Source organism: Ursus maritimus, unplaced genomic scaffold (genome assembly GCF_017311325.1).
Source record: "Ursus maritimus isolate PB19 unplaced genomic scaffold, ASM1731132v1 scaffold_2, whole genome shotgun sequence".
NCBI classification, from domain to species: domain Eukaryota; kingdom Metazoa; phylum Chordata; class Mammalia; order Carnivora; family Ursidae; genus Ursus; species Ursus maritimus.
In genome coordinates, this window is record NW_024424452.1 from 52,477,169 (window position 1) to 52,549,257 (window position 72,089).

General features: G+C 38.5%; 1 protein-coding gene across 1 annotated transcript; it reads right to left on the reverse strand.

The window, feature by feature from the left end:
• Positions 1-6,667: 6,667 nt before the first annotated feature.
• Positions 6,668-45,645, reverse strand: RRP15 (ribosomal RNA processing 15 homolog). The gene is made up of 5 exons (XM_008685672.2): positions 45,459-45,645; positions 32,946-33,220; positions 30,564-30,661; positions 27,693-27,894; positions 6,668-7,182 (listed from the first exon to the last, which is right to left on the reverse strand). The coding sequence occupies exons 1-5, from the start codon at positions 45,601-45,603 to the stop codon at positions 7,039-7,041; spliced, it is 864 nt and encodes a 287-aa protein (XP_008683894.1). The 5' UTR covers positions 45,604-45,645; the 3' UTR covers positions 6,668-7,038.
• Between the last annotated feature and the right edge of the window lie 26,444 nt (positions 45,646-72,089).

A 72,089-nucleotide genomic window follows, 5' to 3' on the forward strand; every position in this document is an offset into this window, starting at 1 on the left:
GTCCTGGCATCGAGCCCCACATTGGGCTCTCTGCTCAGTGCGGAGCCTGCTTCTCCCTTTCCCTCTGCCTACTGCTCTACTTATGCTCTCTCTCTCTGTTAAATAAATAAATAAAATCTTTAAAAAAATAAAATAAAATAAAAAAAGAAAAAGTAGGATTCTAGCAAACAGGACTCTTGATATAGTTACCTCGGCACTTCTCCGTATCAACCCCTTAGAGTGTCCTAGGTAAGACAGTATTTAGAGTCTGAGTTCTGGAACAGTCTAAGTAGGCAAGAAATGTTTTAATATCTCAGTAAACGTCAGGATCTTTTTACTCAGTGTGAGACTTGTCTTGCAAACTGTCAAAATTATCTTCTTTAATAAAGAATGTATTCTTATACTCGTCTGATGAATTTTTTGGCATTTAAAAAACTTACTTATCCTATCCATTTTTTAAATTTTACCTTTTAACATATTATGTTATTGACATGTGTTTTCATTGGTCTTCACAGCCATCATTCTAAATGGCAACAGAAAAGGAGAAGTACCAAAGTTTATGTAAATGATCTCTTATCAGTGAAGCTGTAGTTTGTCCAAAATTTCTTGCCATTAAAAACAATGCTATGATATAACACTGTTCACACAGCATTTTTGTAATCAGGGTCTTTTCCTGAGGAGGGTTTCTAGAAGTAGGGTTACTGGGTCTCAATATGTATCTACCATCTGCAGACGGTAAACTTTTGTGGGGAGAAACATTTATAATTACATAGATCAGAAATGAATGACAAGCTACACGCACAGCACCTGGTCCTCCAAACGCGTAACAGAGAACCTTTCCTGAGACCCTCCCTACCACACAGCAGGCGCTGGGCTAGACAGACACTGCGGGTACACTATTCCAATTCTTACTATATGAATAAGCGTATGCCTATGCCTCATTTATATGTGAGTGATACATAACTTCAGCTATCATCAAGTGTTATTTGGGAGTCCGGGGAAGAACCAAAATATGGCAGTTGTGGGTCACACAATCTAGCTATTCCTAGTGTTTGCAGAGAAGGAAAATATCACCTTGAATCTTTTCAACTATGAGCTTTCATATTTGTAATACATTTAAGAGAGCCCAGTGTTATTGTACAAAGACAAATATTATGTAGAAACACCCCTGATGTTATGCTTAGTAATACGCAGAATTTCAGGGTGACTGCTGTGTCTGGCTGCCCCGCTGATGTTTTGAGAGCTGATGTCAATCTATTGTTTATGTCCATTCCATGGGAGGGGATACATTTTTACCTCAGATTGAAGTCTGGTTCTGCAAGCGCAAAAAGGCAACTGTCTAGTAGCCTGAGGGTGAATCAACAGCTGCAAGGCCACCCACGCGTTAAGGACACAGCTCTCAGCTGTCTCTCCATTCAGAGCCCCAGTTGGTCCTGACCCCATACAAATTTGGTGTTCTTGCTTTGATGTTTATGAACCGATTGCATTTCAAATGCAGGATAATGATTCAGGGGTTAGAGAAACTGTTATTTATACAAATGTGGTTAACACCTCATCATTTTAAACTGGCTGTACTAATAATGCTCATTGCGCTCTTTGTTTTCTGGGGTTTTTTGCCCAAATCTGCAATCTACATTTGCTCTGGCAGGATGTCGAATGTGTGCTGGAATAGACTGGAAATGCTGGACAACTCTAGAGGCCTGCGACCAAAGGCACTTCTTCAGGGAACCTTCTAGCGCACATGGTGTCTACTGTCTGCGGGTCTGGCAGTTCTCCACATGTCCTTGGTCACGTACCATAAATCTATTCTTTGAGAGAGTAAGATTTAAAGTTGGATGTATTCATTCTGAAAGCTGCAGATGATTACACTAACAAAATGAAATGCGATTTGTTATTAACAGGGCCCTCACATTTAAGGACAAGAGTTACCTGAGGAAATAATGCAATTATAAAGCAACTTAAATTTATCTTCCTCAAAATACAAATAGTGAAAAAAGAAATCGACAATGATTTACTCGATAAAATTACACCAATATTTGTATATACTTAAATTGTATCCATAAAAGTTCATCAGAAGAACTCATACACATGATTTCAAAGTTTACTATTTTCAGACTAAATACATGCTAACATTATTCTCTTCATAGATAAGACCATCATGAGTCATGTGTAGCTTTTAAAATTTAAAGTAATTAAAATTAAGTAAAATTTAAAACTCTGTTCCTTTGTATCACTAGCCACATTTGAAATATTTGGTAGCCACTTGTGCTGCCATAGTGGACAGTGGAGATAGACCGCACCCAGCAACACAGACAGTCCTATTGGACAGGCCTGACTCGGACACTGAAATTATAAGGAATTATGCTCACTCCTTTAACATACATCCTTGCTTACATCCTTGGTTGTAAAGGCTGCTTACAAAGAGCACTTAACAGAAAGCTCAATACGTAGCCCTGCAATTGGAGGGAGGGGCAAAAAAGAGGGAAGAGGTGAGCAGTGCTGGACTAGTTATTCTTGACAAAATAAAACACGTTCTGTAACTGTCTCTGAGGATACCTCTTCTGAGCACAAAAGGCTCATCACACATCTAGAAAAAAAGCCCGAAACTGTAACTCCCTGAAATTATGCTTAGTAGCCTGGATGAAAAATATTAATGTGGTTCTCTAAGCTAGCAAAATCTAAAATTATTTAAGAAGCATTAGAAGATACCTTCTATCTATAAAATTCGGATTAGATTCATTACAATTTAGTATTTTGTTAAACATCAACCACGGGTTTAAATGTCTTATCATGGACTTCAAAGACCATCCTATTTCCCAATTTGTTCACAGGTCCTCTTGATTAATACATTAAGTTTCAGAGAAGTTCACCCAGTGAAAAAGTTCGCCAGGCCTACCTTTGGGGCAATAGTCGCTAAGAGTTATCTATCCAGCTGGCCGAAATTCAGACTCCTATTTCCTTGTTCCTGCAAGTATCTGCAGGGCTTAACAGTCTCTATCACTAACATACCAAAGGTAGACACACGTCACATTAATCCTAACAGATGAATTTAAGGGAAGAGCAGAGTGAACTGTGCTTCCTTCACTTAACTTTCTAACTTCAATTAAAGTCAAGAAAAAATGGGAGTTATTCCACATCTAAATTGAAAATGTACAACCTGCTATTTTACACACTGCTGTAGACTGAAAATGTGTCTTCCCAAATTCACATATTAAAGCCCTAGTTCCCAGTGTAATGGTATTTGCAAGTGGAGCCCTTTGGAAGGTAATTAGGCAAGGTGGAGCCCTCATGAACCAGATCAGTGCCCTTATGAGAGAGACTGAGAAAAGATGATCTCTCTCCTGCCCATGCGAAGACACAGCAAGAAGTCAGCTGTCTGCAAACCAGAAAGAGGGCTCTCACCAGACATCAAATCTGCTGGCACCTCAATCGTGGGACTTCCCATGCTATAGAGGTATGAGGAAAGTTTGTTGTTTCAGCCGCCCGGTCTACAATCTTCTGGTACAGCAACCTAGGCTACGGCAGACAGACAGACACAGACACACACGTGCTTTTCTTAAGAAGAAATTACAAAGGTCCAAAAATATATCTACTAATTTTTCAAATGTTTGTGTTATTCTTTTTTTTTAAAGATTTATTTATTTGAGAGGGAGAGGAAGAGAGAGTCTCCCAAGCAGGCCCTGCACTGAGCCTGGAGCCCTACATGGGGCTCCATCTCACAACACTAAGATCAAGACCTGAGCCGAAATCAAGAGCCAGACACTCAACCAACTGCACCACCCCGGCGCCCCTCAACTGCTTATTTTAAAAGTGCACTTTATGTTGCACAAAATTATCAACATACTAAACACAATAATGGCACTCTAAAGTCCTTAAAAAGCCTGAAGAAATAAAACTTCCATCCCATTTCACTTATGACTCTTTTCAGCACATGTATTTATAAAAAAATCTATGATAAAAGTAACAAAAACCAAGTGAAGATAAACAGGGACCAAAAAAAGTTATCCAAAGTTTGCAAGAGTATTGCCTTATTTATTTGACCTCCTTTCTCTTCTACAGAAATACTTAGCTCTTTGGAGATTCCTCTACAGGCATTTTTCTTAGGCCTTATAATTTAACTTCTTAGCAACACAATTTATATCTTCGGTTTGTCTATATTTCTGTTCACACTTCAACCTTGGAAAGTCTCTGCTATTGTATGTTTAACCAGGACATCTTCAGGCATCCATGAACCGTAATCAAATGGCGTTGTAATGAAGTACTAGACTCTCACTGCCTGAAGACCAGCACAGGGGGCAGGAAGAGTTGGTGGCCAAAAATATCAACTATATTCATATATGCAAAACACAGTGGTCAAAAGAGGTTTCCCAGAATATAAACGTTCCCTTTTCACTCCCTTGTAAAACACACAAAATATTTTAAAGAACTTGGGACTTACCCTCAAATATACCTTCTGGAACCTGCTCCCGAGTCATTTTCAGCTCTGAGTACTGAAGGTGAGCCTTCGGATCATTCCATCTAAAGGGCTTCCATGGTATGCTTTTCAATGAGTAGAATAATATTTGATCTACGTAGAATTCTATGTAACTTGAAAATAAATTCAGTACTCTGACTCCAGGCTAAAGTGCTAAACTACTAAGATGATTCTAAGTGTTTTCAGCCTAAATCAGGTATTAATTTTGACTGAGAGTTCAATGCCTAAAAACAATTAATAACCAATACTAAACTACGCTAAATACGGAGAACATTTACCACAGATATCTAAATATCCAGATAAGGGGACAGGATAATACCTAGTTACTAGTTACCTGCTTACTATTTTCCATAGTCTTTCTAAAGAAATAAAAATAACCTTTTTATTATTATATTACTCTAACTAGTTAACAGAAATAAAATCCAATTATTATTATATTGAGATAAAGCAGGGGGAATCTAGAAATGCGGTTCTTTTTCTTTTCCCTCCTTAACGCAAAGACAATGTAGGAAGATGGAATAGATGCAGATCTATCTGACTGATGTAAGAAGAATTTAAATGCTGTAGGTAAAATACTTAAGTTAGGGTAGAGGTGACAGAGCTAGAATATTTAAAACGTTCATCTCAAGATACATACTTAGTTTCTAAAATAATAGGCTCATCCTTGGATTTATATTAATACATGATGGTATTTTGCTTACATATTGTATAGCCAAGATGCAGCAATACTAATACATATAAAACATCTCATTTTTATGACAGAAATTATTTCATGTACTTTGAATATGCTTTATAGCCTTCTAACATAAATGACAAAATTTTTTTCTTATACTGGCAACTCTTCTTATTTTGGAATAAAATAATTTCTGAAAGAAGAAAATCTGCGTATATTCTTTTCCTTATTTTCAGTTAAAAAATCTTGCCAGATTACACCAAAAACTATGTGAGGGTATGTTTCAAAGATGTTTTAGTAAATAAAGAGTTATTTGCCCATTTCTATCACCTAAGTGTACTATTCAGAAAAATTTTTGCAAAGCTTTAATATGATCTAGATAAAATTAAGAGCAAAAAAGAAGTATAATCTTTAATTCTGGGGAGAAAAAAGTTTTTAGCTGCTGCAAAGAATTTTCTTTTTCAAATTATGTATGTATTAAGTTATAATGAAATATTCACCTGTGATAAGTTATATCATTATATTTAGCACTCTTATTACTTGGAGGAGTATTTGTTCACATTTATATTACCCTGAAAAATGGTAGTTCTATAATTTAATAAAACACTGAAGTTCAAAAGTTGGGATAAATACAAAAATGCATTTTGAGCTTGGCTGGTTTAACCACTTGATATCTTAAGGGTACACCTTCCTTTATGATAACAAATACCACGCCATGGATTAATTTAACCTTGGATATGTAATACCTGTAACACTCAAATGGGTCTGAAAATATAAACATCTCTGCTCCAGCATAAGTTTGAGGGGAGGATGCAAGTATGTGCAAATGAGTAGTAGAAAGGAACTATTTTTATGATGGAAAAAGGAATGGATCCCTGTTTTAAAAGGAACAGATCACATTTATTAAACAATTCCTTTATAAACTTTAGATCTTAGACCTAAACTCAAATAAATTTTGGAATTATATTCAACAGTCTTACTTTCTTTTCGTTTAACATCTAGATACTAAGTCACCCAATTTAATCATCTTTAAGGGAACAATAAGGAACCAGATCTCCAAACAGATGGAGTATTCTGATGCAGGCTACCTGGAGCCTAACTCTACCATTTCACTGGTCAGTCAAGCCATAAAAGAGAATTTAAGCTAACTCAAATATTACAGAAAAGTTGGGGGGGGGGAGCCGAAAACATGTCAAATATGCTTTCTAAGAAATTATGCCTCACTGCATAAGTTAAACATGAGAATTTCCACCTCAGTAAATCTCTCATATAAAAATAATCTAACACGTAAGATAAATCTAAATCATTATATATGTTTTAGCGTATAAAGGGGACACAACAGAAAAGCGGAGATTTGGTGCGTTTCTTAAATCTTATTTACCAAAAGTTCTAAAACTGAAATCATCACCCTGAATCAGAAATACTATCATTTTAAATTTCACTACACAGGTTTCCTCAATAGCTCACCAAAACAAATACCAAAAATTCCCCTCATAAGAGCACAAACACACAGGACCAGTACGTTGGGAAGCTGAAAAATATTAACATCAAGGAGTTAACTTTAATTATGAAAAGCACTGCATGTCTAGAGGGACTGGTGATACTGAAACAAAACACCAATATCCACGAGCAATACGTAAACTTATAATGATCCTGGAAAATGGGCATCTCGCTGGTCAAGCAGACAGAAATACTTCTTTTTACAAATGTTTGAGAAGCAATGCTTAAAATTATACAAGGTTTGAAAAACCTAATTTAACAAAGTTTTCATGAAAAGAGAAAACACCAAAGTTGGCAATAGTAAGTCTTTCGGCTTTCTTACAAATGAGAGCTTCATAACCGCAGAACTTAGAGAGCACGGAGTGTTTTCCGAGGACAAATACAATGACTGTACGCTGTCTCCTCTACAGTCTTACGCACCCGAGTCGCTCCCAGACCCTGGCCCACTGTTATCCGCGCCATCACTTTCTTTGTCCCAGTCCTTCATGGACGCTCCCATCATGAAATCATCACGTAAGATTGTCCACCCGGGGCCCTCTTCTGATTTCACTTCAGTCTGAGGACAATTACAGAAACAAAAGATCAAAAGGCAATTTAATCGTAAGAAAATAAAAAAGCCCAAGCTACAAAACGAACTTATCGACACTTAGTTTCACAACAGGAATGAAAAAGACAAATTATAGTTTAATTTATACACTATGATATAGGCACAAATATGTAATAGAGCTATATGTTAAATTACTTTAACCCCATAAAAGAATCATGGAAGCAAAAAAAAAATTTTTTTTGGCAGGGGAAGGGAATATAGCAAAATCTAGGTTTTTATCAATTTTTAACATCTGGCAATCAAAACAGACTTATATATTATTTAATGTTTAGTGATGATTTATTAGAAAAATTCAGGCAAATTATTTTAAAACAAATAGAAATTTAACAAGGCTTTTAACACAAAATAAAAGAGAGAAAAGGAGACTAAATTGGTACTGTGCTAGGTTTTAATAGATGTTATCTCACTTAACATTTGATAAAAATGTGAACCAAATGTTCTTTATTTAGTTTATGATCTCACTGCCTGACCTGATCATGTAATCAAAAGACGAATCACATACTAAAATGATAAATAGCTGAAGCAGGCAATAAACATAATAGGTAGTCAATTCATTTTGCTTATTTATAGGATTTACATAAAACTATAGGACAAGCCTAAGAATGACAGCTTTTCATTTCATGGTGCAACAGCACCACCTTGTGGTATTAATTAAGTAATACAATATATGCAGAACTCGAAGCTCTGGGACTTTTTCCCTTTCTTCCACAAATATGAGAACTGTGTATCTAGCACTGTTCTTAGTGTTGGAAATACATTCATGAACAAAACAAAGTCCCTGTCTTCCTGGAGCTTCCTGTACCTAAATATAAACACTGGTGAGTATATAAATGTGAGCAAAGATTTGAGAATTGACTTAAGTCAAACGGCACACTTTGTACTATAAATTTAGCCAACATGAAGAAAGAAAAAAATATCTGTGTTAGTTAAAAACCAACAATAAAACAATTTCAAAGCTTCCCATGCCACACTGATAGGGGAGTGAGCAAGTAAGAAGGGAATTTATAATTCTCCTCACGGAGTACATTACCTTCCCATCCCTCATCCCCACGCTATCAAGCCCACCTTCCTAAAACTATTCTTGCTTCTTTTAGATTAAGCTACCTAATGGGATATAGGCTATTTTCTTTGATTCAGCTCCAGTTTTCTTTGCCATTCTCCTCACCTTAAGTAAGAGAAAGAGCTGTTCCCTCAAAGAGATCCACTTAGATGCAACAGTCAAAACATCTCTCTGCCAAATTAATCACTCAAAGTTTTCAATAAATTCTAAAAAGTGTATGCTTTCTGGTGTAGCCATATGCAAGTTAAGGACTAGGAGACACTTAACCCTGACATTACTGTTTGTGTTTAATATGAATAGGCACAATCTCAGGGGTAAGCTTCCATGTTCAGACAGCTGCACCCAACACACTATCAACCTGCCACCAACCATGAGAAGGCAGATCCCACAGGACTGAGCTCAATGCAGACTGTTTCTACATGAGAGGTCATCCTGACAGCCCACTTCTGCGGGACTGTGGGCTACCATCTACTCGGCAGCCACATAAAAGCTGTTGGCACCCAAAGAAAGGAGGGAGGGAAGAAGGGCAGAACAGGGACAAAGCCTTAAACAGGTAGCTCAGAAAGAAAGAAAAGAATCACAGTGGACCAAAGGAAAGGACTCATTAATTAAAATGTTGAAACCAACTGTCCAGCATGCTTGTCTTGAAAGACCATTATGTAAACAGGTATTTCAGGCAAAGAGAACAATAACAATAAACTCAAGCATCTCTCAACAGTCTGACTTGAAGACTAACAGTGAAGTAAGGCTTTGTTGGGGGATTCTGGAGGTACTGTTTTTGTTTTTTCAGCAATTCATTGTCTCTATCAGTAATTTTCCAAACGTGGTCCCCAGGCCGGCAGTGTTCGCAGCAGTACTACTTGTTAGAGAGTGACAATCTCAGGCCCCATTCCAGACCTCCGGAATCAGAAACACTGGGGGCAAGAGCCTGGCAATCTCGTTTAATAAGCCACCCAGTGCTTCTGATACTGGCCACAGTCTGAGAACCACCAGTCTACAAAAGAACAAATATTTCTTAGTGACTTTGATTCACTGCTACAAGACCAAGTACACGTTATGGCTGAAGAGAAAAGATTTTAGATTTTGGAAATCCAATGTTAAGACAGCTCACTGGATGTTTTATAAATTGCCATCATCAAAGCTCTCACATTACGGTATTTTTACACTGTGAAGCAACAATATGGAGATTAAAAAAAACAATAGAAAACTTAGTACAAACAAGTATGGGTTAATATATTTTAAAAACAGGTATTTTTTAATAATAGTTGTCCTGATGGCAGCTCAAGAAAAACTCTGTTTTAAAGGCAACAAGATGACCCTTTACTTTCTCTGCCTACACTTGCTAAAGAAATACACAGACAAGAAAAAAGGCGGGGGGGGATGTCCACGTAAGGTGGCAGTATGAACATAAACTACTAGTGTTGCTCAACTGTAAAACAACAGAAAAGCAACTTTTTATTTTAAAGATATAATCCACAAGGAAAAGATCCAAAGAGACAACAGCAACAGTGTGGAAGCAAGATGGACTAGAAGAAACTGTCTTGGCAAACCCAAGAAAGCTGACTGCTAAGACTGCAACTGTCAAGCTGTGACCAATCCAGTTCACACGGCAGAATCTTCAAAAAACCAACCAACCAACCAACCAACCAACCAACCAAACCCCCAGGAGCTACCATTTACTGGGTACTGTCGGAAGTGAGGGTAGGAATGGAAGGATCAAAATAAAGAGAATTGGGTGAACCTTATATTGAGAAACAATCAGATCTCGGGATCCCCTTCCCCACTGCACACTAGCTGGGTGGAAGACTGAAGGTTTAACCTCTAGAGAGGTAAAGGGCTAAGCACCAATGAAGACACAGGTATAGTACCAGAAACAGAGGATTAAGTTATGACTCCCCTACCCCCTGATAATAAGTCCCAACCCCCTTCTCACTTTGGGCTCCCAAAAATGCTGGGAGGCAGACCTTTTCCTTCAGTCGGGAGATCAGGCATACTCTAGAGAAAATCTGGCCCATCACTAATAAATAACGCATGACGAGAATGCTATACTAAAGCTTGACAACATCCACATGGCTCACAACTTCATTGCCTCTCTGGGATTATTTGTTCTAAATCATGAACAGACAACTAAGGACTATCAGAAGGAAAACAGAGAATAACAAACACAAACATTTAGAAAGCACCTTGTAGGAAAACAAAATTGTTCAAAGAGAAGAAAATTTAGGGGAAAATACCATTAATACCCTCAAAGAGTTAGGAAATTATAGTGCATCCACAGAACGAAAGCAGTTGCTATTTAAAAAGAAACATTAAGAGAATAACAAGGAGCTTGAAATTAAAAACATGATGGCAGAAATAAAATATCAATACAAGGGTGAGATGATAAAGCTGAGGAAATCACCCAGAAAATAGAGTAAAAATTAAAAAGTGATGGAAAACAGAAGATAACTGGAGGACCAGTCCAGGAGGTTCAACATACAAATAACAATTATACAGAAAGAATGCAAATTGAAGGGGAGGAAAATCAGTGAAATACTTCAAGAAAATTTCCCAAAAGTAAAGGACACACACTTCCAGAATGAAAAGAACCCTCCTGAATGTACAAAACACAAAAGAAAAACCAACCTACATCAAGGACATCGTGTCAAATTTCAGAATAATAGGTACTAAAAGAATATCCTATAAGCTTTCAGAAAGAGAACAAACAAGTCCCATACTTAGAGATGATCATCAATCAAAACAGATACAGACTTTCCTATCAGCAACCCTAGAAGCAAGAAAGCAGGAGACACATTCTTTCAAAATGCTGAAGAAAACTAATTTCCAATTTAAAATTCAATACTCAGATACACCGTTATTCAAGTCTGAAGACAGCACAGAGGTACTTTCAGACATAGGAGGTACCCAAAAGTTTACTTCTTATTAAGCCTGTATCAGAAAACTACTGAGAATGTCTTCCACAAAAACGGAGAGTAAACCAAGAAGGGCAAGAAAAGGATAGAAAAAGTAGGCGATCCAACAGAGGAAAGAGAAGGGAATTTCCAGGATGGAGTAAATGGAGACTCCAGAATGGTTAACTGAGCAGCAGGCATTGAGACCATCTGGAACATGGCACCATCATTTTAACCTGATAGAAACATTAGAAGATATGCTTTACCAACTCAGTGGGAGTAAACCAAGAAAGAAGAAATGAGATCCAGTAAATATGAAATCCAATCCAGGAGAAATTCCAAGGAAGACAAAAAATGTAAGTCCCAGGATGACAACTGTGAAGCAGCCCAAGAGAGCAATCAGCCCTAGAAAAAGGAGAATGGGGGACTCTAGGAGAGAGTATCTCAAAGAAAAGATATTACCTGAGGTAATTTGATTTTGAAAAACTAAATAAACTAAGGAAGCTACATATGAAAATCAAGGCAATTAACTTAAGGAAAAACAAAGGAAACAAAAGAGATGCATAAATGCCAATATAACTAGCTAAAGGAGTAAAAAGTGGTTATCCTGGGGTAGGAGCCATGGGGACAAGGCAGAATAGGGCAGAAAACTATTTACAGTAATCCTCTGGGCAAATTGTGGCCTTTTAAACCACATGGATAAGTAAATATTAATTTAAACAGGAGAAAACAGGACAGCAAGTAAGGAGAAAACAAACTATTCCTCGATCATTTCCACAAATTCTAAGTTTTGCAAGCCTCCTCTAAGATCTTCCCAAAACGTCTCCCCCAAGATACCCTTCCCATTTTATTGACCATTATTCTGTTTCCCTTTCCAACTTATTCAAATGAAAAAATGTTAAATACATGAATTATACTATGAAGCTATTATGTGCCAGAGTTTACATAATACTGCCTTATTTCTAATTCTCTTAAGATTCCTAGCCAGAAAACAATTGTCTTTCTCATGTTATATAAGGAAACTAAGGCTCAGAGAAGTGAAACAACTTATTCAAGTTCAATTAATAAATGGCTAAGTCAATACTCAAACCCAAATCCATGATTCCAAAGTCTAAGTTCTTTCCGTAATACTATACTGCTCTAAAACTTAATAAGAACACTCTATGTTACTATGTCACTTGTTATAACCTATGAATTACACAGTAGAATGAGTACTAAAATACACTGAAAATGACTGAATGTGTTTAAGATAATTTCTATTAAAGTCAGAACTTGGTTGGGGGGGGGGCGCCTGGGTGCCTCAGTCGGTTAAGCATTCGCCTTTGGCTCAGGTCATGATTCTAGGGTCCCGGGATGGAACCCCTTATCGGGCTCCCTGCTCCAGCAGGGAGTCTGCTTCACCCTCTCCCTCTGCTCGTGCGTTCTCTCTCTCTAATAAATAAATAAAACCTTTAAAAATAAACAAACAAAAGTCAGAACTTGGAAAAATTATATTATACCACACATTTACATAATATCAATTTACTGTATCTTTTCCATAAAGATGATTTATCATTAAGTATACAAATTTTCTGAATACTTGGACCAACCACAAAGAAAAGGTGGATCAGAGATTAATACAAGAAAAGAAGGAGGCCCAGGGAAATTCCAAATGTGTCATTCATTAGAAACACTTGCCTTGGGCGATTCCTAAATAGATTTCATTACATGTTAAGACATCAAGAGAATCAGGGTTTTTTGTTTTGCTTGTAAAACGGAGGTAGTGGTAATCTGATACATTACTTTTACACTAGGAATGAAAATCAATAGAGTTCTGGATTTGAATCACAGTTAACTATTGATTACAACACTGAAAATCAGAAAATTTAGAGGTCCCAGACTTGAAAGAATTTAAAGATACTTCCCTTAACCTTGGTATAAATCTATTTCAAGATACAGGTAACCATATAATACACGTTAGGCACAGATATTTACTATCATCGGATAGAAGTTGTATTAACATCAAGTATAGACTGGAATGATCAAAACTGAGCAGCTTGTGAAGCCTGTCAGTGTTGCTGCAAAGTTGTACTAATTCAATGACCTACAAGATAACTCTCTGGGCCTACATCAACTGAAAAGTAAAACTGATTAAATGCACACACTTAATGAAAACCACATGAGGCAAGGAAACAAAATAGTCCCTACCCTCATTGGCCTGGTTTTATACAAATATTTAATCAAGATCATACAGAAGCAGTCTGTGTCAATTTTGAAAATGAAGACAACCCTTAAAAATGTTAATCAGCTTCCATTTCAAGGTTCAAACATATATTGGCAGCTATTGAAAAGAAAACTGAAAACAGAGGTTTGGAATTATTCATTAGTCTAATACCAAATAATTAAGAGCTTAACCTCATTTCAGTTCTGAAGGGGAAAATTAAAGTCAAATCCTAAAACAATAAACAGTATAATCACATCTATATTTAGCAATCAGCAATAGTCGTGATTTCATTGCTTTCCCTAAGAACGAACATTCAGTTTTCATTTTAATTTAGTTTCACCTCAATTAAAAAAGATTCTTAACACTGGCTAAATTCATCTTAATACCTTTATTGTTGCAAATTTTTTATAAAGCTATTTATAGTTGTAGTTAGTAATCTCCCCTCCAACTGATTAAAGCCTATCTTAAAGTTCTACTGGAGAAAAGAAGGATATATGGGAAATCCCTTTATAAAAAGATTTATTCTGGTAGAAATCAAGAGAAATGAAATACAGCCCCGTATTTTTAGAATTTGAGTAAGAACATCTATGATTTTCTCATCATGCCAGACATTAAAGCATCCCACTAACCATAAAGTATTGAAATTTATTTATTTATTTATTTATTTGTTCGTTTGTTTGAAAGACAAAGCAGAGAGAGGGAACACATGGGGGGTGGAGGGAGTAGATGCTTATTATCACCTCTCTCTAACTCTGTAAGTTTGGGTTTTTAAAAGATTTTATTTATTCATTTGAGAGACAGGAAGAGAGAGAGAGAGCAGGAGCAGAGGGTGGAAGGGCAGAGGGAGAGGGAGAAGCAGACTCCCCGCTGAGCTGGGAGCCTGATGCGGCTTTGATTCCAGGACCCTGGGATCATGACCTGAGTCAAAGGCAGATGCTTCATGACTGAGCCACCCAGGCATCCCAAGGATTGAAAATTTAATCAGGAAGCACTGAAATTTTCAATCTGGAATGTACAAGAGTTCTAATAAAGAACATACATATTCAAGGTTATATGGAAGATCCCATAGCAGTACAAATTCAACTTTTCTCTGATTTTCAAAGAATTCTTAATAAGCAATTTCTAATTGTCTTGATCAATTTGTGCCTTCTTCATTTCTCCACACACTTGTCTTAGTTCGTTGTAACCGTTTTACTAGGACAGTATTCCAGGAAACAAGGCCATTTGGGCTTTGCTTTTGTTTAACTATTGTATAGTTTCCAGACTCTTGTACAGTTTACAAACTTCAATGGGTAACTTATAAGATCCAAACAAGCTAGAAAAGCATTTAGTAGGCTTTCCAAGGAAAAAAGATCAAGATGCTGAAATTATGTCACCTTTAGTTATAGTCCAAGCACATGTTAAATGTAGAGAGTTCGCTAAGAAAAGCTAATTCTGTGTAGCTTTCCAAGAATTCGGGCCTAATACTCCTAAAAAATATGCTTCTTTGATGGTTTTTTTTTTCCATCTGCTGCACTATTTTTTAATTTCAATGCTGCCCTGGATTTTACCATGTACTCCATACTTCTTTATGCCTTTGCTCAACGTGGTTCTATCTGGCAGCTTCCATTCTAACTTGCTATCCATACACCTAAATTCACAGAGTTAAGTTTGAGGAAACATTCAAGCAACCCAGATGTTCCTCATTGTTTATAATCTCTTAAGAATTGTTAATAACTTAAAGTTGACTAAACTGCCTAAAAGACAAATATAACACCTCAAGGAGCCTTTTGATACAAGTGCTCTATATATTTTTAGACACGGTTGAGAGCTTGAAACATTGAGAATACACTCTGCCAGTTAACACTCCTAAAGCATATCGTTGTTCTTTTATCAACCTCACTATATAGTACACAGATGAGAATTCAGACTTATAAACAAACTAGTAGAGCTGTGAATTCGTCTAGAAAATAGACACGTTTTAATATCATAAATTTGTTAAAAAGCTTACGTGAGAAAATATATGTAAAAGTTCTCTGTAAAACTATGAAATGTTACATAAACAAAACTGTTGTATCTAGTAAAAATATGCATATTATCAATCTACCCACAAAAATCAACAAAAGATTTAAAAATAAATGGATTGTCCTCACTAGAGCTCCCTGGAAAAATGGGTAAATCCAGGTCTAGGCCACAGAAAGTACAAGGTTCAGTCTGAGAGCTTGTGTCTCAGGAAGCAAGTACTCCAAGAAAAATGAGGTCATGTCAAAAGGGCACAAGAAGCTAGTCTGCTTTGGTTCCTGCTGTCACTTTTGTGAATTTAAGCATCAAAAAAAAAAAAAAAAAAAAACGAAAATAAAAAAAAAAAAAAAAAAAAACCGATAATGATTCTAAAATATTGAACAACCAGACATTCCTACGTCCACAATATTAAACAAAGACAAAGACAAAAAGGTGGCGGTGAGGGGGAAAGGTTCACTTGCCAGCACTGGCGATGACTGCTAAGCCAACTCCTTACTCTGGAAAGTGGTTATTAAAAGGAAAGGTACATTAACCCCAAACTTTAGGAACTTAAATTTAACCCTAGAAAAATAAATACAAAACATGAGAAAATCACCATTCTGTAAATTCCCATAACATTTAACTGTTTTAGGCAAGAATCATCAATTGATGCCAAAAGTCAAAAGATAGATGGGGAAAAGTATATTTGCTCCTTTCAAAGCATTCATCCCAGAAATTACTTTCTAACTGTAGAGGGGAAAATGCACCTTTAATAAGGAAACATTTATTACCACTTTATCCAAATGAAAAACCCCCATCACTAATATGGGACATTCTGACAATGTGTCTCCTGATGTGACAGCACATGAAGTATACAGCATCTAAGTATCACACCTATGAAACAGTTTATGCCAAAAACAGTTTAACCTAAATCCTAACCTTTACTCCTAACTTTCCGCTTACGGTAAAAGGGCACAGAGGAGGAAGTTGAAAGACATGATGAAACAATTAGATTCAGAACTGGACTCATTCTTCAAGACAACTGGTTTAGTTATAAATGAACCTTCTGAATGGTATGGTATGTGAATTTTATCTCAATAAAGCTGTTTTAAAAAAAGAATTTCCGGGACGGTATGGGTATTAGCACCTTCAAATAATCACCCCCCAAATGAACAAGAACTAGATGGAGATGAAGATAGGCAGACAGCTCTATAAAACACACGGGTAAGTGTCAACATTTTAGAATCTAGGTGATAGACACACTGGTCTTTCATACTTTCTTCCTGTTTGAAGATTTCCATCAAGTAAGTGGGGAAAAAAACAAGGATTCTAAAATTTCTATTAGGCAAGCAATGATTAAATACAGGATGCATCTGATAGCCAATAAATTTTAACTAAGCCCTTGATAAAAGAATAGAAAGTCAATTCTAACAGTGAACTTACAAAGAATTCCTTAAATGAGTTTAATGAGTTTGTTTCATGATTCTGAAATGTTTTACTATGGTAATATTTTACCTTCCTTAACAGTTTTGAGAAATGAGATTTTAAAATCTATCGGTCTCCATGGGCTGCTACACCTCCAATGAAGGGGCTGTGAGACCCGGGAAAACTCCCTGAAAGCCGTCTCTCGTATCATTCTACTTCGAGCCTCAGAGGGGGACACTGTGGCTCATTAAGCCAGATCCACCTCTTCTAGCTCATCTGGCTGAGGGAATGGAAACCCAGTTTTCAGTTCTGCTTCTAATGAAGGACCTCAGATCTTTTTAAGTAGCAGGCACAAATGGCTGATAATGATTTTGGAGCAATGTGGACTGGGTTTTAATCCAGATTCCAACCATTACTATCAATGTAACTTGGGGCAAGTCACCTAATATTTCTGATTTGGGGTTTCTCACCTGTAAAATGAGAATTCTAGTACTTCTTAAAATGGCAACTAAATAAAAACACCTCTCAAAGTACCTGGCACAAAGCAAACACTAGCAAGCTCCCTCCCAGTCCCTCTACCACCATTCCTACTTACTAATGCCCCGAGTCATCACATATATCCACAGAATTCCCAACTAGTAATCGTCTGTAATCGTCTAATGATGTTTCTGCACACTAGTCACAAAGATAAGAACATTCAAATATTGTAGTATGAAAGCAACCATTCAGAAACCAAACTTTCCTTGGTAAGTAAAATCTTGTAAGTAACAGAATTAGCTTAAGCATAGCTTAAAAATGGGGAACAGAAGGTGGACAAACTTCTAGGCCCTCAAAATCTAGGTTTATTGTGCAACAATCTGCATCACTAGACTAGATGCACCTAAAATGAGAATTTTCCAAATCTAAAGGTAATTTTTATTAAATTATTGGATATTTTTGGATTATCCAATAATTCATAAATACTAAGAAGTTCTTTTCCAATTGGTTTCCAACTTTAGATTCATCTTTGACTACTATCTGTTAGGAAAAATAAGAACTAAATATAAGGAACACAAAATAACAATAACTGCAAACATTTATATAGCACTGTGCCAAGCACTGTTCTAAGTACATTACTTATACTAACTCCCTTGACTCTTACAGTTACCTCTATGAGGTGGGTTATTGCTACTACAATGATGAGCCTAAACACAAAAGAAACCTGAGGCATGGGGTGGGTAAGTAACCCCCATGCAGTAAATGGCAGACCAAGCGTTTTCAACCCAGGCAGTCTGGTTCCGGAGTCTGTGGCCTCTGCTATTGTGTAGTATTTCATACACCCTCCATCAACATTCTCATCTGCCTACAACTCAAACAAAAAACACCAACCAACTCATATTTATGATTTTCAGCAAGAAACAACTCAAACAAAAAACACCAACTCATATTTATGATTTTCAGCAAGAAACAATAAAATATTCCTTCGATTTTTAAAAATGTACCACCTAAATGTAAGCATGTAGCATGACTCACTTTGCGCAGGACAATTAAAAAAAAAAAAGGCTCAACCTCACCGATGAAAATCCTATACACACATCCACTTCAGCAACTTCAAATAGAACATTTCTTTAAATAGGGCCAGAGATACATGGCACCATTAGTAACTTTTCTTTTAACAGTAACTGAAGATATCTATAGAAGCTCCGTAATTAGTTCTTACGCTTCCCTCATACCCATATTTCCCCCATTGAAATGATGCATGTACCACAGTGCCAAACATAAGGTCGCTTTATTTACAACCGCTGTCCAAATCTGAAACCATGCGACATTAAAGCTAAACAGCCTATTTTAAAAGGAGTTGAGAAACGGGCTTTAAGCTGTTCCCATCAACAGCAATGTGTACAATCATGCTCATTCTCATTTCAAACTTTAGAGTCTCTCTTTTGTCTAAACTCTAATCTATTTAGGCATTTTCAGTAAACAAACATTAAGCTGAATTATTTACAAAGTTAGAATTCCACACATTCCAGCCAGAGCTACTTTTTATGTGAGAGTAAAACACTGCTGCCGTGCAATGCAGGGGCAATTTAAGGACAGTATCTTTCTCCACCCCCCTTGCCTGCCTTCCATTTCCCCAACACCAGTTAAAAACGAAATCCTGAAAACTGCCGGGAGACCACCTAGGGAGCTGTGTGCAGAGTTCCTCCATTCCTAGGTTTCCTTCCTCGGGAGCAGGAATTCAGTAGGTCTCTGAACCCTGCAGAAGCTACGGTTTTAACAGAACACAGCAGTGCGGAGTCTAGGTCTAAGTTACTAACATACCAAAGAAGCCAGGTATTTCAAAAGTATTCCTACCACTAAATACCCAGCTAGGAAGGAATTATGTGATGGATATTAATGAGAAATGAATGAGAAACAAAGCCCCCTAACTTACCTCTATGTCTGATATTTCAAGTGCTCATTATCACAAAAATCAGGTGTGGGGGGGGAAATATATATATATACCTTTCTCCCCCAGTAACTTTTTTCCCCTAGGGATTTTTCACTGAAATGTGTTGTCCAGCAATCACTAAGAAAATTACTTTCTAACAGAAACTAGCTAACATTTTCCCTTACTACAAAATTATTACTGTGGCTTCATTATAACCAAAGGTGAATGTGATACATTGGCAATTTCAAATAAATGAAAACCGTGCCAAGTCTGTCATTCAAGAGTCTGCGTAACATACAGTCAGTGCTTTCCTAACAGCAGCCAATACAGTCTCTTTCATCAGATTTAAAAGGCATAATATTTGCCTCAGTCCCACCTTTAAGGAAATAGATACTTAAATTCCAAGAAGTTTGACTGGATTTAGTCAACTTTTCAAGAAAAGAGCAAAAGGAATAACCACAACTTAGGAAAAGTAAGGGGAAAAAATAACGGCTCTGCATTACTAAAATCTTGATTATTCAACATATCGGGAAAATACACCACTCTAGATCGGTATGTGTTCTGAATGGGGTAAGAAAGAACTGTTCCTGAGGGCTTTAATTTCAGTTTTTGTATAAGAAAATATACAAAATATAAATTACAATTTACAATATAAATTTCTTATACAAAATATAAATTATTGCGGCTTTCTTAAACAGGGTGTCCTAAATACAATTTAATCTTCTTAAAAACAGCTCAGGGTCAACATCACGGAATCCATCAGTGTGCCCCTTCTCACATGCTGGTGTGTAGCTGGTATGGGCCTTCCATTTATTTGGTCCAGGAGTGGGATTTACAGGTTCTGGATTTTAGAATTGTCTCCAAATAACTGATAATTAATTCTTTAAACCTAGAAACACTTAAATTTAATTACGTGAAAAACTCTAAAATACATTATGCACCTTCCCTGACCAGGTAAACAGCTAGGTAAATTGTTTTAGGGCCCTACAGAGACATACAGGACTAATGAGCGTCTGCGACAAGGGGCCTCCATACTCACTGCTACAATTCCGGCAGCCTGCTCCTCTGTGGTCAGGTCTCCGACACTAACCGAATGCCTCACCCTACACTTGCGAGGGAACACAAGCAGGGGGAGTGGGAGAGGGAGAAGCAGACTTCCCGCTGAGCAGGGAGCCCGATGCGGGGAGCCCGATGCGGAGCTCGATCCCAGAACACTGGGATCATGACCTGAGCCGAAGGCAGACGCTTAACGACTGAGCCACCCAGGCACCCCACACTTGCCGTTTTTAACCTGCTCTTTACAGTCATTCTCATTTCTGATTACAACTTCATCTTATAAAAGTCTTCATCTCTCAAGGGAAGGAAGGTGAAATAAGAGATGGAGATTAAAGAATGCACTTGTGATGAGCACTGGGTGACGTACAGACGTGCTGAATCACTATATTGTACATCTGAAGCAAATATGATACTGTATGTTAACTATACTGATATATAAAACAAGATAAAATAAAATAAAATAAGCCTTCATCTCCCAAACATGTTCCACCTTTTATAGTTTCAATTTTGTCAAAGCTGTCACCATTTCTCAATCTCCCAAGCTGTAAAAACCTTGCAGTCATCACAAGTCCCCCCTCCCCCGACCTCTCTGAACCATGTTAGTTCCAAATCAAATCAATCTATACCTTAAAACTACCCCTCCAACCTGGTTCTTCTTTTCCATCAATCCCCACCCCACCACACCTTAGTTCAGGTTTTCCCCTCTTGCTTTATGGCAACAGCCTGACACCGGTTCGTCTTCTGATAGTCTTTCCATCCTTCAGCCTTCTTTTCCTTAAAAATAATCAAATCTGATCAGGTCACTTACCTGATGAAAAATTATAACTGGCTCCCAAATGCCTAAGGAATAAAGTCCAAACACCTTAAGAGGAGACTGAAGACTTGCAAATGTCATCCCAACCTACTTCCCCAGGATCCCTTTTTCCAGCCTCCCACCCACCGATATCCCAACCTCTGTGAAAGAAGAAAAAGGAAAGGGAATTATAAAGGATGTGAAAAATTGGGAACTGGTAGGCTTTCTTCCCCATAGTAGCACAATGACTGCCCGTTGCTTTTCCCTCGATTACTACTAGTGAAAATGTCTACTCATTATGACTTCATTCTCTGACACTTACTTCATTTCTTTTAAATGTTTTCAAAGATTCTGTTTCGAAACAGGCTAGTTTCAACAGCACTGAACACTTGTTCTAATTTATGACTTTCTTCATGAAATTCTTTAGCTTGATGGTAAACATTTCAACAGAAATGCCATTCACTGGTGCTTCCTTTCCTATTATCATCAGAATTCACATTACAAAATGAAAATGCTTCTTTAGATAGATACTCAAAGCACCTTTATTCAGAGACTGGGTTAGTCCAGTGAATGAACCAGTGCCTTCGCTACGTTTGCTTCATGTCTTTTTAACTAAAGCTAAGTGTCTTGGATTCTCCTGCAGCATATCCCTCTTGAGAGTCATGTTTTCTATGAACATCCTCCCATCATATTCTTCTAACTTCACTACCTTCTAATTTCATAAGCAACATACCATCTGTACTAAACACTTGCTCAAACAATTTTCAAGTGGTTTCTCTTCTCGTTTCCATATGAAAGGTCTAGTGGACTGATTCATTCCCAAGAACCAAACCTCTACTGAGCTTAACATTTAGTACTTTACCCCAAATTTCTGTTTTTTGGATAAGAATCACTCTTTTCTTAGGCTTTCTCACTTCCACTAACAGTGTTCTTTGTCATGGCCCTATTTCACAAAAATATACATAAAATAAAAAAACAAAAATTGACTAAGTATCTAATAGTGACTTAACAAGATTTATTGTGATGTGACATGTTAGTGAATCGAAAAAATAATGGGCATTATTGAGAAGTAGATATTGGGCAGTGAAGTCACAAATAAGTGACTTACTTCTGCATATAAGCTTTGCAATATAAGGAATTTAAAAGAAAAAAATAGACTGTTAAGTTTGTGAATGACAGAGGTGTAATGTGTTTACATTTATTATAGTGATGTACACCCACTGTACAAATGACCTGACTTCCCACGAAGAAAGAGATGTGCAACTGGTATTAAGAGAAAACAAAGTTAACCCTTACCTATGTAACAGAAGAAACAGCTCATTTTTCAATAGACAAAAATACTTAGAGAATACTACTTCCCCTAAGTTCCAGTGAAAGCTTTTTGATTTACAGATATTAGCTGTTATGTCTTCTGAAATGAGCCCATCGACTACTTTTTTGTTTTTGTTTTACTTTGCAGTATTTGAGTTCAGCTCCAAGAAATAAAGTTAAGTAATGATTCAAATGTAATTTAATATGTCAGTCTGACATTTTTTGAAATACTTAGGTCTTTTCAAAATCTCTTGCCCTAAAATGATCTTTAAAAAGCAATTACACTTTTTTTGCCTCTAAGGAAGGCTTTCCCACTACTTTACTCTGAAAAGAATGACTGCATATAATAAAATTAAGACAAAACAGATACAAAAATTCAAAGGGCAACAGTATTATCCAAGTCAGCAGAATCAGAAGATTAAAAATACTTTGATTAACAGCTAATGATGTGAAAGGCAGTTTTTGGAACATACAAAAACTTTGCTCCAATCCAGGCACCAAAAGCCCGTTGAAGAACATTATGGTTTTTAAATGGAACAAGGAGACTTTTAACAGTTGAAGTTGTAGCTCACAAAAATAGTAAGTATAGAAATATAAAATGAAATCAATCAAATATAGATGTATAGGGCACAATATATATGACCCTTAAAACAGACTTAGAAATCATAGCTACGTATTGTGTAAAGAAATGATTTAGTAATTCAGCTTACCTATCAGATTAAAAATAAATCAATACATTAGACAGATTTTTAAAAGATCATGCACACTCTCTCTTCTTATTTTCTAAGAAACAATGTTAACCACAGATATGCCAGAACATGATCGAATATCTAAAGATCCTTAAAGGGTACAGATGATCACAAAGCTGGTTTCCAAGAAGACACAAACCCAAATAAATACAGGAGGGGCATATACCTGCTTTCAGTGGACATTTTCCTCTTTATAAGGCTAAAATTTTAGAAAAATGTTTATAAAAGTTTCCAAACATTAAAATGTCCATTTTCAAATATTTAAAGATTTGTTTGTGAAATACTGTATAATTTAAGGCACCCAATAATTCCATTAAAACAATAGAAAGTTACAATAAGACTAACCTTTTTGCTTTTAATAAAAAGGAAGTCTTCCAATTAAACAGCAGACATGCATTTATCCCTAATTCTTATGGAAAGCCCACTAAAATTAAAAGTATAAAAAGTTATAAACAAACAAGGAAACAATCAGATGGGAAAATAACTATAGACAATATGCGAACAAGTTTGGGGACATAAATGAAAACTGCATAAAGCAGTGATAACCAATTAGAGAGAAGGAAAGCTAATGTTTAAGTGAGAAACCGGAGCCATGCTCTGGAACTGGAGGCAAGGGGAGAGGTGGAGGTGAGGGGTATGATAAAAATACAAGATTGGCTGACAGTGACAGAAGCAGTTAGACTTTTTTAAGTTCCCTTCCTAGTTTATGGAGGCAGATGACAGACCCCACCATGGACACGTAGTTTAGTCTCTGAAGATATTAAACCAGAAAAGGCTTGAACTCAAGAACACTGATTAATACAAAGAGACATGTATACATACTGAACGCTGTTTGACTTGTGGCCACATCACCCCAACCTCTGGCTTTGGGGTTCCTTTGCCTCTTCCGCTTCTGCCCGTCAAATCTCCCCCGTGCATCTCTTGTAAGAATACTTAACACCGGATTTAGAACCCACCCAGATAATCCGGGATAATCTCTTCACCTCAAGATCCTTCAGTTAATTATATCTGCAAAGACCCCTTCTCTAAATAAGGTACATTTTATAGGTTCTAGGAATGAGAACACGGACTTATCATTTTAGGGGCCACTGTTCCATCTGCAACATATAATTCAGCCAACACATCAATTAAAAATGAAGATGTCCTCTACCCTTTTCCAGAAAGCTACAGGTAAATGTGACCTTATCAAAATGAGAGTGAGAGCCAAGAGAAAATAAGACAGTCCAAGAAACAGAGGCTACTGCCAAGGGAGGAAGCAAAGGGAATTCCCGGGGCAGTGACAAAGCAAACTCCAAGTGAACACCAGGGTAAAGAACAACCAGTGTAGACTGCAGCAAGATGACCACGGAGAAAATAGTACTGAGAAGGGTTTTAAAAAAAAAAAAAAAAGAGGCAACTGTTACCGCTAGGGAACAAAAACTGTAAGGAAGCTAAGTTGAAGAATAAAGAAGTATTATCGTACATTACTCTGTTCGGGAGTAAATGATGTCTACACGGAATACTGATTTAGCTAAAAGCACTAATATGCTACACTGGAAGGACACAGTATGGGAGGTATGGCAGCGAAGAAAAGAATGACAATTCGTTGTCTTCCATAAAAGGTATCTAATATTGATTTTAAAAATAGTCTAAATATTACTTAAGATACGGAGGTAAATACCGCAACAAAGATCTAAGAATTGAAAATGGTTACCTTGGAAGGAGGCAAAGCAAGGGGCAGAGAGGGATGGGGAAGAGCACTGGCAATTTTTTTTAGTCCCAGGTTCCCTTCTGAAACCGTGCTCCTATTGCTTTGAAAATAAATTCATTTAATGCCCAAAAAGCAAAGGGTTCTCAGAAAACTGTCTTGTTCAGGATCATAACATAGTTAAGAAACATCTGTCACAATGCCTTAAAATTTCTTATATCTTGCAGGAATATGGAAATTCTTTGAAAAGGGGTTCTTAAAAATAAATTCCCAAGTTCTGAGTGTTCCTAAGAAATAAAACAAAACAAAACAAAAACCAAACACAACCAAAAGCACCCTTAATGTATGCTCCTATAATGGATCCAACCTCTAGTTTATATTATTGCAATTCTATCCAGCTTTCTTAATATAAAACTACTGGCTCTTTTTTGTTTTTGAACATAAGACATTAATGGCACAGCTACAAATAACAGGTGTGACAGGGTAAAGGACTTGAAGACATAATGAAGGTATTTCCAGACTGGTATTCTGATAGATAGCTGCCAGTGAATCCAGTTTATATGTGGATGGACTCTAATTGTGAAGATTTCATAATATTAGGAATACAGGATAAAAAGGCTGTGTTCTGACCCTTTAAGCCCAGGAAAGGGACAATAAGAATTTCCCTAAAGCTCTTCTGATTGTCTGAGAAGGGAAGGAGCATGGAAAAGGTGCAATAGCAATGGTGCTAGGAAAAAGTAAAATATGAGAAAAAAAGAAAGTTTTATTTTCTACTTAATTAATATCCTGCTTCATCCATTTCATTAATCTATGTCTCATTTCTGAATGATGTTTTGGCACACTACTCCCACCTTTCCCTTCCTTCCTTCTCTTCAACTGCTTTAAAAGTCCACCTATTCCAAGTAACTTACACAGGTCTACTGAGCTATGTCCTAAATGAATATGACAGTTACATCAAAATCCCCCTTACAAACAGGGCAGCCACTTAATTTACCTCTTACTGTACCTAATGTAACTGATGATAACTGATGATAACATGCAGCCTAGAATTTTTTAACTTTATTTAGAATTTTTTAATTTAGAATTTTTTAATGTTATTTACTTGAAGTCATCTATCTGAATTCTAAGACTTTAAAAGATACAAGGATAGCACCAGGTACAGCTAGGCAAATAATTTTGATATTAATAACTGACCCAATTACAAATATTATAGTACTTTTATATTATTCAGATGCAAAACCAAGTCCAATAAAAAAATGGGTCTGGTGGTTTTTCCATAAATATGAAATCAAAGTGAAAGCAACATTTTTAAAAGAAATGTGCCAAGATGTTGTTAGTATAGGGTAAGAAGTTCTAGAAACAAATTACTTTTAGAGCAAAGCCACTTCAGTTTGACAGTGAAGTAGAAAAAAAGAAAGTCAAGGGCAAAGTGCAAATGGTAAGAGAAAAAGGCAACAATGGTATTGGAAAGAACCCTTCATGTATTTTCATAACTCATGAAAAAATAATACCAAAGCAAAAACAAATGCTTCTATTAAAAGTCGTTCGGAAATGAACAGAAAAAAGAAAAAAAATAGTAAGTCTGTCTTTTTCCATCTTCCTACTAGCTCTCTCATTTAATGCTGCTGGATCGTTCTCCAATTTTTAGAGTAAAATGTCCCTCGTGGAGAACACAGCAGGTTAGATTTTTTAACTAAAAAGTAATCATTCCCAAACACAGTATTCATGTGTTTATAATTAATTCTGACACTTTCAAACAGCAGCACCAGCGAGCATCAGTTTATACAGATAATTAAAAAACAATCTGGAGGGGCACCTGGGTGGCTCAGTCGTTTAAGTGTCGGCCTTTGGCTCAGGTCATAATCCCAGGGTCCTGGGATTGAGCCCCGCATCGGGCTCCCTGCTCGGGTGGGGAGCCCGCTTCTCCTTCTCCTCCCCACTCGTGCTCCCTCTCTTGCTATCTCTGTCACCTCCCTCTCTCTCGCTATCTCTGTCACCATCTCTGTCTCTCTCTCTCAAACAAAATCTTTGAAAAAATACATACACACATACATACATACAATTTGGGTCCTTTAATATGCAAGAGACAGACAAGTTAAATAGCTTAGAAAACTTTTGTCAAATTTAGGTAAAATGGAAACTTAATCAAAGGACTTGAAAAATACTTCAGCTCTAGGTTAGCATGAAATTCCGAAATGCTCTTCTTGCCAGAGTTTCAATCGGCAAACCAAAAGACAAACAAACTTACAACGGAGACTCCTGATTGAAGTACTTTTTGTTGGCAATAGAAAATAAGCCATCAAACACAGCAGTACTTTAATTAAAAAACAAAACAAAACAGCTCTTTTGAGAGTAAAGCACATTTCAGAACCTTTCACCTGGTACCTTCAGAAAGGCAACAATTGGAGTCCACAGGTCAAAAGGACTTGGAGATGGAAAGTTATCATGCCAAAGATCATGAACAATACTGACACTCCTCATCTGCCCACTAGTCAAACATCACCAAGCAGCCTCAGTGCAAGGATGACCTTCCAATATGTTCCCCAAAGCTCTGATTTTTCATATTTTAGAAGTTAAATGCCATCACAATTACCTCCGTGTGCGAAAGCCACAAACTGAAGCTGTATTCCTCAAGGTTTCTATTCTCCAAAATGCACAAAAGGTAGGATTTCAGATGGGAGAGACCTGGGATCTCTCAAAGATTTACCTGAATCCACTGGTTCCTGAGTTCTAACAGCAGGGGTATGTATGTCACCTATAACTGGCAACTTCTATACTGAATAAATCATCATGAAACTTAAGAATCCAAACTTTTTAAATTTATAGTGTGCTTTTTCACCCCAAAGCTTTAAGAATACAAGTCTAATGCACTGAATCCTATATAAAAGTCTTACCTGTTTGGCTTTCAAGTTCTTTCCAGTCGAACTTTTCTCACTTGTACTTGCATCCATCCCTCTCAGAACACTGATGAAATCTTTCTTGGAAACAGTCGATATCAACTTAGCACGTTTTCTAATAGAGCTTCCAGCTTCTTTAACCTTTTCATCAACATTCTTTTGGTGCTTCTGAACAGCATTAAATAACTGTACCACACCCCTATAGAATATAAAATGACCAGAATAACATAGTTAATAACAGCTACCCTAGAATACAAACTGTGAGGATAAGAACAATGTGTTTTTACTGCTTAGGAAAGAGGCAAGCATTTAACAGGCACTCATATGAAAAGAGTTGAATCTAAAAAATGAACATGGGGCGCCTGGGTGGCACAGCGGTTAAGCGTCTGCCTTCCGCTCAGGGCGTGATCCCGGCATTCTGGGATCGAGCCCCACATCAGGCTCTTCCGCTATGAGTCTGCTTCTTCCTCTCCCACTCCCCCTGCTTGTGTTCCCTCTCTCGCTGGCTGTCTCTATCTCCATCGAATAAATAAATAAAATCTTTAAAAATAAAATAAAATAAAATAAAAAATGAACATATATTTCAATAAATGAATACAAATTTCTCAACAGAGAATAAATATATGTGGACTGATATGTGATTTTTCTTTTCAGCTTTCATCTTTCTAAATCAACTTTTGTGCAATTAGAATTAAAAATTACTTTTAATACAAACACCTATTTTCAAAATATAATTATATAATAATTGAAGACATCACAATGTAATAGAAAGAGAACAGCCTCTATAGTTAGCAGTCTAAACATCTGACGCTAGGAAAGGTTTTCTAGATATCAATTTCATCTACAAATGGAAAAATAATACTCAAGTAGCTTAAAAAGTATTCAGTTATGTTATCTGCAACTCTTATGATATAAAACAAATATTTTTTTAAAATTGTTATTTATTTGACAGAGGGAGAGAGAGAGAGTACACACACAGGCAAGGGGAGCAGCAGACAGAGGGAGAAGCAGGCACCCCACCAAGCAGGGAGCCCTATGGGGGGGCTCAATCCCAGGACCCTGGGGGTCCTGAGTCAAGCCAAAGGCAGACGCTTTAACCGACAGAGCCACCTAGGCGCCCCGATATAAAACTAATTTTAAAATCCTATTTTAAAATGAAATACTTATTTAAATACTTTGTTCTATAGTTAAGTTCATTCCAAGAAGAAGTGTGAAAAGACCTGCAGTGTTCATTATAGTAGCCATGAGCCACATATAGCTAGTGAGCCATGAAATGCAGTTGGCTAGTCCAAACTGCAATATGCTCTAGCTTTAAAATACAGGCTGAATTTTGAAGACTTAATATGAAAAAACAGAATTTTAAAATCTCATTGGTAACTGTTTTATACTGATTATCTGATAAAATAAGAAATAATTTGAATATTTTGGGTTCAATGAAATATGTAAGTATTATAGTACAATTAATTTCATCTCTCTTTTTTTACTCCATTCAATGTCGCTACAAAAAAGTTTTACATTATATGTGTGGCTCCCATTATATTTCTACTGGACAATACTGATTTAAACCATCCTTTTGAGTTCTAAAATTCTATCACTGGGAGAGGCACTCTGCCATGGACCCTGAGTATCCCTGCACATTCTTGCTAGGTTTTTCAAGGATGCAAGGCCCTGACTATTCTTTACATAGGTCATTTCTGAGAGTTGAGTTTGTAGGACACAATCTTGAGAGATGGAGTAACGTCTCCCCCCAGACGAAGAGCAGACTTGTTACCATTCACCAACAGATCCCCAAGTAGAATGTTCTTCTGTAACACAACCCACTGCACGCTCAAGCACCCATACAGGGCACCTGTGTTACCACTGAAGGACAAAGGGAACCAGTGGAAATGTGACACTCTGGCTACTGCTTTGCCAAGAGTAATAATGTCCAAGAGTAATAATGTCTCTGACCCAAAAGTCTCTCGTCTTCTGGCAGTATCCAGGAAACTAACAGGCTAGCTTACTAGCTCTAAGGAGGGTAAAATTCCATACCCTTCAGAGCGTGGCTGGGACCAAAGTGAGGAAAGGGAGGTACCTCAGGTATAAAATTTAAAGGAGGCACTTACTCTCTTGCACCAACCATGCACTTTCCTAAATTCTTCATATGTTACTAATTTATTTAATTCTCAGAGAAATCCTGCAGGGTAGATAAAATATTCTACTCTTTTTATAGGTAAATAAACTGAGAGGGGAAAATTAGGTAGCATGCCCAACGATGCACAGGTAATAAGTCAGTGCTGGAATTTGAACCTAGCGGTCTGGCTCTACCTCTCTCTCACTACAGAACACCCATATGGATTAAAAATGACCCAAATAATGTAGGTGACTAGAAAATCACAGATAATTCCACTAAGCAGAACTGCTAGATTCTTGAAGTAGCAGCTCAAATGTTCTCTCCAGAGGGCGTCAAATAAATGCTTGGTGCCAATGATAAAAAAAAAAAAATGCAGAGTGAAAGGACAGCATAAAGCTACTGTAATGCATAATTGGTTATGCCCTAAGTACAATGTCAGATAACAAAAATAATCACTGATTGCTATAAACTCAGACAACCATTGTAAGAAAAATGCACGTCTAATTACACTGTTCTCGTGACTACAAAAACAATACGATCTGCAACAGGTTCAAACCAAATATACACTGATGATGTTAAATTCTTGCCTCATGAGACCTGTAAAATCTCTGGTTGAGTTCAGTATTAAATAGGCAGGTTTTGATATAAATCACTTGGCTCTGAGAAGGCAGAGCTTAAGAATCAAGTCGAGTCAGAAATGGATCACTATCAAAGCTTTAGTATACCTATTTTTTAAAGGGCAAAAACAGTCTCACCTTGTTGCGATTCTCTGAAGATTTCTCTCTGTTTCTTTGTCTTTGACAACATCTGGCTTTACTCTGCACATCATTTCCCATTCCCGCTTCTTATCAAGCTGTGTTATAAATATTGTTATATGAAAGAATATTAGGCATGTTTGAAAGTGCAGCATACTTTGATATGATACTCTGTGAAAGGACAAAGGTAATAAATCATTCTGGCTTAGTTTGTCATAGGGACTGAAAAAACCCCACACTTTTAGGGGTTCAGTTCAGGGGGCCTGTGGTTAGCACTCAGCATGTCATGCGAGAAGCACAAAGTGAGTTTCCGTCAGGCTCTCTGACAGCAGGCGCCTGGAGAGATGCCAGGATACTGAGGCAGGCAGGACAAGGTAGAGTGTGAGAGAGCCACATGCTTGACCTGCCACCACCCGATGATCAGCGGTAAGCATCAGGAAGAGCCCCAAACTACTGTCTTTGATAACCACAAGTTTAAACACTGTTTATTTTTTAGAAACTGTCTTTCTCAACAGTCAGAATAATTATAAATTTGTATCAGCTTTTAAAATAATAGCATCGTATCCAGTAGTACTCTGGTCCCGGGGCCTGACTTGACACACCAATACACTGCATCAGTATATACTGCTGCCTCAGGCCAACACATCACCTAAGATCAAATACACTGAATATAATGAACTGACCACCAGGAAGCTAGTGAGCATCAAAGGCTGTAATAAGAATCAGTGGGAAGAAAAATCTTTTATCTATTCCTTTTCTGCATTCATTTAATCTCTTATTTTTATATTAATGAAAGTGTCTAATCACAGTAAAATCAAATTCCTGCTCCCTATAAAGATCAGCCTGATTCTTTTCCAAAAAGAATAGATTTCTCCCCAAATCAGAGAATTTACTTTAACTGTCATGAAATTCACTATCAGATTATGCCAGAAATTTAGAAATCTTACTTTTAAGTTCAAAATAGTTGATTCTTAATTATCTGTAGTACCCAAGGCATGCACAATCCCAAAATATTTTTTAACTTTGAAGTATATTTTTATACTTATGATTAAAAATAAGTACTTGATATTCTGGAAACTGATAATATTTAACAGTAAAAAACAATGATAATTTGCACAGACTCTACTCAGAAACATGTAATAAGAGCATTTGTAGCGACTGTGTCCTGCTTCTGGTATCAACGTGTGTTTTCATGCATCATGTGAACAGTATCATCTCCAGCACTCAAAGCACTGACCTAGCATAGAGTTAGAGACTCATTTTTCTTGGCTTCAAAATGTTCTTACTTTCACTAGAACATTGGGACTAGAGGTAATTAAGGATTCTGATATTTTTAAAGCTTCCTTCAGCTTTTGCCAGATAATAAAGATTCAGATTTTCAGTTGAAAAGTTATCGGTAAGATTTAGAGACAAAATTTATCTTACAGTAAAATGAGAACATTGAATAGCACAGTATGTTCTGTTTCTAAAAGCAACACTTAAGTTCCATCTTCATAGAGTACTAGTACTCGGAACAAAGAAAATAATTCACCTTGAAACAAGATAAGGGGATAATGAACTTAAAAGGAAATATATGCCTTATATATAAAAAGGAAATGCATTCCTTAAAAGGAAATATAAATCTATTTTTCTTTCATTTTACCTATAAAGTACCTCTTGGAAATCAGTACTTTTATATTGTCAGTATGATCACAGAAAGTTATTTTTCTTTCATTAAAAAATAGCATTTATTTCATTAACCAAGTACTTTAGACATTGAAATATTTCATCAAGCATAAGGGATTTAAAAACTTTACTATTGTTTCTTTATTCTTTTAATATGCAACAGCAAACTGAAGTTCAACTTTTGGCCTTGAATCAGCAGACTGTCCTAATCTAACTTCTATCTGTGATTTAACAAGAGGTATAATGAATTTGAGTTTATTTATCAGTGAAACAGTCCATTTTCAGAACTGCAACCAATCCCTGATGAGGACATCTTCACAGATTTATATTACAAAATAGGTTTTTAGCAAAAAGTATCTACCATGATTCTATTGGTTCAGAATCTAATAATGGTAGCATATGGACAGCTAAACTGAATGAAATATTTGGACCCAGGAGTCACTGCCACATGTATAATTTATTTGAATTTTAAAGATTCAATTTCTCAGGAGTTTAATTTCTATTTCTTTGCTTAGATGTTTAAAAAGTGAACATGCTCAATGGAGTAATTTAGACTAGATTTCTGTACAAAAGCTTGGTTATTCACCCCTACATAAAAAGCAAGTTAAAAACTGAAATGTTAATTGGACAAACACTGCCAGGAACAATTTGGTACAGACGGGAACTAGACTAGACTAGGCAAACAATCTAATCTACAAAACAACTGGTAAGACACACCTGTTTTCTCTTCTCTAGTCTCTCTTGCTTTAACTTTTCTTTTTCCTTTTCCAGCTCTTTGTTTTTGACCAGAATAGTGGGCTTACTTCTAGGAGTTTTTTTGTTAAGAATTTTAGCCATGGCATCTGCCCAGCCCACGTTAGTTCCAACACTAGCTTCGGCTGCATTTTCACTTCCACTGCCATCGGGTTCAGCTTCATCTTCATTGTCAGCTTCCACTGCTTCATCATCTGAAGAAAAGTGATCCTTTTCTGATCCACAGCTTCTTACAGAACCTAAGAGTAGAAACAGATTAAACTTTAATACTGGAGGAAGAGGTTGTCAAGGCCCTGCCAGACCCCCAGGACCCTTCATAAAGCTAACAGTTCTCCATCTGTCTCCATTTTCACAAGAGGGGACTTTGTGAATCCCATAGCTGCTTTACTGTAGCAGAAAGCAAAAGGGTCCTCCAACCTACTGCCATCAGCCCCCAAAGACCCAGCCCAGCCACGCTGGGCTTCAGCACCCAGGACCAAGGCAGCAGAAACAAATCCAACAGCCCACACCACCTCCTATTGTCAAAGGGGCGGTAGATGCCGACATGGGAACAGTGTAGGGTGCGCGTTCAAGTCCATGGGCCTTACTTGTGTCATTTAACTACTTAAAGAGACCAGTGAAAATTATTTTTAAAACAACTAACAAAAAACTTTAATCCATCAAGAAAATGGTACGTTTCCATGGTACAGAGAAGCCAGAATAACCTCTCTGGGGATTTGATCCAGATATTTAAAACTGTTAATGTGTGTGTAGAGAGTCTAAAAAAACAAAACAAAAATAACAGCCTCCTTTCATAGAATTTGCATATAACATTATAAAATTAGGTGTCTAACATTTCTGAAAAATAGTCTAGTAAAGTAATATCTGCCTAAGATACTGAAGATTCAATTGCCCTGCTGTGTGACTGAATGACAATATCAAGTTCTGAGCTGCAGATACAAAAGTGTACTGTTGGAACTGTATCCTGCACAACCTCTGAAAAAAGCATATACATGTTATTTGCCAGATAGTTCATCTTATAAGGTTCAAATAGCTGGGGTCAGTGGCTTGGCAAAAATAAGAGTCTAGTCGGTGGCCTTGCTTGAAAGTCAACTCGTTGACAAGCTTTTGTAGTTTAAGTTTTGTGGCCTTTCTCAGCTTCTGAAGTTCACTGTACTTAATATTATCAACAAGGGGACAAGCAGCCAGCACCATCTGCATACATCTGTATGATTTAGAGCCTTCTGGACAGCTTCTGTTTTGTTCTTCAGAAGCCTATGGAACTCACTAGGAAATACCTCAAAGCAGAACATCATCTAATAGCTTAGTAACTTGGTATGTTTCTTAATAAGCAGAAGAGGAGTTAAAAGCATCGCATTTCAGGGAGTCTGCACTGGGTCCATCCGCTCATAACAAAGCTAAGCATTATTACCAGAACCTCTGCTTCTACCTCTAAGAAGTCTGATTGGTTTTTGTTGTCACTTCAAAATAATCTACCTGCTCCCCAGCTCTAAGGCCCCCTTTCTTTTAAATAATTTCAACGAAATGTGCATATTCAGCTTTCAAATAACATTTCGGCCTTTTTGCCCCTTAATTCAGCTTACTGTCATGACCAAAATGAAAGAGTTGACTGTATAGTCAGCTGTTAACCTCTGAGTGATCCTCTCTAGCCTCTCGGCTGTAAGCCATGAAGTAAGAGAGAATTGCCAGAAAGATCCGTCTTAGCTAGTCATTATAATACCTGCAATGTTGCTATTACTTTCGCACAATTATTTAAATGTTGGGAATTCATGAAATGCAAAAGATGTAAAACTAAATATTTAATACATTTAAGATAAAAATTTGTAACATTAGAAAACAGCAAATAAAAACACATAAAACAAAACATTTTATAGATATAGAAAAAATGAACCTCAAGCAAATAAGTAAAAATAAAGGATCTTCAAAGTGTAGTAAAAGTATGTCAGTGTTATCAAAAAGTAAAGGAAATAATAAAGGAAATTGCTAATAATCTCACTGCCCTAATGTGTTGTACATTTCTTAATAAAGAGAAAAAAAGTTTTAAATAGAAACTCATTTGCCACGTATTTAATTTGAAGCCTTCTCTATAACCAGCATGCTGGATAAATTTAAGAAATCTGAGGACATGTGATGCTAGGCTTTGACAAGAAAATACAGGTGATTTAAGAACTTTATTATTTATAAAGTATTTTTAAAAGTATACAGACTTTGCCAAACAAAAGCTGTTAGCACTATCATTCAATTCAATGAATCTGAGTGTCTACTATATACCAGATTTCAGAGTCACACAATTTTTCCCTCAGAAGTATCTCCTCGGACCAGTGTTCCTGGAAAGTATCCTGAGAAACAAAGTTTGGAGAATGTAATTACCTAAAAAATAAAGATGTTAATATTATACATGTTGTATTCCTCGGAGTCAGTAGCACTGCACAGGTATTAATAACAAAATAAACAATTCTTTGACAAGTGCTTCTTCTAGTAAGAATTTATCTAAATGTGAAGAGGCATAAAGGCTTAAATGTTTGTGTGACTGAAGAATACCTGGGTGATTAAAAACAGAAGGTTTTACCAGTCCCTGGTAAAATGTCAAAACTACAATACTGACATCTAGTGTTTTGTCCTGATGCATTCACACACACATGGCAACAACTTCACCTTCTCAGTTGCGCTACAGAGGCATCCACGAGACTTTGCGACTGCATGAGCTATCCCAATTCTCCACTTCCAAATTTCGGCTCTTTTTCTTGGTATGTTTCTTGCCCAGATAGACTACCACAATATGCATATTATAGGCATGCAATAAATCCATGAAAAGTCTTGTAACACCATTTTATAAAACCTGCATACACCAATTTAACAAATTCGAAAAGAATCCACTAAATTCATAATTTTTACTTGATCTTTTTAAAGAAATTCTAGCTCAGAGGTGTCTGGCATTCACTGCAAATGGAAATGATCACGTTTTACATAAATAAAAAATGCCAATGTAATGAGGTCCTCCAGCATGCTAAAAACCAGGATTTACTTCTAGGATACCAAAGATAAAACAAATCAGAAAGCAGAACTGGTTCTTAAAATTTTACTGTACCCTATGAAGCTGAGATATTTTTTGAATTTTCTACTAACTGATCTTTAACAACAGAAGTGCATATATCCAGGGAACCAGATAAGTAAAAAATTCCTTTGAAGCCTTCTTCAAATCTTAAACATTCTTAAAGATTCTTCAGTCTTAAACATTAACTGAAAGTTTGCATTCTATTTTTTTTGGAATCTGGAAATTAAGGAAGGGCTACTTACTGGAAGCAATAACTAAAGGTTCCAATATAATTTTCCGCATTCATGAAAATGTTCTATTATCAAAGCTGCCCACTAGCCACTGGGTATCAGAGCCCACTGATGCAGCTAGTACAACTAAGGAACTGAATTTTTCATTTTAATTACTTTAAGTTTAAAAAGCTCCATGTGGGGGGACATGGATGGCTGTCAGTTAAGTGTCTGACTCTTGATCTCAGGGTCTTGAGTTCAAGTCCCACATTGGGCTCAATGCTGGTTGTGGAGCCTACTTTAAAAAAAAAAAAAAGCCACATGTGGCTGGCTACAGGCTACCAGCTACTATACTGGCAATGCAGGGTTAGACTTCCAAGGTTCTAAGATAGACACAGGCACTTCCGATCTCCTGCTGCCTTTTCCCCAAACTTCCAGCTCCTTTTCAAATTTACCATCTGTCCCTGATCGTAGATATGGTTAGCTGTTGGCTGGAAAGTGGGATATGGGGCGCCTGGGTGGCACAGCGGTTAAGCGTCTGCCTTCGGCTCAGGGCGTGATCCCGGCGTTCTGGGATCGAGCCCCACATCAGGCTCCTCCGCTATGAGCCTGCTTCTTCCTCTCCCACTCCCCCTGCTTGTGTTCCCTCTCTCGCTGGCTGTCTCTATCTCTGTCAAATAAATAAATAAAATCTTAAAAAAAAAAAAAAAAAAGAAAGTGGGATAAAGTTTTAAGACTCACAGTCCTTCAGGGGTGCCTGAGTGGCTCAGTCGTTAAGCGTCTGCCTTCGGCTCAGGGCGTGATCCCAAAGTCCTGGGATCGAGCCCCATATCAGTCTCCTCCACTGGGAGCCTGCTTCTTCCTCTCCCACTCCCCCTGCTTGTGTTCCCTCTCTCTCTGGCTGTCTCTCTCTTTGTCAAATAAATAAATAAAATCTTAAAAAAAACAAAAACAAAAAGACTCACAGTCCTTCAATATTTACTGAGCACTCATGAATGATGGGGAAGGGGAAAACAAAAAATCTAAGTCTAGGTTTCTCTCCTTGAAGAGATCATATGTTTAGCAGGGTAGATAAATGAGTTAACCAACCACAAAATTTGGTTTTACAATATGCAAAATTCATAAGTGCTCTTCTTTAAAAAAAAAAAAAAGGCAACGAAGAAAGGGGTTTGGGGTTACTTTTTACAAAGATGATATTAAAGTTGTTTCTTAGGTAAAGCAAGGGTTTGAATGACAAGAGAAGAAGGGAGGAGGCCAAAGAAGTAAGATTCCACACCCAGGTGAACTGAAAGAGGCAGGGGGGATGATCACTAAATCTAGAACCAAAAATTCTCTAGATCTGAGTCAACGCCCTGTATAAAAATTAAAATTATGATAACCATCATTATGATGGGCATTCCAGGCGGAATAAACCCGTATGCCCAAAGGCACAGGAATGTGAACGAAGGTGAGATGTTTATGAAATGACAAGAAGTTCAGACTGGCTGAAACCAGATCTGGAAACTGGGTAACAAGAACTGAGTTTAAAAAGCTGGCTGGTTTATAAAAAGCTGGTCTGATTTACGATCCAAGAAATAAAATATGCACATTAACCCCCAAATTAAAACCAAGCGGTTTAAAATTACAGCACTATAGGTGTGTGTTTCCAGTAAGAGGCCAAACTGCTAATGCTTTTCTCTCTTGGTACTTACCTTAGGCCCTTACTCTTAAAAAGTTTCTCTATTGGATTAAGAAGGTTGTTCTTTTAAAATACAAATGCCATCTGGGAGCATTAAGGTTATTGGTTAACATTTAACTTACTTCACACCTTTAGAATTACTCTAAATCAAACAGAATTTCTCATAAAAACTGGTAGAGATCAGCTAGTTGTAGTTAAGAGTATGAACACAGAAGTCAGGCTGCCTAATTCAATCTCACCGCCAGATACAAAATCTCCATCTGTAAAAATGGCAATAAAATAGTATTGACTTCATTGTGGTTTTGTAATAATTAAATCAGTTAATATATATTAAAGTTCTTAAAAGAGTGCCTAGCCCATAGTAAACATTTAAGTGCTGATTACATACCACACACAGTGACACACACACTAAGAATTTTAATGTGGTTGTGGAGGAGAAATGAACAAGGAAGAAAGTTCCTTGGTAGTTGGTGGTTGGAATCTGCAAGATGTGTGAGGTGCTGAATGGGAAGCTTTAGATGACCAGCTAGTTACAGCACAAGGGTGAAGAGCTCAGATTATAAAATCAGACAGGCTTGGCATTACATCCTGATTCCATTACTTTCCAACAGTATTAGCTTGCGTGAATTACCCAACTCTGCTTTGTCTCAGTTTTCTTTGTAGCAAAACAGGCATGAAAATAGTTATCTACCTCACTGGGTTGTTATGATGATTAAATCAGATAACGCATGAAAAGCACTTAACACAGAGCTGGTACATAGTAGACATGAAATAAATGATGGAGAGTAACCAATGGAAAGACAAGGATGCTGAGAACCTGGAAGACAGACCAGGGATGGGAGATGACAAGACTTAAAAAAGGATGCAAAAAAAAAGAGGGGGTAAAAGGAATTTCACTTCCATCGTAATGCTATCTACAGTCTTGGTTATAGCCTATACCACATGTGCCAGGGAATCATCAAGTGCAGGTAGGCTACATTTGACTTTATTTTAGAAGTGATCAACGTTACTGTACCAAAACTTCTTTTTTTTTAAAGTAAGCTCTACACCCAACGTGGGGCTTGAACTCATGACCCCAAGACCAAGAGTCACATGCTCTACTGACTGAGCCAGCGATGTGCCCCACGTCCCACAACTTCTCAAAGTACTCTAAAATATTGACAATACTAACTAGCTAACATGTATTTAGAGCAAGCTACTATTTAAAACACTTTTTATGCATTATCATTTAATCCTCACAACACTCTATGAGTTGCTCTTATTCTATTTACACAGATGACAATTCTGAAGCTTAAAAAGGTTAAAAAATATGTCCAAAGTCACAAAGTTAACAGAGCAGAGCAACAGGACTGTCTGACCTCTGAGGCACTAGAAAGCTTTGAATCAAAGATTCAACTCAGACTAACACGTATTGAATGAATGCAGAAAATATTCATTAAATAGTTTGAGAAAGCTTGAATTAAAAAGAAATTTCTGGGGCGCCTGGGTGACACAGCGGTTAAGCGTCTGCCTTCAGCTCAGGGCGTGATCCCGGCGTTATGGGATCGAGCCCCACATCAGGCTCCTCCACTGTGAGCCTGCTTCTTCCTCTCCCACTCCCCCTGCTTGTGTTCCTTCTCTTGCTGGCTGTCTCTACCTCTGTCGAATAAATAAAAATTTAAAAAAATTTTAAAAAAATAAAAAAAGAAATTTCTATGTAAGCCTCAGTTAACCCGAAGAGCCCACTCCTCATCCCCATTCTGATTTTGCCTAAGAATGCACATTGCCCTAGTTATCAAGAGCTCTGAAACTACTGTTTCCACTCCAGTTATAAATCATTTGTTCTGCTCAAACCACATGATCTTTTCTGCCCATTACTACTAAACTTAGAATATTCTGGGGTGTCTGGGTGGCACAGTAGGTTGGTTTCAGCTGAGGTTGTGATTTCAGGGTCGTAAGATCGAGACCCATGTCAGGCTCCACACTCACTGCAGAGTGTGCTTGAGATTCTCTCTCCCTTTCCCTCTGCCTCTCCAGCTCGTGCTCTCTCTCTCTCTTAAATAAATGTACCTTTTTTTTTAAACATTTTATTTGACAGAGAGAGAGAAAGAGAGCATGCGTGCACACAAGCAGGCGGAGCGGCAGGCAGAGGAAGAGGGAGAAGCAAGATCCCCGCCGAGCAGAGAGCCCAATGTGAGGATCGATCCCAGAACACAGCCTAATAGAAGGCAGATGCTTAACCAACTGAGCCACCCAGGAACCCTAAATAAATACACCTTTAAAAAAATAAATAAAAATAAAATAAATTTAGAACATTCAAAATTGATGTTTTTTTAAAAAAGCACTTACCTTTCAAAAAAATGAAGTCATCCCAGCTTTCCATAAAAATAATCAAAATGAAAATTAAAGTGCAGCTATGAAACAAATCAAAAGATGTGATTACATGTGCCATTTAGGCAAACCAAAGCACTGAGCCCGGAAGTAGTCTGTTTCCTGAGTCTGTCCTATAAATTGCTAAACCACTCAAGTAGGACTATGATACATTTCATTTCTTAGACATGTTCCTTTGCTATTTTAAGTAACTTAAATGATGAAAGAGGTTATAAGCTACAGTTTGATGAAAAGCACATTTATCTGCTAGGTTATTATATCTAAAATACAGCTTTGTAGTTTATCAAAAACTAAGTGATAGCTCCTAGGACCTTCTAAACTGGATTGTTATCAAGTCTTATGTTAGAAGCATATGGCCATTTTTCATGTTTGTGAACAGAACGATTCAGAAAACATGAAATTACCATTCTTCTCTACCAGTTTACAGTCATATGGGCCAGTGCTATGAGGGAGGGGCTGATCACATCATGGCACTGGATAATGACCAAGGCTTTTTCCACCTGTGTTGATTTACTGACTACAGAAGCTTTTTCTTTTCTTTTCTTTTCAAGACTACAAGCTTAAGAATAAAGTTAACATTGTGTCTAAACCTTCAACACTGCATCAATTCAATAAATCTGAGTAGTTCAAGATTAACTCAGAGGAAGAGGTTATATCAACCTCTCCTTCATAATACCTGATACCATCAACCACCGTTTTTACTTCCTTGCCTGAGTTATTTACTGACTAGGGAGGCTATGTGTGCCTGTGTGTGTTTTAAGAATACAAACTTAAGGGGCACTTGGGTGGCTCAGTTGGTCAAGCCCCGCATCCCACATCGGGCTCTCTGCTCACTGGGGAGCCTGCTTCTCCCTCTCTCTGCCTGCTGCTCTCCCTGCTTGTGCACTCTCCCTCTTCCTCTCTGTCTCTCTCTGTGTCAAATAAATGAATGAAATCTTTTAAAAAAATACAAACTTAAGAACCAACTACACATTGTATCAAAACCTGCAACAAGGTATCAATTCAATAAATCTGAGCAGTTCAAGGTTAACTCAGATAGGGGTGTCATCATCCCCTGTATAATGCCTGATATTTATCTGTTACTTAAAATGCTGACTGTAGCATTTTACCTTCCACATATCTCTGATTTGTGATCACCTGTGTGATATAACTATGACCAAATTTCAAACCCTACTGAAGAGTATCACAATTTACTAAAATTCAGTCTGAACCATTTCACTATCATGTAAGTTTACATTATATACAAGTTCTGTTAATTTTATCCTCAACAATACCTAGTACATGAGAAAAATGTAAAAATCACATTAAGAGCAATTTTCAATTTACTCAATGACTAAATGGATGTCAAGTACTATACCATGTATCAGGTTCTATGCCAAATTCTGATACAGCTGTTAGCAAAGCTGACAAAGTCTTTCTTAACAGAACTAGGAAATTTCTTTTTTTTTTTTTTTAAGATTTTACTTATTTGTCAGCAAGACAGAGAGAGCGCACACAAGCAGGGGAAGTGGAAGGCAGGGGGAGAAGCAGACCCCCTGCTGAGCAACGAGCCCGATGGGACTTGATCACCGGACCCCGGGATCATGACCCAAGCCAAAGGCAGACACTTAACCGACTGAGCCACCCAAGCGTCCTAAGAACTAAGAAATTTCTGCAAAGTCTGACAAACAGTACTTGAGAGTTTTATACTCGTAAAAGCACCATTTTTTTACCTTTCTTATATAATGTGTCAAAATAAATTAAAGCCAGGAGGAAAAGTTCAAACAATGCATGGGGTTAGCCTGTATGTTTTCTATGAAATTTAAGTAGCATTTTGCTAAAAGAATTTGCTTTCAAATGTTCATATGGTAAGGCACATCCCTCTCAATTTTTAGGATCCCATTAAAATTCAAAGAGACGTCTCTGATTCAATTTCCTGATAAAATGAGCCAGTACACTTCACTTTAATAATAAGCCTATAATTCGCACACTGATTCATTGATGTGTCTGAACCAGATTTTATCTTCTGCCTTTATAGTTTCTCAGCATCCACTCTCTGAAATTTTCTGAAAACTTCTTAGTTCTGCCAAGGCCACATGTACACAAATTCTGAACTACAAAAGCTGCTTCCAGTGGTCACCTTTCCAGAAATAAGTGATTTCATAAGAGGAAAACAGCAGATTCTTATATTAAATAACAAATTCTGAATTAAACAAAAGGAGGATGTCCTATCGTATAACCAACGGACCTACATAATTGAATTTGTTAAATAAAAGGCCCTTTATAATTTATCTGTTGCACAGCTACAGTCTAAATCCTGAAGGAAAAAGTGGATGGAGACAACTAAGTCAAAAGCTAACGGATACAGACAAGTGAAAAAAAGGGTAGTGGTCAAGAGTATAGGCGCTACAGCCGAATTTCAATAATGGCTCTGTCATTTATCAACTTGCTGATCAGCTTATGTACTGGGTGAGCAAGTTATAACCTTTCGGACCTCAGCTTCCCATAAGTAAAATGAGAATAATAGCATATATCTCATAGGGTTATTGTCAGAAATTAATTGAAATGGCACACATATGAGGAGCTTAGAACAGTACACACTACATACAAAAGCTCAAAAAATAGAGCTATTATTATCTAATTGCTCTAACAGTAGAGCACACCCAAATTTTATGGTGCTATGAGGGTTTTTTGTAAGTTGTTTATCTGGAAAACTGAATGTTTTCCTTCTGCAAAACATTTCGGTGGGGGGTCTTTCTGTCTCTTCACAGTCCTATACTAGTGCCAGCTCTAACACAGTTTTGCTACTGCCCACCAATCGGTCTGGCACTCTGTCAGTCGTCATACAGCCAGCAGTGCTATTTATAAACATGTGTCTCTCTCTTCCTTAAAAGTTCTCAACTGTTCCCTACTGCCTACAAATGGAGACGCCAATCTCCTTCATATGGTACACAAAACTCTTTACAATCTGGCTTTACCCTCTGTTCCCGGTTTCACTTCTATAACTTCTTTGGAAGCTAGAGCCACAGCAGACAATTCATTGTGTCCTAAATAGCCCATGCATTTTAAGACACTGCATGCTACTGTATGTGCTTTTCCCTGTATGTCTGAGAAAACTGTCTTCTCCACCCCCAGACTTAGAAAATTATTCAGCCATCTAAGGCCTAGAGGAAATGCCACCTCATTTCATGTATTCAACAAGAAAAAGTATTTAATACTAAAATGTGCAAGGAATATGGAATTAACTAAGACATAGTTCCAGCATTTGGGGAATCTACACCTATAAGGAGAAAGACATGTTAAAATAAAATAATAACATAGCATACTATGAGTAATATGTGTGAGACAGAAGAAAGCAATGCCAAAGCTGGGTTCTACAGCATATGGATTTCTCTGTTTCCATTCTTACCATTTTAATCGGACCATGATTTTAATAACTACTTTTACAGTCCTGTGTTGACTATCTATCTTTCCTAAGACTATAATTCTAGGGCAGAAATTTATTCATCCTTTGTTCCTCAACACGGGGTAAGTTATCCGACTAAACTGCATAATTAGGTTTCCATATTACCCCAAACCTTTAACCCACACGTAACTGATCTATAATAGCAAGAGAACCTTGGAACCTAGTCAGGATTGACAATACTGCATTGAAAAGTCAGAATAGCTCTAACTTGGAATTATTCAGTACTTAGAGAAATCTAATTTCCATCTAAATCTGCAGCACTGGTATTTTGCTTCAGATGTAGTACTGTTTGTTTCCCTGACAACCCCATATGAACTAGTTCATTGAGTTCAAGAAATATCAGAATCAGAGGTTCTAATTCCTGCTCAACAAACTGACTATTTCCTTAACTACTCTGGTAGGGGATGAGGAATGTAATTACCTAGGGACTGCAGAAGCACATGACAGTTTCTTCTTGGTTCTGAAGTCCAGGTTTATCCATTCATTTACTTAAATTTCTGTGAAAAATCCATTATGCAGCAAGGACTGTTTTAGATACTGGGTACAGCAATCTCTACTCCTAGGAAACTTACATTACAACTGGGAGAAACACACAGCAATTATATAACATGCCAGATGATTCGGGAAACACTGAGAAAAATAAAACAGGATAAGTCAAAAAGTGAAGGCAAGGAGGCAAGAAGAAGAGCAGTGGTGGTACATTAGATAGGGTGATCAGGGTCAAGTCTTGCAGATAAAGCACTGGATCCGAGACTGAAGGAAGTTAGGGGGAGAAAGCCATGTAAGCATTTGAAAAATACTTTAGGCAGTGAAGCCAGCGATGAAACCCTGGTGTGGGAGCCTGTTTTATGTGTTAAACCCCAAGGATATCAATGTGGCTAGATTACAGTTAGTATTTAATAGGGGACAGAGTAGAAAACTGTGAGAGAAAAAAAACAACATCATACAGTCTAAGGACTCTGGATGTTAACCTGAGATGGGAAGCCACCGGACCACCTTGAGCAGATAACTCACATGATCTGAGGTAGATTATAAAAGAATAGTTCTGGCTATTACAAAGCTCTAGCTAGTACTAAGGAGCAATAACTGGACAGTAGAAGGTCACGGGTCGTCTGCAATTCCTTGTAACCTAAGAAGCTAATGCCAATAATGTTGGTAAAGAGGAGCAGCATGGTCACATTGTGGCTGAAGGCCTCAAAATATCTTTCCTTCTTTTAACAAGCTTCTCCGAGAGATAACTGATACTTTTATTTATTCTACTTTAACCACGTCCTCTTCTTTCACTCATTGCTATCAGGTCTCTAACTCCCAGAGTCACGCACCTACCACACAAGAGAAGTCAAGTATACCACCCATCTTCCTCTTAGCTTTTTTGGACTTTTGCTCCTCGTTCCCTAAGAAACCTTTCCCACCCTTGTAATTTTAAATATCCCCCGTCCTTTTGCCTTCTATCATTGTAACCTTTTTGTTGCTGTCAACAGCGCCAGTTTCATCCGTTGTAATCAGTAACAGTGACGGTGAAAATGCCTAGTAAAAGAATGTGGAAGTTCAAAGCGTCCCTTCCCTAAACACCACCTCCAAGCCTTCTCACTGGGCCAAAGTCGCCCCTTCGATGCCACCCGAGATAAAACTAGCAGCAAAGCCAATCGCATCCCCTGCTTCCCGCGAATTCAACCCGGCCTTTCTTTTCAGCAGTCAAAGCTCAACCCTAGTACGTTACCTCCACTGTCGGCAGCGTCTTTGCCCTCATCTTCCAACTCCGAAGCTACTGCCCTTGCTACCATTTTCATCTTCTTTTTCTTCCTAAGTGAATTTTTCAGCTTTTTCCCTGCACCCACACGTGAGTCCCCAACGGCCGCGGCCATGTTTCCTTACCGGAAGCAACCCGTAAGAGTTGCGACCGGTGGTACCAAAAGGAACTTCGGCTTTTAGTTCCGGCAACACAAGGTTCCGGGGCGGGGCATCTAGCCCGGAGTTCAGGGGCTGGAGCCTAGGAATGTGAATTGGAGGGAGGTCGAAGTAGTGGGCGTCTCTACGAGAAGTCCGCTCCAGTGAATGGAGGTTCTCAGCCGACTCCTCGGCCAGCTCGCCCTGGCCCTGGACCGCTGCCGCAACCCGGAGCCGTCCACTTCGATTTCCGACCTACGCCCGCTTCCCTTCTGTGCTGCCTTTACGAATGTTGGTTTAGGCTGTTCCTCCAAGGTCCCTTACCGGCCCCCTAGCCGCGCCTGCCCCCGGGAGGCCAGGAAAGCGCGTGCGGCGTCTATAATGAGAATACGAGAATGTCATCCCCTCTTCCCAAGTACCAAAGTATCAAGATTCACAACGCAACACACAAGATCTTTCCTAAAAACTTTATCGCATAATCTCCCTCTGATTAACCCTTTCCGTGGCTTCCAATAGCAAAACGAATAGAATGTCGCTTTATTCCCCCGGGTTTGGGTGGAACCGGTCCAGCCCGGCTGCTTCTACCTGGGACCTAGCTCTGGCCCCGGCCGCGCAGGGCTGACCTGGCTTGCGGATCTCTGGCTTCCACGCGGTGCTCCTGCCTCCCTCCAGGGCAGCTCCTCCCTGAGGCCGGCCTCTGACCCGCAGCCCCTCCGGGCAGTTACCCTAATCTGCCCCTACCATTTTCCCCATCTGTTGACTCCTTGAAAGGAGGGGTCATATTTTATTCACCATTCTACCCCTAAGGCTGTCAAAGTTGGTCCAGAGAAGATCAAAAAATATTTTGGGAAGGAGTGAATTAAGGAATGACAATACAACTATTGACAAAGTCAGGCTAATAATACAGCAAACCTTTACATCATGTTCTGTTGGCCAGACGTATCCTAAAGGACTTCCCTAAACTTGGTGTTTTCCTGGTAGATGTTTCTTGGTTTTTAGTACCTAAAATCTGTAAAGGAGTACGAATTGCTCAATCCCACACATTCCAGCTGCTGCTGGGGGGGGGAGGGGGGGCGGGGCGGGGATTTGTATTGACAGAAACCAAAGTCGATTCATTTTAAAACAAAACAACTGTTTTGTTTTTAACAGTGCAGGAAATGTTAACATTCCAAATACAATTGATAAGGATCAAATTCCAGCATAAATCTTTTGAAAAGTACAAGTATTGTCAACACGAGAAGTGTGTCTGGAGATGCCCCTTAGGATATTGGGTGGGGGGAGGGCAGAAGTTCTCACAATCCTGCTAAGTGTCCATCTAACATTGCCTCTTAGTGTTGAACCTGTGCCCTGCTGACTGTCATACTTAACCCTCGTTTTGGCCTGCGTTATACACTGAGTTCAAAACAAAATTGGGAAAGCATTGAAGAAAATTGTAGAGAAGGAAGAAAATGTGAGAGAGAAAAATGATGACAGTGAAAAGGAGGCTGTCTGGCATAGGAAGTACCATTTGTTAATATTATTGAAGATCAGGAGTGATGTTCTGAGCAAGTTACAACTTAATATGATGGTTTATCTTGGAGAGTCTGGGTGGCTCAATCCGTTAAGCATAGGACTCTTGATAGGGGCTCAGATCATGACCTCAGGGTGGTGAGATCCAGCCCACCCTCAGGCTCTGCCCTGAGGGTGGGCTGGCTTGGGATACTCTCTCTCCCTCTGCCCTTCCCCCACTTCACCCCCTCCCTCTTAAAAAAATATGATGGTTTATTTATAAGTAGAGATTTACTATGTTTAGCTGCAATTTAAAAAGTTGCTGGAGGGGCAGAATTGGTTAATTATTATTCATTCAAATTTTTCTTTTTTAAAGTAACATAAAATAGGCTCCAGATTTTCCTGCAGAAATCTGATTTTCAGAAAGGGATTGCTACTATTAAATGGGAGATTCCTGTATTAACGTATTTAATCTTCACAATTAGCAAGTGTGTTAGTTATTATTGTTCCTATTATGAAGATGAGGAAGCTGAAGCACACAAGAGATGGAATACTTGCTCAAGGTCACAGCCAGTAAGTGGCAGAATCATGTTCAAACCTAAGTAGTCTGCTCCAGGGTCTGTTCAACCACTGAGCTATGTTGCCTACTCAGACTGTTGCCCTTGAGCATTAACACGTATGTGCTAAGAACAGACAATGGAAATTTCTGGCAAGCACTGGAATACATAAATTAGAAAAAAAGAAAGAAAGAAAGAAAGAAATCTCTGCCCTTACAATGAACTAAGATAATTGAAAGGCTTGCAAATAGAATGTCCAGGTATTGTGGAAATAACCAAAGTCACCTAGATGTTTATATGAGCATTTTTTTTAAGAATGGGATGGGGAGGGGCAGAGGGAGATAGAGAAAGAGAGAATCTTAAGCAGGCTCCACACTCAGCAAGGAGCCCAATGAGGCTCAATCTCATGATCCTGACATCATGAGCTGAGCTGAAATCAAGAGTCCAGTGCTTAACTGACTGAGCCACCCAGGCACCCATATATGAGCACTTGTATAAACATACCCATGATAGCTGTCAGCTTTTTACCTCTCTGCCACATTCACCCTTTTTGGCTGCTCTGTGAAAATACAGGTGGTCCTTGAATTTTTTTTTTTTTTTTTTTTTTTTTTTTTTTGGCTACCAACAGGTTGTTAAGCTTGTCAGTAGAGGGCACTAGAATGACATTGTAAGAGGAGGAGCCATCTTCCTGGTTCTAGTGTGGTCTCCGTGCAGACTCCTGCTGTAGCTTCTCCAGCCCCAAACTCCTCTAGGACAGGTAGCCTCTCCAGCCTCTGCTTTCCGCAATGCACAGTGGTCAGTAGCACCCCGTGGCCAGCACCTTTCCCTGGCCAACCCCCTCATGTAGTCTCATAGCAGAGGACTGCTAGCAGGGTACCTACCCACAAACAACTTTCTCTGGCACCTTAAAGGCCATCAATTTCCAGGAAGTTCTGGAGGGTAGATTTCCCGCAAGTTTTGCTGGCTCAGCACCAGTGTGCCGGTGCTATGCCCTTTCCATCAGGGTCTGGACCTCAGTTATGCGTGTGAGATTGGTGACGGTCTCCTTCGTTGGGTGCTTTCCTTCCAAATTGGAGACCTATACCACATTCATGGGTCAGAAGACTCAATAATGTTAGCAATTTTTCCCAAATTGGTATACAGATTCAGTGCAATCCCAATCAAAATTCTAGCAGACTCTTATGTAGAAATCAACAAGTTGATCTTAAAATTCGTATGAAAATTCAAAGAACCTTGGGGCGCCTGGGTGGCACAGTGGTTAAGCGTCTGCCTTCGGCTCAGGGAGTGATCCTGGCGTTATGGGATCGAGCCCCACATCAGGCTCTCCCGCTGGGAGCCTGCTTCCTCTCCCACTCCCCCTGCTTGTGTTCCCTCTCTCGCTGGCTGTCTCTATCTCTGTCGAATGAATAAATAAATAAAATCTTTAAAAAAAAAAAAAAGAAAGAACCTAAAATAGGAAAATAAAAAACTATGAAAAAGAAGAGCAAAGTTGAAGGACTAGCACTATCTGATTTCAAAACTTATTATCATAAGCCTATAATAATCAAAGCAGTGTAGTATTGCCATCAAGGTAGACAAATCGATCAAACGAACAGAACAGAAAGTCAGGAAATAGACACACACTTATATGGAAAACTGGTTCTCAACAAAGGGACAAAGTCAATTCAGCAGAGAAAGAATAGTATTTCCAACCACTGTTTTTGGACCAATTGGATATCCGTATGCAAAAAACCTGTTCTTCATTTCATACCTCACACCATATATAAAAATGGACTCAAAATGAAATAGACCTAAATGTAGAACATGCAACCATAAAGTTTCTATCAGAAAGCAGAGGCGCAAACTGTTGTGAAAAAGCTACATACTATATGATTCTAACTTCATGATATTCTGGAAAAGGCAAAACTATGAAGACAGTGGTCCCCAGGGGTGAGAGATAGGCAGGGTGGAGGGAGATGAATAGAACACAGGGGAGATTTTTAGGGCAGTGAGAATACTCTGTCTGATGCTATAATGATGGATACATGTTATTTTACATTTATCCAAATCCACACATTGCATAACATCAAAAATGAAGAACACAATGTGAACTATGGCCTTTGCGTGATTTTGATGTGTCGATGTAGTTCATCAGCTGTGACAAATGTAGCCCCTCTGCCAGCCAGTTGATAATAGGGGAACCTCTACAGTGTGGGGAAGGGGGTATATGGGAACTCTGTGTACCTTCCCCTCAGGTTTGCTGTGAACCCAAAACTGCTCTAAAAATAAAGTTAATTAGAAGGAAGGAAGGAAGGAAGGAAGGAAGGAAGGAAGGAAGGAAGGAAAGAGAGAGAGAAAGAAAGAAAGAAAGAAAGAAAGAAAGAAAGAAAGAAAGAAAGAAAGAAGGAAGAGGGAGGGAGAAAGGGAGGAAGGAAGGAAGGAAGGAAGGAAGGAAGGAAGGAAGGAAGGAAGGAAGGAAGGAAGAGGCAAGCCACACACTTGGAGAAAATATTTAAGAAGCATATGTCTGATAAAGGATTATGCCCAGAATATAGAAATAACTCTGAAAACTCCATCTTTAAAAAACAAAACAAAACCCAATTTTTAAAATGGGAAAAGATTTAAGCTGGCACTTCATCGAAGATGTACCAATAACAAATTAACACATGAAGTGTTCAGCATCATTAGTCACTAAAGAAATGTAAATTAAAGCCCCAGTGAGCACACACCTTTCAGAGTGACTAACATTAAGAAGACTGACCATACCAAATATTGGTGAAAATGTGGAACAACTGGAACTCTCATACACTGCTTAACAAAATGTAAAACCACTTGGAAAACAAGTTGGCAGTTTCTTGAACTTTAATAATATCATTGAGCTACTAAATCACCAGAGGTTAAAACCCACGTTAGGGACTGAACTGTGCTCCCCTAAGTTCTTATGTTGAAACCCCAACAGCGATGTGACTCTATTTGGACATAGGGCCTTAAAAGAGGTAATTAAAGTTCAATGAGATCCTATGGGTGGGTCTCAATGCGTTAAGACTGGTGTTTTTAAAAGAAAAGGAAGAGACACCAGGCAGGTGTGTACATGGAGAAACTGCCCCAGGAGGACACATGAGAAGGTAGCCATCTATAAGCCAAAGAGAGAAGCCTCGGGAGAAACCAAGCCCGCTGGCACCTTGCAGCCTCGAGCATGGTGAGAAAATAAATTTATGTTGTTTAAGCCGCACAATCTGTGGTATTTTTGTCATGACAGACTTAGAAAACTAGTACTCCCGTCCTGTATCTGTCCTTCCTATTATCAGTAGTAACGTAACGTAGATCATTGTCTCGGTAGGTTTGTAATAAGTCAAGTTTTCTGCTCCTTGCATCCAAAAATCATTGCACTCCATACACTGTGTGACCTTTGTCCACTTGCTTTACCTTTGAAAAGGTAAAGGTGTTTCTGTTTTCTCAGACTTAAAGGTGAAGGGCCTGAACTAAATAAACTTAGAAATCTTTTCAGCCTACATTTCTAGGCTATTGTGGAATAAATTTCCAAGTAGTCTTTGTTTTTCCAAATCATTCCCATTGATTTGAAATCCATGATTCAAGATTAAAATGCAAAGATATTTAATAGCATTAATAATTTAAAATTAATAATACTAATACTAATAATGTGATTTTTTTCCAAACTCTATTTTTTTAAGTAGTAACAGAGTGGAGAGAATATAAAGATGAACATAAATTTTTGTGTGTCGACAGGTTATGAACACAGCAAAGTGGATAGCCTTCCTTTGTGGGCAATGAGGACTCACAGATTTAGATGCCTCTGAGTGTATGGCGTTCTGCATCTCCTCTGGATATTGACCTTTAGGACAGAAGAAATTACTAGTAATAATCTTTCATGTGTGTCTTAAGACTTTTGAAATCCATTAGAGAGCAAATAACTAGACCTCCCTTTTCTCACAGACCAGGGAATTTTGCTCTCTTAAGGAAAAGTAGAACTACCTCCAAAGTTCAAGTTTTCTAGACTCCTTTTGTTCATTGGCTGCTTCTGAATCTTACAATCTATATTTTTAAGGATACATGTTTTTGAATCCTTTGGAACATCCTTCAAAAGAGGACAGCTCTCCTCTTTATCGTTACTTTCCTCTAGCGCTGAACTTATGCTTATGATACAATTAAGACGCAGGCAGTAGCCTCATTATTCCTAACCAGACTGAGGCAATGTTTGATTGCATTTTTAGAAACATCCCTGTAAACAAGAAAGGAACAGATTACATCATCTGGTTGGTGTTAAACAACAGAACGGGAGGTACTGGCAAGAGTAATAGGCTTTATTTCATTTGAACAAATTACTCTTGGACTCCTGGTCTCAGAGCCTGCATTAGTAAGACAGGTACTATCATGCATCAAGGAGACATATTCCACCTTGCATAAAACCTTTCCATTAAAAATTCACCTCGCTATGGGAGTTAACAGTCCTTTAGACAGTATTCATCAACAGTGACAGGAGTTGCCCAACATTTCTGAATGATCAAGCAAACAGAAGAGAAAAGCAGACTACTTTGATCCTTCCAGACTTTTAGATTCACATTTCTGCTAAGAAAATGCATCCTAATTGTATACAAGGAACTTCTTTCCCATTGTGACAGTTGAATTTGACCTATGTGTCCCTAGTAGACCAGTGACACAGCTGTAAGAGGCCTTAAGAACTGGGCCTTTTTCTTTCATCTTCCAGAGTTGATCAGCCACATCATCCAAGATTGGTGACTATTTGTGAAATGGCAAAGTCCTAGGGTTAAGACTTCTTAGACATGTCATTTATTCATCAAATATTTAATGAGCCCTTACTACGTGCCATGTTCTGCATTAGGCACTAGGGATTCCTAACGAGATGGACAAGATCCTTGTTCTTATGATGCTTACCTTCTATGTGAGTGAAACATAGGTAATACGTAAATGAAAAATGAAATAAATAGCTGCAGCTAGTGATGTGTCAGGAAGATAATAAAACGAGGTAACGTGATAAAGAATGGTTTGGAATAAGGGGATGGCTAAAGTGAGATACTTTGGAGAGAGGTCAGAGAAACTCTAAGGAGATGACATTTGAGCTGGGAAATGAATGGTGTGATTGAGATGGCCATGTGGCAAACTGGGGAAATATTTTCAGAAGAAGGAAACAAGCTCCTTTGAGAAACAAAAGCCAGCGGGAGTAGAACACAGTGAGCAGGAGACGTGTAGCACATGGTGAGGTAACAGGGGTAAGACGGGGTCAGATCAAGCATATCCATGTAGGTCATGGCAAACATTCAGCTTTATCCCAAGAGAAATGAGGAGTCATGGTACCATTTTTTAAAAAGATTTTATGTATTTATTTGAGAGAGAGAGAGCGAGAGCATGAGGAGGGGGAGGTGAAGAGGGAGAGGGACAAGCAGACTTCCCACTGAGCGGGGAGCCCCACGTGGAGCTCAATCCCAGGACCCTGAGACTGAGCCAAAGGCAGACACTTAACCAACTGAACCACCCAGGCACCCCGTCATGCTACTATTTTGACACTGTAATAACAGGATCAGAACTCATATCTCAATGGCCCCTTTAGTTCTGTTGGAAACTGTCGGGGTCAGAGTATAAATGCTCAGACCAGTTAGGAGGTTACTGTAAACTCTATGTGAGAGACCATGGTGGCTTAGAATAGGGCGGAAATAAATTCAGAAGGACGTATTAAGAGTATATTTTAGATGTGGAAACAAACAGTTGTTGATGGATTGAATGAACACAGGAAGTAAGGGAATAAAATATTGTGCCTAGATTTTTTTACTTAACAACTTGGTAGATGATGATGCCATTTGCTCATATGGGGAAGGCTGGGGAAGACCAGCTTTGTGGGAAAGATCGTTTCTATTTGAACTTGTTAGGTTTAAGATCTTGATATCTAGGTAAAAATGTTGACTAAATAGCCAGATCTCAAGAGAGAGTCCAGGCTCGAGATCGGGGTATAAAATTTGACAGCATCATCTTGGTGGTTTTTAATGCTCAGGCATGAATGAGGTTTTCCAGGAAGAAGAGAAAAAAGAGGCCATAATCCAGTCGGCAGGAACTCTGGTATTTAGAGGTAAGAAGTGAATGTATGAAAATGTACAGCCAGAAAGTAGAAACAATGAGGAAATTAGGAAAGCAAGAGAGGAAAGTGTTTCAAAAAGGAAGCAAGCATCATCTTTGTTAGATACTGTTGTGAGGTCAAGCTAGGTGAGGTCAGGAATGTGTCTATTAGATATTTTCAAAGAGGTCATTACGAGGAAATTTGTCAAGAGGTCAGTGGAATGACTGGAAAAAAAGCCCTGGCAGAAGGGACTAGCAAATAAGCAAAGACTCCAGTTTCCAGCAATATGGCAGACCATATGTGCAGAGAAATGCCTCCCGGTATGGAGCACCTAAAAATAATTGCATAGGTTTTTTTGTTTCGTTTAGTTTTTTTAGACGCTTAATAAATACTTATTAAGTGAATAAATGAATGACTCCAGGCTCTCCCAGATGTCCCCAAATAAACACACCATCTAATGTCCCACCTCCTTTTTCACAACCCTCATGATTTCATTAAAAGCTCAGGTCTAGAGTTAAATCTGCTTTCCATCTTTTTGGCAGGAGAGTTGGAGCACTTTTGCCTGTTTTTGTGGGGTGGATAGGAGTGGGTTGAGGTGGAAGATCTGCTTTCTGCTAAGAGTCAACTCCTATTCCAGAGTCACGAAATCTAAATCTCTGGAGATAGGGTGTCAGCACTGGAATTTTTTAAGAACCCCCCCACCCTCCACCACCCCCGGTTGATTCTGATGCACAGTGAGACTGGGAGCCACAGTTTGATGTGGAGGTTGAAGGAACCAATGGTCATAGCAGGTGCTAATATCTCTACTGAATATGGTGTTGAGATTCGGAAGGGAGGGTGACACAGTAAGGTGAGTAGAGAGCAGACATTTCAGGACGATGTGTTTTTACAAGAAGAGAAGCAAGGGTGGCAAAGAGGAATGTAAAGAACTCTTGGGTTACTTTAGGTATAGATGGAAAAAGAAAAACCAGCATTCCTGAGAAACTTTAAAGTCAGCCAAGTTCCAATTAAACAAGGATGTGGAAAGAATCCTGAGAGAAGAGGTTAAAAATGTAGAGAGTTTGCTGATAACAGCTTCTGTCTGGAATAGAGCAGAGTAAAAGTGTTTGAAAGGGCGGGGAGTAGAGAGCCTGGATCAGCTGAGGGATCTTCCAAGAAGCACGGGGCAAGTATCTTGTGAAAGATGGGTGATGATGGTGAAAAGGGATGTTCTGGAGGTGGTAACTGAGGAAAACAAGGATACGAATAATGATGGAGTTCATCTGATTATCAGTTATGGAAGGTGAGCAAAAGTCAGATACAACCCAAAGTCCAGTCCTTGGTAGATCTGACCTCACTGTACGAGCATGAAATCCCATGGCAGTCTAGGGAGGACGATCCCAACTGGGGAAGTTGGTCTGATGGTCTGACAGGGGCTGCTTTTCACACGGTGTGGCCTCCCTGCTGCGGGCTTGGAGTAACCCACCTCTCCTGGCTGCCAGTTCCCAGGAAATTCCTCTTCCCTCCATTGTTATTTTTTTTTTAAAGATTTTATTTATTTATTTATTTATTTATTTATTTATTTGTTTGACAGAGAGAGAGAGACAGCCAGCGAGAGAGGGAACACAAGCAGGGGCAATGGGAAAGGAAGAAGCAGGCTCCCAGCAGAGCAGGGAGCCTGATGTGGGGCTTGATCCCAGAACACCGGGATCACGCCCTGAGCCAAAGGCAGACGCTTAAGGACTGCGCCACCCAAGCGCCCCCTTCCATTGTTATTCTTAAAAGTATTCCCTACTTTCCCCAACACCCCTGGGACACACAATCTCTTAGAATAAATGCGTGATCTGACAAAGACGTGAGGAGCAACAGATTTCAAATACCTTGTTTACCATCCTGCAAGAGTCCCAGGGTCAATATAAAGACAAAAGCCTAGTTGTCTGCGCACAACTGGAAAAGAAGGAGAGAGTAGAGAGCAAAACACAAATTAATGTCTCAAAATTATTCTCCATACTCACCTTACAGGAAATATTTAGTTCAGGCAAATGTTAACTGAAAACCATAGTTATCATAAGGAATCTCCATAGCCCAACTGGGACCTGAAATTATCTTATGTATTCATTTATTTTAATCAGTCAGGACATACTTTGGGCTACTTTTTTTAATGCCAGACAGTATTCTATATGTTTAAGATATTTAAGCTACAGCTAAGAAGAAGACAAATGAAGGCATTCTTCTTATAGAGATAATATTTTTGTGGGAGTGGATAGGCAAAAAATCCTATTGACTAACCAAGAAATAAACCAGAAAAATGTTAGGTAACGATCCTCTTAGGGATCCTCTTATGGAACTCTTACCATGTATGGTAAATGCTGCCATTTGCCTTCTTTCTAGAAACTTACTAAGGTCTTGCCTCAAATGAATAGGTCTAGGCAAGGCTTGCCCATTCTCTCCCTCTTTTATGTTTGTTAAGGTATTATTTACATACACTAAAATATGACCAATTCTAGATGCACCCATTCTAGTTTGTTGAATGCTTGTAATTTTATAAACCTGTGTTACCACCACAATCATCAGGATATAGAATAATCTCCTCACCCTAAATTTCCCTTGTGTCCCCTCGTATTAGATTCCCTCAGCCCACCACCAGCTCCTGGCATCAACTGATATGCTTTCTGACACAGGGTGTTCCCTTTTCTAGAATTTCTTATAAATAGAATTGTACTGTACATAGACTTTTGTATTTGCTCTGCTTTTATTGACTCTGTACTTGTCATTTCACCAACGCCAACACCAACTTTTCTTTCAGAAAAGAAAACCACGTTCAGCTTTATCTGCAAAGACATAACGTTTGTAAACTAATTATTTTAAAGCCATCCCCCTCATTTTTGTTAATTGCACAATAAAACAGTGTAGATGATTGTTCAAATAATGCTAAGTACTGTGAGACTGACGGTAGGGATACTGAGGTTCTTGCTTCTAATTAGACCTATTAAGTCACAAAATCCTCCTCCCCCTACCGAAAAGAAGAGAGAGAGAGCATTGGAATGCAATAATACCCATCTTTTCTGTGCTTAGCCAAAGCATGTAAATTTTTGGCACATCAAGATAAAGTCATCAATATATGGATATAATTTTTAAATAAATAAATAAATAAATAAATAATTTTAAAATAATGAGTAAATAAAATAAAAATTAAAATTAAAACTTAAGTAATTTCTCAAGTTACCTAGATTTGCTAAATATTTCCATTTTTCAAAATCGAATTTGTTATATTTTCTTTTAATTTTCATTTTTTTTGAATTTTTTGTATTCTTTACAGTAAATTAATAAATTTTCACTGTAAGAATTTTGAAAAAGATACATTAAAAAAAAAATACAGAGACTCCTGGGTGACTCAGTCAGTTAAGCATCTGTCTTCGGCTCAGGTCATGATTTCTGGGTCCTGGAATCGAGCCCTGCATCAGACTCTCTGCTGAGCTGAGAGCCTGCTTCTCCCTCTCCCTCTGCACCCCTGCTCATGCTCGTGCTCTTTCTCTCTCTCTTAAATAAATAACATCTTAAAAAAAAGAGAAAAAACACATTTATTTATATTTAAATATGATTTGGATCACAGCTGTATGTACTACTTCTCTACTAAATGTTATGACATGAGGATTTTTGTCATGAGATTTTCTGCCATTTCACTGCACTACTGCTAGCACTGAAACCTTCTTTCCCTTCAGCACCTGGGGATGTTAAGCACTGAGCACCAATGTTGTTACCCTACAGATTTTTCAGTGATTTATTTCTTATTGAATTTATGAGTATTGGTTAGGCTTGCTGGGATTAAAACATGGGCTCAGCATGCAGCCCAGCACACCATTGCCCCCTCAGCCTTCTTTGTCTAAGAAAACATGGATTCTGTTTCCCGAATCTCTGCTTCACAGATGGGTAATAACAGGAAGCTTGATGTTTAGACAGTGGAGAGATTTGTCTAACCTACCAATCTTGGTCTGAATACTTGGTCCTAGTGGTGTGAGAAAAACATTTCTGTTTTCAGAATGATCCTGGATATGGACAGAAAATGATCACTATATGTAGTGAGTCAGGAGAGGGAGCTCCCAAGTTGAGAAAGAGATTAGGGAACATATCAACCAGAAGACAAATGGTTCATTCGTGATCAAGGAGTTAAATTTTCTGTTGCCTCTCATGGCCATATGAAGTCATAGTGGGTTAAAAAAAAATAGGCAATCCTGTGGGTTCCATTTCTTTTTAATCATAGAATTTTAATGCTTGACAAGGCCTTCAATAAAAGAGACTCGGGTTGGTTGAGATGTTCTCAAGGCCACGCAGGATGAGGAGCTGTCCAGCACCCATGTGCTTGACTGACTTTTAGCTCTGTGTTCTTCCTTCTGTGCCCTGTTGCTTCTCCATGGCTAACAAGGTTGCCTTTTTCACTCTCTAATTAAACATTAACTTTCTAGTTCCTTGTACTCCAATACCTTGGGAAGTTGTTGTGGTATTGATAGAATTTTCTTTAAAAAAAAAATGGGTATGGTCATGTGTTTTATCAACCCGTTATAGTCGTTACCACAAGAAATGAAAAAAATGGCCATTATTATAACAAATACTTTTGAAGTAAGCTACAGCACATTGCCTACTTGTTTCCTAATTTTTCTTTCAAGCTTTTTTCATTTTGTCATTTCAAATGGACTTACTTGTATCAAAGTGGAAAACATGAAATTTAATTTTCTTAAGAAGGAAACTAGACAACATTGGGCTTTCACTGCACCAAACTCATTGCACTAGGGCCTTGTCATTGCATAGGAGAAAAAATAAATGGATGAAGAGTGTTAAGATTTGCAATAGAAATTAGTAGCTAGATTCACCTCCAGAATAGGTGTCTCCATGAAGCAAGTGGTTCTCTCAGTGACTTGAGACCAGATTCAGATGTCTTAATCCAAACCTTTACATATAGGTTGAAATGGTACCACTGGTTTTGTTATTATGTGTATTTACACACAGGCTTTTTTGAAGAGGTCTTATTAAGTTGTTCATGGAACACTGCTGGCTTTAGCGACACTTTGATGACTTTCTGAAGGAAAGAGTTTTCCTCTGAGCATCAATATTATATCCTGAACTTGCCATTGAATAAGGTTCACAACTGTTAAAGTAGATATTTAGAATTGCTTTGAATCAGGAGCAGGTCCCAAATGGCCACCTGTCCAATAGGTTCTTTAATATGAGGAATATTAATGGAATCCCTGGAGCTGGAATCTCACATTTGGAAAACCCATCAGTAATATTCTCATTACCCTTTGAATATCCATTGATGATCTGCATCTCACTCACAGGAAAACCAACAAGAATAAAATTGTATATTTTTTATTTTGTAGTGGGATTCAGTAATAACCCAATTATGTTCAGCCCTACCTCATAAAGGGTCTCTCTAATTAGTGTATAGAAGTTGCAGGAAAGCTATGACCTTTTGTTCCTTCTTTTACTGATGGGAAAAGGCTTGTACTGTGTGAGGGTGGGCATAATGAGATTGTTAATGAAATCCACTAGATGGGGTAATAAATACATTCTGACGACTGTTGATTTTTCTGTGAGATAGCTAGAAGATTATTCTGTGGCCTTCAGCAGATGCTCAGACCATGGTAGACTTAACAATTATATTTTTCCTTTAAACCTGAGATTCTTCCTGAGTTCTCCTTATAAAATAGAGATGATTATAAGGATGGAGACTACTTTGACGAGTTTCTAATAATCCTGCTTCCAGGACAAACAGATAGATCATCAGAGAGGGCATGTGTTCCTCGAGTTTCCCTTCAAGAGGAAATCAAACAATGTCCTTCAGATCTGAGCCAGGTCCAAGGTCAACCTTGATAAAAAGAGTGTAGAGTTAGAAATTACAGTGATAAGCAATAAGTAATAAGCAAAGACGTCTCCTGAATCTGAAAGCGGATATAACCAATTGGAATCAGATGGACGACAGGAAGCTCTGCTCTCCCAGGTCTTCCCTAGGCCTTGAACAGGGTCATGTAAAATAGTGAGATGGTCATTAAAAAATGCATAGCAAGATTATCAATACTACTTGCATTCTACTTCCTAATTCCTCTTGAACCTATCAGCTTCTTTCCATCCTACTGCCGCTATCTTGGTCAAATCCTCCACTATCACTCCTGTGGACTTCTTGTAATGACCTCCCAGTGATTTCCCTGCATACACTAAGCATTTTTTTTCAAAATGCAAGTCAATCATAGCGATCTCCTATACTTGCTTATGTGGCCTATAAGGCCCTACGCTGGCCTAGTTTCCCAGTGGTTCTCAACCCCAGGGAGTATGTTCCCCGGGGGGCCTTTTGGCAGTACCTGGAGACATTTTCAGTTGTTACCCCGGGGTACACCATTGGCATGTAGTGATTATGCTGCTAAACGTCCTGCAAGACATAGGACAGAACCCCGCAACAAAGAATTGTCTGTCCCCAAATGTCAATGGTGCTGCGGTTGAAAATCTTGGCCTTAGCCCTTGCATAGCTCTCATCCTCACCTTGGACTACTCTTCCTCTCACTTATTATGCTTCAGGCGTGCTGGATTTCTATTAGTTTTACAAATATGCTATCTTATCATTTCTAGCCCTTTGTATATTCTCCTTTACCTTAAAACTCCCACTCATCATCCAAATGTTCCTGGAAAAATCTCTTTTTCATGGAAATCTTGCGTAATGTTCACCCAGCCTCTTATAGACTAGCAAGCATGGTTAGAATTATTTCAAAACCTGGGCCAAGCAGAGTCTACAAATTTAAAATCTTCAGTGTTGGCAGCTGGCCAATGGGATGGACGTGGCTCTGGAAGGGTTGAAGCAGACATGTCTAAATGCTGTTCTTCCTACCGTAAGTTTTCTATTTGGAATGATTATTAACTGGCAGACTTTTTACTCAAAAAAATATCAAGTGCCTTCTATGTTCCAGGGATCGTGTCAGGTAAGGGGCAGAGGAATACAAAGATGCCTATGATCCATCTCGCATTGTACGGTTTAATATTCAAAGCACTATACCAATCGAATGAAGAACAGGCCAGGATGTGACGAATTTGATCTGTATTGCTGTTCATTATCATACAATAAATATTTATTAAGAATCTGCTAAATGCCAAGCACTGTGCAAGATGCACAAAGGTAAATTGCAAACTGTTATTATTCTTAAGGAATTTCTAATCCAGCGGAAATAACAGCTAATATTGCTGAGCTTTGCCGTTCTTTCACATGTATTATATCTCACCCACTCCTTATACTCTGCCCCATGAATTAGGTGTTATCATTAGCCCCAAATTAACAGAGGAGGAAACTGAGCTTTGGAGAAGAACAACAAAACTTCTTGAGGGAAGTCTCCATGTCTGACTTGTAACTGCAGTATCCAGCACGGACTGGGTGGCCAATCTATACCTGTGGAATGAATGAGCACATTTCCTTCCCAAAAGTCATAGCTTATAAAGTGATGAGCTATGACTCTCTGCCTTCAAAGTTCACACTCATTCTTCCAATCAAGGAATTTATTCTTTCATCATAGTGGAGACTCCGAGTTTCTAAAATCAAGGTGTCAGCAGAGTTTGTTCACTCCGATGTTCTGAGGGAGACATGGCTCTCCGCTAGCTTCTGGCAGGTGCCAGCAGTCCTTGGCTTGTAGATACATCACTCCAGTCTCTGTCTCCGGCATACATGACAGTCTCTCTTTGTCTCAGAATCTATCTTTCTTTATAAGGACACCGGTTATTGGAGTTAGGACCCACTCTAATCTAGTGTGTCCTCATCTTAACGTGATTACTTCTACAAAGACCCCATTTCCAAGTAAGATCGCATTCACGGGTATCAGAGACTAAGATTTCAACATACGTTCTGGGAGAGACAAGTCAACTCAAAACAACCTCCTCCCCTCTCTTGTGCCACTGTGTCCTCCCTCTTTCTTTATCCAGTTGCAGCCATTCCTGATGCCAACCAGGGCTCACAGGCCTCTGTGTTGCATGACTTGGCATACAGTTATTTGACCTGTCTCTCTTGCAGTGGCCACCGCGTGGATCGATGTTAGCCTGCCGCAGGTTGGATTTGTGATTTGGACTGCGGTCCTTTCTTTGCGTAGGAGATGAGAGTGGATGGCATGGGAGGATGTGGGAAAAGGTGCTCCACTAGGGTAACAGCTCCCAGCTTCCTCACGGATATCATTGATGATCTCTGTGCTTGTGTCTGCTACCAGCAGTGAGCCCTGAGCACTGCTCTGAGCAAGGACTCTGCCATTTCTGAAAAGTCTGGAGTCATTGCACCCCTCTCTACACATCTTTCTTTGTTCTCCATCACACTCACATTCGGACAAAAGAAAGGACAAAACTAAGTACTTGGAACTAAACATGGACACTATCCTGCTTGAAGTCCCTCCTGCAATTCCCTATATAAAACATTTTTTTTCCTCGGGAATAATACTTTTGGGGACCATGGGGTTCTGAAAGAAGGGAGAAAGGTTTTGTTCATGATTGCTATGTAACTTCGAACTATCACTATTCTTTAGAGTACAGAGATGAGGAATTCAAATATATATGTGTATACTTATGAAAGTGTAGTTGACGCAAAATGTTACATTAGGGTCTGGTTTGCAACACAGTGATTCAACAACTCTGTACATTATGCTGCTCTCCCCACAAGTGTAGCCACCGTCTGTCACCATACAATGCTATATCGACACCGCTGACTCTATTCCTGATGCTGTAGCTAATATTAGACAAACTCCACTAGTAATGCACAGTTCCCCCCAAGAGGGACAGTACACCAAGATTCCAATGTTTTCATATTTTCAATATAATTGAAGGAGGGGACTGGACTCAAATGGAAGCTGTACGCATGAGTAACTATACCAATCCCTTGAATCAAATGCTCTTTCTAATTGATTTAATTTAATAAAGCCATACTTTACATTCTACCATGTAATCTAGACTTCATTTTTAATCAAATAATAAAGTCCAGATTTTGGGGGAAAATGTTTTTTTCTGCTGACAAAGGAATAATACGAACTAAAACAAAACAAAACAAAACAAAGTGTGGCCCCCAAACTGTATCTTATTAAATAGCAAGAAAGAGACAAAATCCTTTCTGCTTTGTCAGCACCTTCTCATTGTAACCACAGCTAAAATATTTTCAAATAAACTTATCGGTAAGACATTTTTTAACACAAAATGAATTTCTAGGCATTGGAAAAGTTGTTCATCAACTCTTTTTGCTACAATGGAGAACTTACATGAGGAAAAAACCCAGAAAGACCACCTTAATATTGACATGGAAAGCACCAGATTCTATGGAAATAACTCCCTTCTTGCCAGCTTCCCTATTTGTCCTGTGTTACATTTCCTGCATGACAATCTTGTTATTGTTTTAACGTACAGACACAAACACCTCTTTAGCTGACCACATTCAAATACTAAGGCCATTAAGGAGAAAGGAGTGGTCGTTTCCAAATCAAGGACTAAACCTCTCTCTGCCCCCGAAGACCATTTCCAGGACTCAGAAGAGCCCGGCACATCTGAAATCTGGGAAAGTGTTCTGCTCCCCTGTGGTCAGCTCTGCTTTGGGAGGAGGCTTTCTCTCCCTCTCTGGGGGAATGCCATCTGCTGGCCTCGCTTTCGCTTTTTCCGCATTCTTTATTTGCATGTGCTAGCCTTTTTATTGCAAATAGGGCTCTAAATCTTGCTTTAGGAATGGGTATTGTGCTGTGTGTGAGTGCATGTGCGAAAGAAGCTATCAATAATGTTAGTTATGAAAACCTGATCATAAGTGTTTTTAGTCCATTAGCCATTTCACTTTATTTATGTCTCCTTTCAGGCAGGATTTGAAGCCAATATTCACAAGATGAAGTTTGGATGAAGAGCAACACAGGGGGGTATAAAACACTGTCACATTCTTTCATGCTGGAAAATATTTCTTCCTTATATTATTTCTTTACACAGCTCTTCACAATAAGTAACCTTTGGGAATAAGAGATGCAAAGAGAAGAACTGGGCCAAGCATAGGTATTATATAATATCGATCTACCCACCTACCCCCCACCCCCCAATCAGGCCCTTTCCTATCATTACATTTAATTATATTTTAGGAACATGACCAAATTTTAAAAAATTCTTTATTATGCCCCCAGTAAATGTACCCATAGGCAATTTTGACATATTTTGCTCCATTTCAGCTCCTAACAGAAATTCAGCACATGATTTATTAACAAAAATCCCGTTTGCTCTTATCTGCTGCTTTATCTACCAAATAGTGTATAGTGGGAACAGTTGAACCTACAAGGAAAGCGTGTTTCCTGTGCCTTTCCTGGTGTGCAGTGGCTGTTGGCTGTTGAGAATACTGGTGTGTGGTTACCAACGTAATGTGTCCCCAAAGCCATTGCCTGATTCCACCACAGAGAGACGTGCACGGAAATGTCAGCCCATTGCTGGAGGTAGCAGCGTCCCAGAGCTTTGCTCGTATTTCAGAATGCCCCAGGAAAGCAAGGAGAGAAAACAAGACTCAAGGAAAAGGATGCCTCAAATGATCTAACTTTCTGTTCTGTCATATTAAAACCCATCATACTATAAATGCAAAGGACAATGCAATTTCTCCAGTAGATTAATAGGCATTTGCGAGTCTTTTAAGAAAAGAATAATGTTTGGTCTAATGTCCCCAAACAGTAGGCGATATTGTAACTCAGTGTTGGGCCAAATGCCTCATTTGAGCTCTGCACACTTTGCAGTGAGTCTCTGACTTTTCCATTCATTTCCGTGAATGACAGACAATGCCGCCACAATGTTTTAAATCCTTGAGCAGACGGGAATGCAAGCGAACACTGGCTGCTCGAGTCACCTAGTCCTTCTCTGTGGAATCATTTCTAATTGAGTGTTAAGATCAAAGTTTAAGTTTATAAGAAAGAAAAACAAGTGCAGATAAATAGTTATTATCTGACATCCTTATGAAAATTCATGACCTGCAGTTTTATCAGAGACCTTATAAGAATTCTAATTGTGAAGTATGCAGAGCTATTAAATGGCGAGTACGCTTCAGTCTCTTGATAAGAAGTGAGTTAAATAATTGTCCTGTTTAACTTGTGCTTGTTAACCTTTAAGGTCAACTAGTTTGAACATACGTTTAATGAAATCCTGGAGCCAGAATTTATGATACTGCTGCTGAATGTTAAATTGGACAATTTACATAAGCAGGACATTAACCTTCTGAGCACTAAATAGCATTTTAGCACTTAGCCGCTGGGGACAATAAGGGACATGTTCTATATATTTGTGATTAGCTTGCCTGGAAACTCTCATGATGACCAATTGGCCGACCAGGTTTAGCAGCATAATTAAATGAATGGACTCAGCCTAAGTAAATTATCAGTGCTGTGTACAGTATATCATTATAGTCCAAAGGAAAAAAAAGATATGAATAATTTAATAATACATTACTAATTTATTAATGCTAAGTGACTTTCAGGAGGCTCTTTGGAGTTCATTGTTTTAAATTTGATATTTGATTTACTGCTCATGTGATTAAAATTGAGCCTATTTCCTTTCTTACCAGAAATATACAGAAGCAGTCGATTTTATTTTATTTCATTTATTTATTTTTTATTTTATTGAGGTGAGAGGTGTGGTGTTTCCTGCTTTGGTGATATTACAAAATACCTACTACCGTGCACTGATTAGCAGGTAAACGAGCAATTTGTCCCAATCAGATGTGTGCAGTCCCTGCAACGTGGTAGCCTTCCTGAGGGGAGGGCACTAACCCCTGAGTGGTTCATAAGCCCAGCATGCAACACAGCAGCAATTATCATTATGGTTTGGAAGGGTCAAGCACCAGGGAAAGCAATTTGCACTTCACCTAGGAAGGCTGCTGCTGATGGTGGGTAATCAGTCCTCTGGGCTGACTCTCCCAGAGCTACGTTCTGTAAACTCAGTCTAACACCAGGGCGTATTGAACTGTCCTGGCCAAGTACCTATTTGGGGAAACAGCATGTCACCCTGAAGTCGGCTGGGGCCCCTGCCCCTTTGTCTTCTAAGATGAACCTGTCCTGGATCTCAATCCATGAGAGGTCTGGGGTTTTTACTTCCTTGTGCTTCTCCCTCTGGATCTTTCTCTAATTCTCCCTGTCTCTGTTGTCTCCAGAAAACCTGTGAATGTTGTACGTTGCCTTTTTACTGGCTTCCCCCAAACTCTCCTCGCCTTCGTCATTCTGTGGTTTCAGTGACACGCCACAGTTTACATTGACAAGCCCCCAACCTTTCGTTGGCCTCAGCCTTCATCACTCCCTCCCTCCTCTTCACTTTCTTCTTCAAAGAGCAGACTGTTTCTGCCTGTCTCACCAAGGTCCCTCTCAGATTTGCTCCTACTCCGAAGAATCATTCAAGTATTTCTCCAAACAAATCTCTTCCTGTCTCAAAGGGAAATCATAAATATTTTTACATCTAGTTGCAAAACAATAGGAATATGCTACTAAGGGAAGTGGTATTTGGGCAAGTCTTTGGTTGATTCCTTGATGTAGCATGTCAAACTGCCCATGCTAGGTCTCATGTTCCCAACTGCGTGGCCTCCTAATCGGGACCAGAGCCCGCACAAAACCAGGGCACAACCACAATGGCAGCGACAACAACAATAGGGACATTTTTATACTTTGGAGAATGGTGTACGGTGTATTATCTCATCTGATCCCCGTGAAACTCTGGGTATAGAGTAGATACTGTTATACCAATTTCTCACAAATGCAGTTGTGGCTAAGAGATTAAGGACCTTTACAAAGGTACTAACAAAGGTACAAAGAAACTCTGCCCTGCTAGTTTATGACAAATTAAAAATTTTTGTCTGTTTTCAAGGCCAGTGTTTCTGGATTAACATGGCCCATGTCTTCTAATCATTTTTCAGGTCAATAAACATTGACTGAGCACCTGCTATTTTTTATTAATGTTAAAATACTTTTAGGTAATTCACGTACATGATAAAAAAATAATTGGAATAATACAAATAACTATACAGTAAAAAATAGGCTTTCTCTTTTCTCTGAATCAGTTACCCCCTCCAGAGACAATTACTGTCAGAATCTTGTAGATCCGTCTGGTGGTATTATCTATTGTGTAAGTTTATACTTACTTATCTTTAAAAAAATATTTGGTAACGAACAAGACATTACTAGTCAACACCTTGATTTTTTTATTTAACAATACATCTTACTAATTGATCCCTATTAGCACATATGAATCTATTTAACTTCTTTTAATGGTTGTATATGCTCTATTACATGTGTTTGTCAGAATTTGTTCCTTTGGTTCCAACTATTTTTCTTCCTTTCCTATTATAAACAATATTAAAGTCCTTGTAATATATCTTGATATACAAATTCAAGTATACCTAGAGGATTAATTTCTTTGAAGAAGACCGCTTCTGATGCTATTCCTGGCTCTGCACTGGTAACTCAGCTTGGCACCAACCTTCCCCATTGATAAGAAAGTAGACTTTTTTTTTAATTAATATTTATTCCATTTTGCTCCCAGTTGATCCAGCTTCATTCCATCTTTCCAAACTAAGCTATTTTTGGATTAGAAAACCAGAATTAGTAATAGAGCAAAACATTAGAAAGTTAGTTGAGAAACAGGACCTGGCCAAAGTAAAGTTAAGCCAGCATGGTGAAGGGTCTGGATTCTGGAATAATCAGACCTGGATTCAAGTGGTGGTTCTGCTGATTACTAGCCGTGCAACGTGGATAATGTACTTAGGCTCTCAGTCTGCTTTTAGCATCTTCTCTGTGTAGCTAATAACAGCACTGACCATTTGGGAGGATGAAATTACATCATGCGTGTAAGTGCACAATTTCTGGCTCCTAGTAAGCAGTCAAAAAATCTCAGCTATGATCAGCTATTAGTGTTATCGAAACTTTCAAAAATAATTGATTAGATAGCTGAGTCCATGCTGCATGAAATTTGGTTGTTTACTTTTAATTTTGAAACTATTTATGGTAAGCTATTATTTGACAGTTGAGTCTCACTTGATCAGAATAACAGCCAGAACAGCCCTTTTAACCTAAAACTGTTTAGAACCCTATTAAAAGTAGATATGGCCCAAGATTTAGCAACTACTATGTACGGGTGGGAAAAGTATTGTGGTTTAATTAAGTTCGTGTTTTCAACTAAAACCTATTACTATAATCTTTTATAGGTATGAATTCTAGATTATTTTCTTTCTCTCTTGCTAGTTTGTCTTTATTTTAATTTTGTATTGCTCTGTAAAATGAAAGAACTCAAAAAGAATGGCCTTTGTTACATTAGAAATCACCCCCTTCTTCATTTTTTACATAGTTGGGGAAAAATAAAAGAAAGATAGAATCAAGTTGCTTGGGTGTCGAGAGCTGGAATCCTTTCTCTAGAATTCTCTATGAGGACTGCTCCAGGATATTTGATTTCCACTGGGGTTGTATCAGTCGTCCTCAGAGCCTGCAGCTTCTCCTCTGGCTGTCCCACCAGTTGGTATTTGGGGATGGTTTAGCACAGTGAGAAAAGTACTTGGATCTGGAGTCAGAGGTCCTGAGTTTCTGTCTTAACTCTGCAGCTTTTGTACCAAATGGGCAATCACTGAAGTCAACTTCTTCATCTGTCAAGTGTTATATAAAAAAACTGACCATGGGGCACCTGGGTGGCTCAGTTGGTTAGGTGTCTGACTCTTGATTTCAGCTCAGGTCATGAACTCAGTGTCATGAGATTGAGACCATGTCAGGCTCCATGCTCAGCACGGAGTCTGCTTGATATTCTCTCTCTCCCTATCCATCTGCCCCTCCCTCCTCTGTCTCTCTCAAATAAAGAAATAAACCTAAAAACAAAAAACAAAACAAAACAAAAAACTGACCCTACTTGCCTCACAGGAACAGATGAGGAGATGAAAGGTCTTTGTGAAGTAACAGAGCATGGGGCAAATGTTAGCAATTATTGTCATTAGGATCATTATTGATACCGAAAATAATGCCCAGAGTCAGAGATGGTATCTGAGACCAGCCAAAGAAGTCTCATCCTGTTGGCACACTATCCCTTTTGTGATACTTCCCTTCTGTTTGGCAAACAGCTTATCAGTGTTTTCAGACCTCCTAGAGCTTTTCTGTTGGCAGAATTTCTCTTACTCCAAGGTCCAGTTTGAACCTCAACGTGTGTGTGTGTTGAAACAACACTGATTTCCTTACCTTTGTTACCTCTCAAGCTGGCACAGCTAAACTATAGAAGTTTGGTTTCTAATCTTTCCATCTTTCCATCTTCTCTCTCCTAGCCTATCTCCTAGGGACCTCCAACATCTCAGTGTGTGTTCTGGAAATGTTAAATCATTAGAACAACAGCCATATCACAGTGAAATGAGAAACGTAACTTGTGACGAGGAAAGTTTATTCTGCTTTCAAAGTGAAATAGGTGTGCTTTCTAGATTGGCTGGTGGCTTGGATTAGCTAAACTCACGATCTCCTCTAACAGGTGTGATACTCAAGAATTCAAGGTATCGCTACCGGCTTAATTCTTTTTTTTTCTTTTAATCCTTCTAAAATGTTCCGTTGTTTAGAGTGATTTCTGACCAATAGTTGCAGTCAGATAGTATTTCCATCTTTGTGCCCACCTTTCCTTTGTGGCTGCATCTTCTCCTGAGAACACATCTGTAAATTAAGATTTTTAGTATGATTATTAACTCTTGAATAACTATTCAAACAGATAGATCTTGGAACCCAAGTATCTATTTTGGATTCTGTCGCGCCCCCTACCGGTCGCCGTGTTCACCCAAGTAGCTAAAGTTAATCTGCTTTTTCTCTTCTACCATATTACTTGCCAAACACTAGAGAAACAATAGTTTCAGAATATTCTTCAAAGGATGCAGATGATTGCATGGCCCTCTTCTTACTGGCCAGTGTAATCTAAGCTAGAAAAGCTTTTCTACAAGCATTTGATGCCTTGATGAACAGATTTTCTTTCCTTATTCTTATTTTTCTATGTTTCCTATATTTTCTTTCTTTCCTTGGCTTGGAATAAATTACTTAGTTGGGCAAGAATAACCTTACTTATTCCCAATCAATGCCTGGCTACAAATATATACAGACAGACGTTTTCATCTGTAAGGACAAACTCAAAGAATTTGAAAAATGAAAGTGTTGGTGTAGCTGTCTGAAAAGATTTGAAACATACTTGTAACTTCATTGCCACCATCACCTACTTTGCAAGGAGCACTCTTCCTGTTGACTGGAAGGAGAAGAAATTTCTCTGACATATTTTCCACTCAGCCCTCTTTAAGATAATTCCTTTCATTGCTTTGGCAAGTCGTTCACACTAACAGGTACTAGTTATTTTGTGCCTGCCTTGGGCTAAATAGAGCAGGTGACAAAAACCCTTTCAGGTTGTCAGATATTAATGTAAAGTACCCCTAGACCTCACTACTTATTTATCTTCATCTAGTTGACTAATGCTTCTCCCATGTTCTTGCATGTTGGTAAATTAAAGAAACCTTCCAGACAGTTCTGTCAACAGTTTACTGAAATGTGAAGTTGAGCTGTCACACGAGTGTAATTTAATCCTATTGAATTATCACTCAAAAATGCCTAAGTGCTGGGTTTTTATACACTGGATAGAAGGTTTGCTACTAACACTGTCACGTTTCCAGTTGATGAGAGAGGAAACAAGCAAAAAATATGCAGGGTCCTCTCTGTCCTCACCTGCCCCCCCAAGATAGCGATACTTATGTCATCTCCTGAACAGAATCTTGCATTTCATTGTAGAGCAAAAATATCCCTCTGGATCATTTTCTTTTCAAATCTAAAAAGTAAAGCGCGAACCTTGACAGCTACCTTCATTATTTCCCTGTCCAGTAACAAAAGGAATCACTGATAACAAAGGCCAGGCTGAATGAAGGGTTCCGTTCAGAATCTGTGGGCCACATTCGCTCACGCTAAGGGAACTCTTTCCTGTGAGATGGTATTTGTGATCTGCTGTGATATCATGCTTTCTAAGTGGCAAAATGTCACAAGAGATTAATTAGTTTCCTCTAGTTGTATCTGCATTGTGATTTTACACTGTCCCGAGGTGAGCTGGGTAAGACCTGATTATAAGCAATGATGGCAGACTGTGAGGAGCATTCTTGGAACATTTTGTGAATCTCTCCTTTTCAGAACACACTTGTCACTATTTTCTCCGTTATTCTGAACATTGCGATGGTGTGGTCAAGATGTGAGTTTTTAATTATTGTGATTTGCTAAGTGGATCAAGCTGATCTCTAGAAATTGAGGAGAGTCTCTGAAGAATTGAGGAGATGAACAGCCAAAAATACATGGCTTGACCTAGAGATATTAAGTGGACATGTCAGAGGCACACTGGTGAAGCCTCTGTCATAATCCTAAAGGCCAGTGTTCAGTACCTGCTTCTTACAGCCTCACCCTGTACAATGCATTTTACGTGGATTAGTTTTCTCATTTCTCTTAACATCCCTAAGTGTTTGGCTCTATTTTGGTCACCGTTTTATACTTAAGGAAGCTGAAATTAGACATGGGAAGTCAAGGTTATGCAGCTCACGGAGGGAAGCATTTGAACCCAGAGCCCATGCCCTTGACAGGTCACAGCTGTGAGGTCGCAGAATCAGAGGTGGAGTATAAGTTCTGGGTTTCTAACTCATCATTGCTGTTCTTCAGAAGAATCTTGGCCACCAGGCAATGCTAGCTCTGTGGTTTGCACGTGGCCTCCCCGTGATTGGGAAGTGAAGTTGCGGCGCTGTGCTGTTGTTTTCCCGTTCTGTCACAGTAGATTAGCTATGGTCCTAGAGAGGGATGTTTGTGCACTGCGATGCAGGTCATAGGATAATGAAATGAGATCCTGTAGCTTTTGGAGGCCTGGCTGGTGCCCCGGTGACAGCACACTCGACCTTACCTGCTCGCTGTGCTTTTATGGGCGTGAGGACTGTAAATTATGTGCTTGCTTTCTTAGCCTTCTTACCTTCCTCCAGCCTCCTCCACCGACCCTCCATGTACCTGTCAGGCTTCACCAAAGATGCACTAAATTCTAAATGGTGGAAAACTGACTCTGTGTAACGGGTGGGTGAAAAAGGCCATGGAGCCTCATCTTCCCATTCAGAAGGTAGCCAACTTTGCCTAAGAAATAAAAAGGGAAATGCCTAGGAGAAAAATCGCAGAAAGAACATGCATTTTTATATTCATTTTTTTCCTCTAAAAGTAGAGCAAAGGAACTAAAATCAGATTAATGCACATGTATTTCTTCAATTGTTTTTCCAGATGGGTAAGACCTATAATCAATCTCTGAGGTTGCCGTAGATACAGAACTCTCATTAATCTCAACAGTTATTTTATATGGGAGACACCAGGCAGGA

Excerpts from the sequence above, each read along its gene's own strand:
- RRP15 (XM_008685672.2), bottom strand. The coding sequence starts at position 45,603 with ATGGCCGCGGCCGTTGGGGACTCACGTGTGGGTGCAGGGAAAAAGCTG. Across the intron at positions 33,221-45,458 it reads AGACGCTGCCGACAGTGGAG|GTTCTGTAAGAAGCTGTGGA; the intron begins GTAACGTACTAG and ends TTCTACTCTTAG. Across the intron at positions 30,662-32,945 it reads GACTAGAGAAGAGAAAACAG|CTTGATAAGAAGCGGGAATG; the intron begins GTGTGTCTTACC and ends TTTATAACACAG.